Source organism: Primulina tabacum, chromosome 12 (genome assembly GCF_025594145.1).
Source record: "Primulina tabacum isolate GXHZ01 chromosome 12, ASM2559414v2, whole genome shotgun sequence".
NCBI lineage: Eukaryota > Viridiplantae > Streptophyta > Magnoliopsida > Lamiales > Gesneriaceae > Primulina > Primulina tabacum.
Window position 1 is genome coordinate 21,933,650 of NC_134561.1, and position 72,089 is coordinate 22,005,738.

The window sequence follows — 72,089 nt, forward strand, 5'->3', positions numbered from 1 at the left end:
TCCAACTCTTAGACGAAATTCCTTATCCAAACCGCCTCCCTTGCTGCATCTGATGCAGCAATGTATTCGGCCTCTGTGCTGAAATCCGCAGTATTGTCTTGCTTGGAACATTTCCAAGAGACAGCAGCACCATTGAGCATGAATACAAACCCAGAGGTTGACTTCGAGTCATCGATATCGCTTTGGAAGCTAGAGTCGGTATAGCCTTCCAATTTAAGTTCTCCACCCCATAGACAAAGAACAATTTATTGGTCCTTCTCAACTACTTGAGGATGTCTTTCACAGCTTTCCACTGTGGAAGACCAGGGTTCGATTGATATATACTCACTACACTTAGTGCGAAAGCCACGTCAGGACGTGCAGATATCATCCCATACATGATGCTACCAATTGCAGATGCATAAGGAATGCTTGTCATCGCCGTTATCTCTGCATCAGTCTTGGGAGACATAGAGTTGGATAGGGACACGCCATGACACATTGGTAGATGTCCTCTCTTGGACTCATCCATCGAGAACCTCTTGACGATGGTATCAATGTATGTGGACTGGGTGAGACCAAGCAATCTTTTCGATCTATCTCTATAGATCTGTATTCCCAATACAAAAGATTCTTCACCCAAGTCATGTATCGAGAACTTACTTGCTAATCATATCTTAGTTGATTGCAACATTCCTACATCATTCCCAATGATTAGAATGTCATCAACATAAAACACCAGGAATGTCACAACACTCCCACTGACCTTCTTATATACACAGGGTTCCTCAGGATTCTTAGCAAAACCAAACTCTTTGATTGTGCTGTCGAATCTGAGGTTCCAACTCCTGGATGCCTGCTTTAGACCATAAATAGATCTTTGAAGTTTGCATACCATATGCTCACTTCCGATAGATGTAAACCCTTCGGGTTGAGACATGTAAATCTCTTCCTTAATATCCCCATTAAGAAAGGCTGTCTTAACATCCATCTGCCATATCTCATAGTCATACCATGCAGCTATGGCTAGCAAAATCCTTATGGACTTGAACATTGCAACTGGAGAAAAGGTTTCCTCAAAGTCAACTCCTTGTCTTTGAGTATATCTTTTTGCCACCAATCGCGCCTTGAAGGTCAATACCTTCCCATCCGCCCCAAGTTTCCTCTTGTAAATCCATTTACACCCTATGGGAACAATTCCCTCAGGTGGATCCACGAGATTCCACACTTGGTTCGAATGCATGGAATTCATCTCAGATTCCATCGCTTCAAGCCATTTGGATGAATCGGCATCAGATAATGCTTCCTTGAAGGTCCTTGGATCACATCCATGGTTAGGCTCATCATGGCCCTCTTCAAGAAGCAGACCATACCTCATAGGTGGTCTCGAGACTCTCTCGGATCTTCTAGGAGCTTGTATCTCCTCTCTTGGCTCTTCGGGTGTGGGTTCTACAATTGTGGGTGTCTCTCGAACCTCTTCGAGTTCTATCATCTCGCCTTTTCTATCTAATAGAAATTCCTTTTCCAAAAATGTTGCATTCCTAGAAACAAACACCTTTGTTTCTTTGGGATGATAGAAGTAGTATCCAACCGAATTCTTTGGATATCCCACAAAGTAACATAAAATGGATCGACTATCCAATTTATCTCCCACTACCTGCTTCACATAAGCAGGGCACCCCCATATTCTAAGACAAGAATATTTGGGTGGCTTACCCATCCATATCTCATATGGTGTCTGCCTTTGAATGGACATTTAATGGAATATCTTTCAATTTTAAGTTATAGAGATCGTTTTCAAGTTCTCTAGTACCAATCAAACATTCATTCTTGTAAATGTTGCAAACACCTTTGCTAAATAAACAAGAATATCCATCTTTATCAACATAGAAATGGAAACAATGTTTTTCACCAAATCCGGTACAAACAAAACATCTCTTAAAATCATTGTTCATAAGCAAGTAAACATCTCCAATAGCTTTGGCAGCAACTCTTGCTCCATTGCCCATCCTCTAGAAGGTCACACCTTCCTTAAGCTTCCTACTTCTTCCCATCACCTGTAAATCATTACAGAGATGTGAACCATAACCGGTATCCAATACCCAAGAAGTAGAGTTAATTGAAATGTTTACTTCAATTTAGAACATACCGTTTCCAGAACTCTTCTGGGCAAGATATTCCCTGCAGTTACGCCTCCAATGTCCAGGCTTCTTGCAGTGATGACATACATCATCAGTCTTGTCAGCCTTAACTGGTCTGGCTGCCTCAACGGGATTCGGAGATTGCCTCATCAAGGGCACGTTCTTCTTGGGACGTTGGAAAGAACGCTTCTTTCCATTCCCATGTGGATCAATCTTCGTACCAGATGAAGAACCCACATAAAGAACCAACTTCTCTTTATTGATGGTTGATTCAAACGTAACAAGCATATTCACCAACTCCTCAAGGGTCGGCTCCATCTTGTTCATGTTGAAGTTCACCACAAAAGGATCAAATGAGCTAGGCAATGATAACAGCAACACGTCGGTGGTCAACTCCGAAGGCAAGATCAGATCCATGCCAATGAGCTTGTCCACGAGCCCAATCAACTTTAGGCCATGCTCATGGACCGAGGCCCCATCTCGCATGCGCAAAGTGATCAGCTCCTTGACGGTAGCATGCCTAAGAGGCCGTGTTTGCTCACCAAAGAGCTCCTTGAGATGCAAATGAATGTCAGCAGCACTCTTTGCATCCTCAAAACGCCTCTGCAGCTCATCATTCATAGAAGTCAGCATATAACACCTGGCTATCAAGTCATGGTCACACCATTCCTTGTAAGCCTGCAATTCCTCAGGAGTGCAGTCAGTCGGAGCCTCAACAGGGGGCGACTCAGTCAGTGTATATGCTACCCTTTCCGAATTCAAGACGATTTTTAGGTTTCTTAGCCAAGTGAGGTAATTAGGTCCAGTTAATATGTGTTTGTCGAGTATTACGGATATCGGATTGCGAATCGAAGACGTTGTCAATTTGTACTGAAAAGTAAAAACAGATAAATGTTGATGACTATTTTAAAATATTTAGTAAGATATGAAGTTTGGACTTTTACTTCATAAATATTTGCTCCCACTGTTTTGACATTTCCACTACCCTCTAGTGAAAACGGGAAACTCTTTTCCTCAGTAGGTACGTAAGGTCCAATTAGCGAATTATGATCCCGAATAATATCAGCCAATCACAATTCCTAAAAGGTAGTTTCCAATTGCATCACAATGCAACCCTTACGTAAACTTTTGTCTCACGTTTGATTAGGACCCAATAATATGACGTCGTTCATCTTCACGTGTCAAGCCTTATCCATCGATGTTGAACCTTAATGGACGGTCGCCATGAGTTCCCCCAATAATATGAGCCGAAATCATGGGAGTTCCACGTAATTCACATCACCATGTCAATGGATGTCACAGCTTTCCGGCACCCAAAGCTCCCCCAATAATATGAGCCGAGCCCCGAGTACGGGTAGCGTTCATCATGCACCCATTGTCGATGGAAGACAAGGAAATTATAAACAAATTATAATTCCCCTTTTCGGGCTTGATATTAATTTTGAATCTTATTCAAAATGAGGGTTTTTAATTTTGAAAGGTCTCATCATTAATTTTATTTAAAAGCTCGCCATGTTTGATCGTATGTTTGCTGGATTCATGCAACTTTGTTATTATCATAATAATAACGCACATACTCATTATTTATAACATATCATGCATATATTATAAACAGTAAACAAAACAAGGATGATCAATCGCCCCAATACTAACGGACCGTGTGAGCTAAACACGGGCCTAGGTCCAATCCTAGGGAAATGCATGGGATGCAAATGCAACTATTACATAAGCTTCCAATATTTACATGTCTTCGATCTTCATAATCATCATGGCCACCATCTTCCAATCTTGATCATCCACTATACTAATATTTACAAATAAATATCCATGGCAAATAGGGATACATCTCATGGGGTGGGAACGGGCCATAAACCAAGCCCACTTTAAATTTGATAATTATTACAATCATTCAACACAAAATATCCTAGCATACACCTAGCAAATTGGGCTTGGGCTTCTGATCATCCTTCATGCACAATATCACATATCATACACCATCAATTAATTATCACAATAATTAATTGATCCAATATTATATATCTTGATCCAATCACTAACAGCCACGATTATAAACTAAATTAACAAAGTATACAAAAACCTTTGTCTACTTTCAAATTAATTTATTTATAACCGAATTTCTTGTAAATCACCATTTACTATAAATATTTAAAGTCCAACTTAAAATATTTATTTCATGAGAAAATATTTGCAACTTTTGTAATTTTAAACTTAAGGGCCCAAAAACTTATTTTTCACCAAAAACATTTTGGCCCATTTAAAATTTGCAAATATGTTAACCATCTAATGGCCCAACAACATCAAGGCCCATGACACTTTGATTATCCAAAACACTTTTGGAAACCCTATTCGTCATCGTCGTCACCGGATTCCGGCCAACTTACCAAAAAAAATTTTTTTTTATTAAAAAACATGGGGCTGTTCGGGCTGCCCTAGCTGCCCGAAATGGGCAGCCCCTCGGGCAGCCCAAGCTGCCCGAAATGGGCAGCAACTTGCTGCCCTAAATTCCCACGAAACCGGCCTTGATTCAATGCAAAATTTTGTTCTCATGCGGTTAGAAATCGATCTCAACATAATATCTTGTAATTGCTACACAAAATCGTAACCATAGCTCGGATACCACTTGAAAGGGGATCGGTTACGGTGACCGGAAGCGCAACGGAAGTTTAAAAATTGAAATTTTGCATGGAATTTTCGGCCACCTCATGAAATTGTGTAGCAAATACAATAAAACACAAAAATGACATTTATAGTGTGTTTAGAATTTTACCTATCAATCACAAGGATTGATGTATGGCTCCAACTAAGGTGTAAACACCTTAGCTCTTCAATGGTAGAAACTATCTTCAAGCTTCCTTTGAGCACTCCTTGCTCAACTATTAAGCCCACCACCAACTAGGTAGATCCCCTCTTAATTTGCACTAGAAAACTAAGAGGATTTTTCAATGAGAATTATTTTCTTTCCTCGACACTTGAAGAAAAAATGGAGAAAAAATTTTTTGGAGAGAATTCCCACAAATTTCGGCCAAGGAGGGAGAGTAATGGGGGGAAGGGAGACTTGTCTTGGACTTACAAAAAGCTAAAAGCAAAAACACCTTTTTGCATGCCATGCCTTGATAACCCAAAAAGATAGTCTCCAACCCTTCACCTCCCATGCATGCATATATATTATATGGTTTTTAACAAATTTAAAACCCATGGACTTAATTTAATTATCTCAAACATTTTGAGACTAATTAAACTTTACTTGAATTTACTCAAGTCCACTAGTTAAATAATTTATTTTAATTGAGCTCTACAAGACTCAATATAATTTAATTAATTCAACACTTGAATTAATTTAATTATTTGGACTCTACTAGGTCCACTAGTGTTTAATTAATTCAAAACTTGAATTAATTTAATTTAGTCCATAATAATGTTTATGAAAATCACAATTTTCAAATACATTATTCACTTGGCCAACTTTTAATTTAGGAACACTTCCATAAATTAAAATTTACATTTCTCTCATAGAAGTCATACTTCTATTTTTCTTTACGCTTATAAACTCATTTATAAGCCGTTCAACACATTGAACTAATTTATCCTTTATAGAAGTCATACTTCTAATTTTCCTCACGCTTATAAACTCCTTTATAAGCCGTTCAACACATTGAACTATTTCTACTTCTCAACGGGATCTAGAAAGCTAGTACTTGTGTGGCCCTCAATGGTTCATTGATACAACTAGCCGTGGGTTCACATCTCCATGTGATTCGGACTAAACATGTCCTTATTTGAGCATACCCCAATTGCTCCATTCTTACTTATCAACTCCTTGATAACAAGAATGTCAGAACTCAAGTCTAATAGTACCCAACCAACCATGTTAAACGCCTAGCAGCATCGCTTACATGATTCCCTAGGTATCAAATGATAGTGCCTGCAAGAACCATTCAATTATGGTTACCGTACAGTACGGTCCCTTCAACTCATATATCCCGACCGATTCGACAACCATTGGTTTATCGAGAGTTGTCAATGAATCGATACTATGTTTCATGTCGTAGTTGCATCGATGGTGTAATCTATGAAACCCCTTTCATAATTACCACCATACTCTGATCAGAGATTTCAACCTACATACACATGAGAACACATAGGATATCCATACCCGAAGGTAAGCGGTGAATCCCCGACTACAATGCATCGACTCCTATATGTTTCGACAGAACACCCAACCTTGCCACCTGATGACCCCATGAGAGTCGGTAAACAAGTCAAAGTGTAATTCTAGCATATAGAGTCTCAATGTTGTCCCGGGTCATAAGGACTAATGGTGTACAACCATAAACCAAGACTCTTCCACTCGATAAGTGAAACCACTTGGAAAGTCCTTTATGGAGGGTTGTTCAGTGCACTCTACCAGGAGCACCTATCTGCATGCTCGGACTTCACAATGTCCCCTACCAATGAAACATGGTACTCACATCGCAGATACTAGTCTCGAACTCTAGCGGCCTATATCCTTCTTAGCGGCGGCTGAATCGACTAGGAACTGTTTAGAATATACAGTATTCCAAATATGAGTTTCATGATACTCATCATATGAGCATCTCATATTCTTTCTACTATATGTATATTCAAGGGCTTTATCTATGCAACTAGCATGGGTATACAGATAAAGATTTGTCAAAACAATAATTTCAAATATTATTAAAATAAAGATTGCTTATACATAGAGTTTCATTGTGAACACTCGGCCAACACTTGGCTCGACGGGCACCTACTCTAACAAAATTTTGGTGAATGGAGGCCAAAACATGAAACGCTCTTTCGAGAGTCATTTTGGCACATTGCACCGTAAAATTCTCGTACGACCTCTAAACTTAACCAAATCACGAACGGCCAAAAACATGGCCTTCCCAACTCAATTAGGTACTGTACAGTCCAAGGCCATAGGCTAAAAGCCAACCAGGAACCCGAAATTCACCTCTGAACCGCAGCACACTTGCTGTCAAGAATTACAGCAGCAGCGCTTTGGTTTCCTTGCCTCGTTTGCAAGGCTAATGGCCATTGGGGCTTGAACCACCAACCAGAACCTCTTACCAACATCCTAAGGTGTGGTTCGGACTATGGCTAAGGGCCCTAGGCCAGCCACAATCCAACCCACAACCGAAATGATTCGGAGCTCCAACCCGAGAACGCATATGCACGCGTGGGGTGTCTCGCTTGTTCTTGCTGTCTCATGTCATTCCAGTGGCCATTTGATTGGCCATGGCATGATCTAGACATCAAGAGGTATGGTATGAACCGTGGTTAAGGGCTAAAAAGCCAACCAAGATCCACACCACACCATATACACGAAGATACACATGCAGAATTTAAGAAGGGTCGAAGGGGGTTGTTCTTGTTTCTTTTAATTGAAAACCGATTCCACCATGGACCAAGCCTCAAAAGGCCGACTTGGTCACGTCTTAGACATAATAAGTAGATGTTCTAACCATGGCTATAGCCCTTAGGGCAGCCAAGATCAGAACCATCACCCTTTTGACAGCAACCATGAAAAATCGAACACAAGTGGCAATAGGGACGTGTTGCTGTCGTTTCTAAATTTCCAGCGGGTATGGGGCTTGAAAGAATGGACCAATATGATCCTAACATGTCCTAGTATATGTCTAGATGCAGCCTTGGAAGCCTGGAATCAAACCATCCACCTGAACCATCAAAACCGTAGAAAACGTGAAGCACAAGGAGGGGGGGGCCGAAATAATTCTGCACCATGTTTTTGAAACTTGCATGGAAGAATTTCGGTTTTGGTTGAAGAATCGTGATCATGCAGTGTTTAAAAATCATAATACGACTTGATTGAAGAGCAATTAATAACATATACATGTCTGGATTTGTTTTGAACGAAAAACAAACGAAACAACGACGCGGCGCGGAGGAGACGGAGTGCTTCGCCTTCTTATTTTTTTTCTCTCTAGTTTCATGCTAAGGGATTCACGATTTTTTTTTCTCTCAAGTGCTCTGAAATTTCGAGTATGGTGATGGAGAGAAGGCTAGGGAGAAATAAAATGGGAGTTTGCAAGATTGTGGGAGATTAAATGGCAAGATAATTCTTTTCCATCTTAGAGTTTGAGAGATAAGGAAATGGTTGTGATATTATTTGATATCAAGGGATTTTGAGGGATAATTAGGAGTGCACTTGGTCGATTTTATGGTCTAGGAACAAGGGAGAAAATAGCTTAATTAATTTATTTGTTAGTGATTTAAAAGTAGGAAAAATTATCTACCAAGAAAGATTATGGAAAAATAATTAAGAATGAGTTGTAAATCAAAAAAACTAAATCTTTTAAAAATAAGGGATGACCGATTTTTTTTCCTAGTTAAATGAGTAGGAAAATTGCTTAGATTAATATTTGTGAAGGATTTAAAGTGAGGGAATTAATTAACAAGAAAAGGATTAGGGAAAGATATCAATGATAATGAGTTGGCAAATAATTTTTAATCTAGAAAAGGAGTAGGGGCCGATTTTATTAAGTAAAATAGAGTAGGGAAATTGCTTAATTATTAATTAAATGAGGATTTAAAATGGTGAGAAATTATCTCCAAGAAAAGAATAAGGAAAGAAATAAAATGGTGAGTTGTTAATTAAATTCAAATCTTTTAATTAAAGTGGTCGAAAATTAATGGTAAAATGGGAGAAAAATATTTCTTAAATCTTGTATTTTAATTATTTAGATTTTTATTCACTCATTTAATATTTTAGTGAATTAATAATTTAATTAAGGAATACCCCTATCTTGCATGCATGACTAAATATTTAATTCACTTAGATAATTCCTAAAACATCCTTTTACATTAAATTAACTTATTATTTAACTTAAATAAATTCTAGGAATGTTTTCTTAATTTTGAATCTTATCTCAAAACTCCAACTCCAGTCCGGCCTCACTTATCTAACGGAAAAATGGTAACAATTAAACTACTGCATGAAATAATTAAATTTAAAGAAGAGAATTTAGATACTCATGCAATAAAATCATTTTAATTTAAATACTAGAATTATGCATGGCTTATACGTAGTCTAATTTACGGGTTCTACATCAACTCTCCTCCTCTACCGTGTTAATTGTTTTGCCAGCTGCTGAACCAGCAGTTCATCCATCTACCTACACTAAAGAAGAGCTATCATTAGCCAATGTAGATCAGTTGCTATTTTCAGTTGTTGAGGATATTCAGAATGCATACAAAGATGATCAAGCTGCAGATGAAGTTGTTATTGTGACAGTGGCCGAATTAGACAGTGCCCAAATGACTGAATCAGAGGCACAAACTGAATCAGTTAAGTCGGGAACTGAACAGCTTGCTGATGATTCAACTATATTAACAGTCCAGGAACCATCAGTTTTACCAGAACTGATATCAACCAGCTTGACGGTTCCTGAGACTTTCTTCATTTCAGAAGCTTCACACAAACTGATCTCCTCCAAAACGACAGCTGAGGCACCAAGTGTTGCAAATGATGATCAGGATCAGCCTCAGATTCTGTCAGTTCAAAAAGAGACAGTCAAAGATTTGGCCGAATATATTGACCAAGATGCTGCTCCAGGCCAGTTAGCTGTAGTGGAATTCAATCGGAAGGTAAAAGGAAAAGAAAAGTTTACAACTTAAGAACTTTCCCTTGAACTACCACTAGCAACTGATGTAATGCTAGATGGTATTTTTTCGTATCTCACATATCGTGGTTCCAATATATCTCAGATCAAGTCTACTCAGCTGCTACATTCTTTGAGTCTGGACACACTGAAAGATCATACTATGAAAGACTTGAAGAAGCTGACTAAGGATGTATTTGCTTTATTCTCTACAGTGGAAAAGATGAAAAGAGAAGCAGTTACAACTCCCACACAGATCATTTCCTAGGAATTACTCAAAAATCAGATTGACTTTGTGCAAACCAGTCTGTTAAATAAAATCGACATTGTGCAGAATCAGTTAGCTGAAGTTTCAGCTCAAGTAATTTCAACATTCATCCTCTTTTCCAAAATGGCAGGTGTTGACAAAAAAGGATAAGAACTGGACCAACCAACTGATAAAGGACCGTCTGAAAAGAAGGCAAAGAAATTATCTAGTGTCCGAAATCAGTTACTTAGTCTGAAAAGCGCTTTTATATAAAATTTTCATTTTGAAATATTTGTACGAATCTATACTTACATCTTTCAAACTCAATTAAAAGTTATTTCTTATTCTGTACGAATCCTTAATTTTTTTATCTACAATCAGTTTCAGTTTATCAGTTATATATCAAGAATATCAGATAACTCAATATAACAGTTCAGAAATCTAAATTTTGTTGAACACCGAAAATGGAGAAATTGTTAGAATTTATAACTTTCAGAGTTTGACAAACAAATCCGTAAAAGAACTGAAGAACCAAACTGACTTGGCGTAACTGAGAGGTATTAACTGAAAGGAGACTTACTAGACTTAAATTGATTAAGAACTGAAGTTAATAGGATAAAGTTCTTATAAGAATAAATAAGACTCGAAGCTCAGTAAACAGATTGAGGATCAGAACTGAAGACTTCGCAAAAAAAACTGAACTGGAATGACATATCTCAACTGGAGAAATCAAACTAAGAAGACATCATTTAGAACTGATGTAGTCTAGCTGAATTGATCAGTCGACCAGTTTGACTCCTGATCATTTGGCCACGTCATTAGCTTTATTTTTAAATACTTAGTAGACAAACTGCCAGTCCGTACCAAATCAGAACAGATGAAACAGAACAGTCTGATACATTGTACCTCTATTAGAATAAATTCGTCTACATTGACTAGAAGATGATTCAATTAATATTAACAAATAAATGCATTCAATGTAACCGTTGGAATCAAAGAATATTTATAGCTAATAAGTTCAGTTGAAGAAAGGTTATGAGACAAAAGAAACTATCAGTTATCTGTGATTTACTCTCAAGATTATTAAGTTTACAAATCACAAAATTTAGCTCTTACTTCATTGTTGTATTCGTAGCGTTCAGGCTACTTAATAGAATTATTCAGTTATCAAACTATTAAGAAAAGAAGATAAGCTAAGAGTTTCAGTTTGCATTGCATAAGTCCAATTGAAGTGGGTTATTACAAATCCTTGTAATCAATCAAAGTTTTTTAGTGATATTATATACTTAAGATAGAAGGGGTAACGTAGGAGCAGTTGAAGACTCCGAACATCTATAAAAAAATTTGTGCTCATCATTTTATTCGTTCTGTTTTCAATACTTTATCCAAACTTATTCAATCTATCTTTTATTTTATTTCTGCACTGCAATCATTAGTTAATTGATTGATATCGACACACAAGATTTCTGAATCAGTTCCTTAAAAAAGGATTTAAAATTTTACAAAAATCGAAGTGTTTATTCAACCTTTCCTTCTAAACACATCTTCATCCTTAACCGATCATAGTAAATGATATCAGAGCGGTTAAAATCTTTTCTTGAATATTCCATACGCTCAAACTGATAACCATGTCTTCATTCAACATTCCTATGTTCTCCAGAGAGGAGTTTGATGATTGGAAAATAAAAATCCATGCTCATTTATCTGCATAGGACGATAACATGTGGTACATCATAACTGACGGACCCATGAAGATTATGAAAACAAACACAGGTGTTGCTTTAACTGACGGAACACCTCATCGTATTGAAAAACTACACGATGAGTGGACCACAGAAAATAAAATAAAGGCAAACTTGGACAATGTTTCCAAGGATATTATGTACAAGACGCTGGATAAAAACACTTCCAAAAAAATCAAAATGTGTAAATCGGCTCAAGAAATTTGGGAGAAGCTAATTTAGTTGTGTGAAGGTAATGACCAGACTAAGGAAAACAAACTTTCAGTTGATGTTCAGAATTTCGATAATATCAAGATGAAAGCTGGAGAATCAATGAATGAATTTGATGAAAGAGTGAGATGCATCGTAAACGAACTGAATGCACTAGAAAAGTGTGCTCAAACAGAGAGATTACTCTAAAAGTGATGTGTGGTCTTCATAAAAATGAGATGTCAAAACTATGGCCATGAGAGAATCAAAAGACCTCGATAAGGTAGAACTATATGAGTTGTTTGCAGATTTAAAAGTCTATGAATTTGAGATTCAAACAAGGGAGGGAGAACCAATAGTCTCATCAGTTACAAATGCCCTAAGCACACTGAAAATGGATCCAACAGTTTCAGTTGAGAAGTCAGCTGAACAACTGAGCAATGACGCAATGTCATTTTTCGTAAGGAAATTCGGAAAATTCATGAGAAAGAATTAAGGCTCCTTCCAAAGAAATTATCACAGGAATTAATCAAAAGAGGAACCAAAGGTATGCTTTAACTGTGGAAAAACTGCTCTCTTAATTGCTGATTGTCCAAAATAGAAAAAGGACAACAAGAGATTAGTTGAAAGGGTAAGACTCGTCTCTAAGGGGAATGAGACAGCACCAGTGAAAAGACACACACCTCTTCAGACTCATGAACCCAAAAGCTCAAGCCGTGGTATTACTCTAACTTTGCACCATCGAAGAAGCCCCATTCTTCTTCCTTTATGCTAAGATCGCTTTTGACACTTGCGACGGTGCTTCAAACACAATATTCTCAATGAGCTGCAATGGCTCGTGTTCTAAGAATGTAAACACCGATGAATTAGATCAGGTTTGGTTTTAAACTAAGCGGAAAATACTCGAAATAATCATTCGTTAAGAAATATAATCAGTTTGAAAGCCTTTTAACTTGTGTAAACTGATTAACTGATATAAGGGGTATCAGTTCTTGGATATATGAATACAGTTATGGTAAGAACTGAACTGATAACAGCTCGAAGTAATCAAATCAGTTTGAAAACAATACTTAAACAGTTAAGTACACAAGATATGTTTATGGATGTTCGGAAACTTCAACTGTTCCTACGTCACCCCTTCTACCACCTCGGTTAGGATCTACTAGAAGAATTTGATTTATACAATTCCTTGTACAAACCGACTCAGCTTAGAACTTACCTTACTGCCTAACTGAACTCCTAGCCTAGACCGAAGGCAGCACCTTCCAGCCAACACTTGTTTTACGTCTATATGTTAAAGACTACATACACAAGTTTAACGTCTTTGTGCAAGACTCACTCAGCTATTCAATAAGCTCAACTCTCAGTATTTATGTGAGTGATGGTGTGTGCGTGTGTGAGAAATGATCTACGAATACAATACGAAAGTATTCTCACAAACTGAGGGAACTGTGCTTCTCATCTAAGCTGATTAAACTTTGAAGTGCTCCCTCAAATATGGGTTGATTGCTTCTTGTAAGCTGATATGCGTTGAGCGTGCCCTTCTCTCTTGATTTTCACATTTGTATATTTTTCCACACACACACTTGTATATTGATGATCTTGGTCTGGTATTTATATAGGAAATGAGACCGCACACCAAGACTCATCAAATATGTTCGTTGCAATTTCAATCTATTCCTCGAAATATGTATGTACTTTCCGACAGCCATTCTGAAATGTTTTGGCTTTAAGCTCTGCTGCAACGTCCATTATTGTCCTTTGACTGGACAAAAGCTTTTCCTCAATGCGCACAGCTGGATTCTATTTGAATAAGCTTGTTGTGTTCTGCAAAGTGATTGATTCTTAACTGATGTTCTGAATTGGTCAGTTGAACTGATCTTGAATTGGTTTGGCGAAATCAGTTGGCTCGTCAGCTAAATTGATTTCACTATTAACTGATTACACTGCTTCAGTTGAACTGATCAGCTGGGTTCTTCATCAGTTGAGCTCTTCATCAGCTGGCCAAGCTTCTGAAGGTCTTCTGTTGAACTACCTATCAGCTAGACAATCAGCTGTGTAACACCCTTACTCTATACTTAACATGACTAATGATACTTATATGTCTAATCAAAATAGAGTTTGAATGATATATACTTATTTTATGAAACAATTTCAAACAAGGGGCATCGATTTGATGGTTTATAAAAATTTTGGCATGATGTCCTTATATTTTTTAAAAGCCAAAAAACACAACTCAAGCAACAACATCACGCATATTTTCATACACAATCATACACCATATTGTTATATATATAGTCATAACAATGTGAATTTGTTTCAAACCCTGACATAACATTCATTATAATACATATGCGGAAGCTATACAATGAGACGTCCAGGTTCTTGTCGAGGTAAGGCACGTCACAAGCATCCATTGGCGAACCGGCATCCTATGTATCTTCATTACCTGATCCTGTAATACATGAGCTATGTGAGTTTATAAAACTCAATAAGTCGGCACTTATACATATCAATATGCATAGAAAGAACGTACATATCAAGTTGTGATCATCAATGAATCTTTAAACAATGTCATATCATACCGTATATTCATGTTCATGTTGTACTTGAGCCTCATTAGTTGACCTGTACTACTGTGTTTTCTTTATTATATAGCTACTACTGTGTTGGATGTCAGGGAGCGCTTTTGGCAACCCCACGCCCCATGAACATATATTGGCCAATAGGTTTGGTGGACTGAAAACCACCCATGATATCAAAATGCTCTATATCATGTAAAAATCAGTCCTTTTCTTTTCATGTTCATGTTCATGTTCATGTTATAGAACTCATCTTCAATATTCATGAGTTTCATTCGTATTTAATACATAACAATGGATTATGGTGCTATGTTTTCATCAATAAACATACTAACAATGTACAATTAACAATAATCAATGGGAAGCATTTGAAATTCATAATATTACTCAAGTATTACTTCAAGAACATGCCAACTTAGAGTCCAAGCGTACGAATACTGCTTTGAGACGATGTTAAGAAGAAAACTTACACCTTTAGAAACTCCTTGTGATGAAGAACTTAATTCTAACTTCGAATGATGAAGAAGAAAAATGGAGGATCACTTTGGGGAAGAACTTGGCAAACCCTTGTTGTCTCCTTTGTTTTCTCCTTCATTTTTTTATTTTAAAATGGTGACAATGGCTAAAACCCTCGACCCTTATCTATTTAACTCACAAAAAAACAAGCTTCTAACTCAAACTTTTGTCCAGGGGCGCTAGGGCGGTTAAGTTTGGCCGCCCCAGCCCGAGCCCTACTGTAAAAACACCTAAAATTGGTACAGGGGCGCTAGGGCGGTCGAACTTGGCCGCCCTAGCGCGGACGCTTCTGCTCCCTGCGCGCAGACTTCTCAAAGATCGCTCCAGAAACGTCTATTCCTATCATAATTTGAAAATATGGTAAACATGAAAGCTGTAACCTAATGTCTTGGATTGCTTCTCCAGTTTTATACATGTCAATTGAAGGTCTGAGTAAAATGTTATGGAAAATCTACCAAAATGTGTCAGTGAAGTAAATGACGATACACACGACATACTTCGGGGCACTTTTGGCTTGTCTTCCATAATGATTTGGACAAAACCCAAACGATGAAAGTTGTAGCATTATATCTTAGCTTTCTAATGGTTGTGGCCTCACACAATTTGGATCAATATTCAGATCATTATGCTAAAACCCGTAAGAACAAACATATTTTCATCTCATTTCCTATCAACTTTCATTACACTACTTCTACTTACACATCTTACTATCACTATTTAAACACATATTCATTCTCAATACACCATGTACAATATATAAATCATATTCAATCTCATCGGTACCTCAATCAAGACGTGAAACGTAATAAGATAAATAACCACATAGTAAATGACATAACGGCATTATTAATCATTTGTACGAGTAACCGGGCATTACAATTCTCCCCTCCTTCAAAGAATTTCGTCCTCGAAATTTGACCTACCATATAGTTCAGGTTATCTCTTTTGAATTTTGTCTTCTCGCTCCCAAGTTGCTTCTTCGATTGCATGGTTGCGCCATAATAATTTCACTATGGGTATTTCCTTGCCTCGTAACACTTTTGACTTCCTGTCGAGGATTTGGACCGGCTATTCTTCATACGAGATATTCGATGCAAGCTCCAATGGTTCGTAATGAAGAACGTGAGAAGGATTGGCCAAATACTTTCGTAGCAAGGAAACATGAAAAACGTTATGAACATTTGACAAGTTCCGTGGTAAAGCAACTCGGTAGGCCATGTCTCCTATTCTTTCCAAGATTTCAAATGGACCGATATATCTTGGACTCAATTTTCCTTTCCTACCAAAACATAAAATGCCCTTCAATGGTGATATCTTTACAAATACATGGTCCCCAACCTGAAATTCCAATCGATGACATCGTACATCAGCATAGCTTTTCTGTCAACTCTGGGCTGTGTGCATTCTTTCTCTGATCTTAGTTACCAATTCAGCTGTCTGTTGTACCAATTCAGGGCCTAATAATTTTCTTTCTCCTACTTCATCCCAATGTATCGGAGAGCGAAATTTTCTAGCATATAATGCAATATATATATGGTGCCATTCAAATGCTTGACTGATAGCTATTATTATATGTAAACTCGGCCAACGGTAGTTTACTGTCCCAACTGCCTGGAAAGTCAATAGTACAGGCCCTCTGATTTACTCGTTCTGATTTTCTGTCAGTTTGAGGGTGGAATGCTGTACTGAATGCCAATCGAGTTCCTATAGCATGATGTAAACTCTTCCAAAATGCAGACGTAAATTTGGGATCTCTATCAGATACAATGGACACTGGGATGCCAAGAAGCCTCACTATTTCTTTGATGTATTCTTCAGCATATTGATTCATCATGTATGTGGTCTTCACCGGTATAAAGTGAGCTGATTTCATAAGTCGATCCACAATAACTCATATAGCATTGAATCCTCTTTGTGTTCTTGGCAAACCAAGGATGAAATCCATTGTGATATGTTCCCATTTCCACTCAGGAATGGGTAGTGGTTTCAGGAGTCATGCTGGTCTTTGATGTTCAGTCTTGACCTGCTGACTAGTTAAACATTGTACAACAAATTGAGCAATGTCCTTTTTCATACCTGGCCACCAAAATAATGGTTTCAAATCTTTGTACATTTTCGTGCCTCTGGATGGATCGAGTAGGGTGTAGCATGTGCATCTATAAGAATGTCGTTTCTGATCGTTCCTTGCTTTGGCACACACAATCTACCCCGATATGTCCAAATTCCTTTCCCATTCAATTCAAAGTTCCGATTTGTTTTTTCTGTATCTCGTTGTTTCAGTTGTTCTAATTCATTATCTGCATTTTGTTCGGCCTTAATCTTGTCTGCAAATGTTTGTCGAACCATGAGGGATGATAATTGGATTACAGTTCCCTTTGGCATAACATCAATCTTCAAGTTCTGTAAATCCCATAATCATAATCTTTCACCAATTCCAACCAACGTCGTTGTCTCATATTCAGTTCTTTTTGTATTTCAAACTCTTGTGGTCCGTGTAAATTTCACACCGTTCACCATACAGATAATGGCTCCATATTTTCAACGCAAATACCACTGCTGCAAGTTCTAAATCATACATGGGATAGTTCTTTTCATATTCTTTCAATTGTCTTGAGGCATAAACAATTACCCTCCCATGCTGCATTAAAACTGCTCCTAATCCTTGTTCTGAAGCATCACTGTATGCCACAAAATCTCCTGGTCCTTCTGGTATCGCAAGGACCCGTGTTGATGTCAAATTTTTTTTTTTAACTCTTGGAAACTGAGATCACATGCTTCGTTCCATACAAATTTTGCATTCTTTCGTGTTAAAGCAGTCAAAGGCAATGCTATCTTAGAAAATTCCGCTATAAACCGACGGTAGTAACCAGTTAACCCAAGAAAACTACGTACCTCAGTAACAGTAGTTGGTCGTAGCCCGTTATTAACAGCTTCAATCTTACTTGGATCCACAGATATGCCTTCTTTTGAGATGATATGGCCCAAGAATGCTACTTTTTCAAGCCAAAATTCACATTTCTTCCATTTAGCATACAAATGTTGATCTTTCAAAGTCTGCAAAACTAGGTTCAGATGTTCTCGATGCCCCTCTGCAGTTCATGAGTAGATGAGAAGATCATCTATAAACACATTCACGAACTTGTCTAGAAATGGCTTGAAAATTCTGTTCATTAAATCCATAAAAGCAGCTGGTACATTCATTAGTCCAAATGGCATTACAAGAAATTCATAATGCCCATACCTCGTTCGGAAGGCAGTCTTTGAGAATTCGTCTGACTTTACTTTTAGTTGATGATAGCTTGATCGTAAATCAATCTTCGAAAAAATAGCATCTTCTTGTAATTGATCAAACAAATCATCAATTCTGGCGAGTGGATATCTGTTTTTAATTTTCACTTTGTTCAACTCCCTATAATCAATACATAGACGAAGAGTACCGTCTTTCTTTTTCACAAATAAAACAGGTGCACCCTACGGTGAAAAGCTTGGTCTAACAAATCCTTTATCAAGTAACTCATGTAACTGTTCTTTAAATTCTTTCATTTCTGTAGGAGCTAATCGATAAGGAGCTTTTGAGATCGGACGAGTTCCTGTCACAATATCAATCACAAATTCGATCTCCCTATCTAGAGGTAAGCCTGTTACATCATCAGGAAATACTTCTGGGAATTCAAAAACAACGTCTGTATCTTTTAATTCACGAACAGGTGAGTCAATAGTTATCACAGATGCTAAATATCCTTGACACCCCTTCTGTAGTAATTTACAAGCCTTCATACAAGTTATTATCCAAAAAGGTAAGGATATACCTGCACTTGATATTGTGAATGGTTCAGCTCCTACTGGTGCAAATTTGATCATCTTTATGCCACACTCAATAGTAACTCTGTACTTCGAGAGCCAATCTATTCCCAATATCACATCAAAATCAGTCATCCTCAGAACTATCAAGTCAGCATACATCTGATGGCCTTGGACATATATTGGACACCCTCGCACAATCTGATCTGTCTTTAATTCTTACCCGGAAGGTCAGGCTATGGGGAGTTGTGTCTCTTTTGTACTTGCTGTAATGCCCAGTCTCCTTACAAACGATTCCGAAATAAAAGAATGTGTGGCTCCTGAATCTAGTAAAACAATAGAAGTAATACCAGAAATCAAGAACATACCAGTGATCATCGATGTATCCGCATCCACTTCCTCTTTAGTCATGGAGAAAAGGTATCCCTGTACTTTCTCAGAACTCCCTGGACAATTCATCGCGAGTTGCCCTGGCTTTTTGCAACGATAACAAACATTGTAACTTTGCATACATTCACCTCCATGGAGTTTGCCACAATTAGGACAAGGTGGTCTGTCTTGTTCTTTACGTGGAGGGGGACCCTTACCACGGGGTTCCTCTGGTCGAGTACCTTTACTATCGGTCTTTTTGCTTTGTCCTGTTTCTTGGTTCCTTTGAAAGTACTGATTCCTTCGCTGTTGTCTGTCTCTGTCAATATCTTGTTCATCATGTTCTGCCATAAGTGCTCTTTCCACTATCTCCCCATAGGTAACAACTTTCGACATCCGTACATCTCGTTTAATTTCAGAGCGAAGTCCCCGCATGAACTGTTCGCCCTTACTTGTGTCATCCTGTGCAATATATGGTACTTATTGGACTCCAGCTTCAAATTGTTGTATGTATTCAGTCACTGACATGGTTCCTTGTTTCAGATTAGGGAAATCACTGGCTTTCTTGGCTCGTACATCTTTGCAAAAATATTTGTTGTAAAACATGGATTTAAATGTATGCCACGTCAATGGTATCGCAGGTAATACCACCCTTGCACTCTCCCACCATATCCTTGCATGTTTTGTTAACAAAAAGATGACACAAATTACTTTTTCAGTATCTTCCATATGAAGGTAGGAGGAGATGGCCTCCAATGACTTAATCCATTCTTCTGCTACTGCCGGATCGGTGCTTCCCAGGAATTCAGGAGGATTCAGGCGTCGAAAGCGATCATATACATCCGTCTAAACAATCACATGTCTGGGTAACATGGCTTATGCTTGTGATTGCTCATGAGTAGTCTGATGCATCTCAAGTAATTGCTTTATCTGCTCCCCATGAACTTTCGCTTGTTGTTGGAGCAGCTGAGCAAAATCATATATAGGTCGTGGCGCACTGCCTTCACCTTCGACTGTTGGGACCTTACGCTTAGATGACTCTCCTTTGTGTACTTTACGTCTAGGTGGCATTGTCTTTTATCTTAACCTACACGTAGGATACGTAAAAGCACATAACTTAGCATAAACTATGGAATACAAAAATACTTACTTGCCGAGTTCCCCATGTATGGATGAAGTGCAATGTCTTCCCTGTCGAAGAACCTTGGGCTCTGATACCACTCTAAAATGTAACACCCTTACTCTATACTTGACATGACTAATGATACTTATACGTCTAATCAAAATAGAGTTTGAATGATATATACTTATTTTATGAAGCAATTTCAAACAAGAGGCATCGATTTGACAGTTTATAAAAATTTTGGCATGATGTCCTTACATTTTTGTAAAAGCCAAAAACACAACTCAAGCAACATCACGCATATTTCCATACACAACCATACACCATATTGTTATACATATAGTCATAACATTATGAAACTTGTTTCAAACCCTGACATAACATTCATTATAATACATATGCGGAAGCTATACAATAAGACGTCCAGGTTCTTGTCGAGGTAAGGCACGTCACAAGCATCCATTGACGAACCGGCATCCTATGTATTTTCATTACCTGATCCTGTAATACATGAGCTATGTTAGTTTATAAAACTCAATAAGTCGGCACTATACGTATCAATATGCATAGAAAGAACGTACATATCAAGTCGTGATCAACAATGAATCTTTAAATAATGTCATATCATACCGTATATTCATGTTCATGTTTGTACTTGAGCCTCATTAGTTGACCTGTACTACTGTGTTTTCTTTATTATATAGCTACTACTGTGTTAGACGTTAGGGAGCACCTTTGGCAACCCCACGCCCCATGAACAAATATTGGCCAATTAGTTTGGTGGACTTAAAACCACCCATGATGTCAAAATGCTCTATATCATGTAAAAATCAGTCCTTTTCTTCTCATGTTCATGTTATAGCACTCATCTTCAATATTCATTAGTTTCTTTCATATTTAATACATAACAATCGAATATGGTGCTATGTTTTCATCAATAAACATACTAACAATGTAAATATAACAATAATAAACGAGAAGCATTTGAAATTCATAATATTACTCATGTATTACTTCAAGAACATGTCAACTTACAGACCAAGCGTACGAATACTGGTTTGAGACGATGTGTTTCACTTCTATACTGTCAAATACATCAATAATTCAGTTACTATTGTTTATACTATGTGAAAGTTACCCTTCTACACGTAGAACAACTAAAAGAGAAGAAAACTTACACCCTTAGAAACTCCTTGTGATGAAGAAATTAATTCTAATTTCGAATGATGAAGAAGAAAAATGGAGGATCACTTGGGGGAAGAACTTGGCAAACTCTTGTTGTCTCCTTTGTTTTCTCCTTCATTTTTCATGTTAAAATGGTGACAATGGCTGAAACCCTCGACCCTTATCTATTTAACTCACAAAAAAACAAGCTTCTAACTCAAACTTTTGTCCAAAGGCGCTAGGGCGGTTAAGTTTTGCCGCCCCAGCTCGAGCCCTACTGTAAAAACACCTAAAAATTGGTACAGGGGCACTAGGGCGGTCAAACTTGGCCGCCCAAGCGCGGACGCTTCTGCTCCCTGCGCGCAGACTTCTCAAAGATCGCTCCAGAAACATCTATTCCTATCATAATTTGAAAATGTGGTAAACATGAAAGCTGTAACCTTATGTCTTGGATTGCTTCTCCAATTTTCCTCATGTCAATTGAAGATCTGAGTAAAATGTTATGGACAATCTACCAAAATGTATCAGTGAAGTAAATGACGATACACACGACACACTTCGGGGCACTTTTGGCTAGTCTTCCATAATGATTTGGACAAAACCCAAAGGATGAAAGTTGTAGCATTATATCTTAGCTTTCTAATGGTTGTGGCCTCACACAATTTGGATTAATATTCAGATCATTATGCTAAAACCTGTAAGAACAATCATATTTTCATCTCATTTCCTATCAACTTTCGTTACACTATTTCTACTTACACATCTTACTATCACTATTTAAACACATATTCATTCTCAATACACCATGTACAATATATAAATCATATTCAATCTCACTATCGGTACCTCAATCAAGATGGAAACATAATAAGCTAAATAATCACATAATAAATGACATAACCACATTATTAATCATTTGTACGAGTAACCGGGCATTACAAGTTGAACTGGTCTTTGATATATCAGTTGAACTGATTCAGTTTGGGCAACTTGTTGGCGCATTCTGTTTTGCGTCTCGATAACTTCAGTTTTGACTCGATAACTGATCAGTTCGAATCTTGTTCAGTTTCAGCTTCTGCGCGCTTAGGTAAATTCATTAGAAACAAAATAAGAAGTTTTGTTAATATCAAAATCAAGATTGCGAATATGAAATGTTCCAAAACTTTATCTCAAAACTTCTAGACCCGGATTTCTCGTCTGGTGATGACTTTGAAAATGCCGATTTTGAGTTGGCCGCAGGACCCAAACTGGTCTCTGCTGCAAAGAAACCATCCGCGACTCTAGCGATGTGTTTGCAAGGCCAAGAAAAACTGCTGAGGCTCTGATGATGAATGATCTCTGGCTGAAATACTTGTTGGCCTAAAGGAAGAGCAGATTCTGAAGAAAAATACACCCGTTGAAGAAGAACCTGATGAAGAGATGCATCAGGAATTTTGGGACAATCGTCCTGATTTTCTAGTAGTTCATTTTCTGACTTAGATTTTGAGTCTGAAGAACATACAAATTTAGAGGAATCTGAAGACAGTTATGATGAAACATTAGAGGTCGCTGAAGATGTTTTTGGTGCTGAGCTGATTGTTGTCAACATTCAAGACAACACTGACTCTGAAGACTATTATCTAACTGCATCTTTCTCAACCAAGTTCTATTATGAATCTGTTGTGTCTCGATGGTCACTCTATGCGAATAGAGAATTCATCGAAGAACGGAATAGACACCGAGTCCTACGAGAGGCAAAATCTGATTGCTTTTCTTCAAGCTCATGGGCTTAGCGCAACAGTGAACTCTGTGCTACCCAATGCAAGGACACCATTGCTGGAATTCTATTGCAATCTTATCTCAGCATCAGTTATGATCGCTTTGTCAAGTATTGTCAAGTCTTTGTGCGCGAACTATTTTTGAGCTCTCGCGTACTGTCATCAATGAGTTCTACAGCATCCCATTTGAGGACAAGGAGGATGTCAATCCTGATATTGATTATATCACCTATGTTATGACTGGCAGTCTTATCACCCAATTTTCGAGTGGCCCAAGCATCTCGCCGCAACTAACTTGACATTTTTACTCTATCTTGCATAAGACAGCTATACGGAATTGGACCCCCTCTTCAAGTACTTCTTTGGTTACCAAACCGCATGCCTTAATTTTATTTGATATCGTTACGGGTCGTCCCTTCAACTTTGGACAGCTAGTGTTCAAAATTGTTTTATAATTTGCTGAAGGAGGGTTGAAGTCGACAAAGCTGTCGTTTCCATCCCTAATCTTTGGGATGCTAGAATCGCAAGGCTTCATCAAAGATAGTGATGAGTCTCTCTCGGATTTGAGCGAAACCCTCAAGATAGCTCCAAAATATTTCAAGGGGAACAGAAAGCTGGATCTCTCATGGTTTGCTACCGATGTTGCCCCAGATGTTGGAAACACGGTATCCTTATCCACTCCAACTCCTGATGGATTTGTTATGTTGTCTACCTCTCTTTTGCAGGCTCAGATCGATTTTGTCCTGAAGCAGATCCAAAATGCCAAGGAACTCATAGCTTATTATGAAGAACAAATTGCCGAGTACAGGCTTCTTTCGGAATTCGGCATACATTCTGGTAAAAAAAGGGGAGTACTAGAACCAAAAATGAAAATGAATGATGCTGAAGCAACTAGAGCTGACGATACTGATGAGTTCACAGATAGAGATGAAGATCAAGAATAGATGAAGAGATGAAGAAGCTCCATAGTCCGCGATGCAATTATACTTGTGATGTTTTAATGTTGTGACTGCATCGCGGCAGTTGTTGGGTGTAATATCTGTTAGCACTCCAGTAATATGAACTTTTTTTATTATGCATTCAAGTGTGTTAGGTTCGTGTTGACAACATTGTCAACATCACCAAAGTCACAACAATTCGCTAATATTTTTAATACAGGGGGAGATACACTATAACTCAGGGGGAGCTTAACTGAATGCAAAGATAATAAAGATCACCATTTTCTAATGTTTTGTCCAGAAAGACAAAAAAAGGGAGATTAAAAGGAATATCTTATTCCTTGATTTATTTTTTGTTTATAATATGAAATTATTATATATAGAGTTTTGCATTCGTGGATTAACAAGATTTGTATTTAGTTGGTATTTATCCCTACCATATATTGTAGGACTCTTTTGTGGAATAAACCCTAAGTCAAATAAAAGATATAAAATCAGAGAGCAAGGTGCGGCCGCTGTGTGTTTGTTTTTACCTAGGAAAGAAAATAACGCAGTGCTGAAAATTTTTTGTCAGAAGAATTTTTGTGTTTGATATATCAATTTACTGTGTTGCCGATCTGTATTGAAGACGCTCGAAACCAACACTCGTGTGAAGTGTTGGTTTAAGAGTTTTTTTTACTTATTGTTTTAAGCAACACAATATTTGTTTCTGTGATTTGATTTAGATTAATTTAGATGTAATTTATTTCCTTGGGTTATCAATGAATACATTTTTTATACGTGTCACTAGTATTGGGTTTTTAAACTATTTACAGTTGTTCTTATTATTTTTCCATGAGGAATTTTACAAATATACTTGTACATAATTTAATTTGTCGTATTATGGCAATAATAAGTTTGTGTGTGTGATAAATAATTCATTCAGCTGCATGTTGTGAATATGTGTTTGCAACACCAACACACAACACTAAAATCTGATACAGACAACTTACTTTGTTTTCGCAATTTTATGTTAAACAACCCTTACAGTCATGACGATCACTAATATCGTCGTTCAATCAACTGGGCAGTGGATACGAGATGCACATTATATTTTAAATGTTCTCCACATGAAACTGTAAATGATATATAATCACAATGGACTATGAGACATGTACGTTCGAAAATTTGAAGGGTGAGGTCATTAGAAATTTGAAGTTGTCTAGTGATATAAATAAATCAAAATTAATTTATTTGTCAATTGTTCAGAACTACAGTAACCCTATTTTATATTATTGATGATAGAAGTTTGCGTGCATATATCTATATTTTGTGGGTCCACATTTGAGACATTTGCTTCATGCTGAGGTAGAAGAAGAGAATGTTGGATTGGACAATATTATAACGAAGTATGTACATTGAAAGCACCGAGTACATAAGTAAATACTATTATTAATAACATCGTTATGATGGACAATTATGTGATGAAATATCATAGGTCGTTATTGTCAAGATCATGTGAAAGATCAATGGATCACAATGTTAAAGAGATATAACAATTTGATGAATAATTTGATGGAGTTTATGTCACTCATAATAAGAATGATAATGAAACAATTGAAAATATTGATGTTTCTGAACCAATCAAACATTTAGAAAATCCTTTACATTTAGAAGAGCCTTTAGCACACCAACAAGAGTTTGATGATGACCAAGGGTATCGAAATCGAAATCGAAACCGAAATTTTGTTGTTAGATGAAGATGCTCTTCTTGGCGATCGATGGTACGTGCTCATTCAGTGTTGGATCCAAAATTTCGACCGGACATGTATTTTCTAGTAAGGAAGAATTTCAAAATGAATTGTCATATCTCGCAATCACGCCATCTTTCAAATTCAGAATACGTAAATCTAAAGAATCCATTAATCATGTTCGATCTGTAAATGATAGCTGTACTTTGGAAAATTTGTGCCGCAAAGATGGAGGTAGACTCACCATGTTCTAATTTTCGCACTTGTTGCAACATACACACTGAGACTTGTAGGAAATTGCTAGCTTTCCGGTTAGTGGACAGAGGAGTGTATGGGATCACAAAGCTGCTAGAGCTAGCATTCCACATAGGATATAACCAGGGTGGGCTGAGAAATTTGTCGTAGACGAGGTGCCTGCAAAAGAAGGATCATATGAAGCCAAAGGAACATTGTTACCAAAGAGATTGATTCCCCACTACCAAAACAAAGGGGAAATTGATCGGAAAACCCCCGTAGATTAGAGCCAAATCGAGGATCAAAACTAGAACCAGTTGGTTGGACCAATTGAAAATCAGTTGCGGTGCAAAGATTTGGACTTGGCCCAAGAAAAGTATACGGAGTTCCAGTGAAACTTTCGTGTGTTGCCTCTTCGTCCTATCCAAGTTTATTCTTGAAATCTAACACCTCCCCTTTCAACTCATCAATGGTAGTTAAAGTCCTTTATTTTTTTGAGGAAAACAACTAGATCTTAACACGATGATGGGCAGTTGAGAGTTCTAGGAAATTGCTCTCTTATATTAATATGTTTGAGATGCATGTTTTTGGCATATGGTTCATGTATTAAAGGATACATATTAATGAGAAAAGTTGTTATTGATGATATTTTCTTGAAAGAAAAGTATGATGGTGTGTTTCTTGTGGCTACAGCAAATGACATAAATCTTCATCAATTTCCAATTGTTCGGAGTGTTGTTGATAAGGAAATTACTTATTTATGGTCATGATTTCTAAGGAGATTGCAAGTGGTAGTACACCACAATGAAGAATTCATTAAAATTAATTTTAGACAAACATTAGAATATCATTAATTAATGCAGTTGCAGCTTTGTAAAAACATCCACATCATGTATGAAAGGAATATTTTATTCCTTATTTATTTTTTCTAAATTGATATTATCAATTTAAGATTTTGCCTTTCTATACTATAAGATATTCCTTGATTTATTTTTAGATTATAAAATTTGTTTGATTTTTTTCTAGGTGATAAGATCGTGGTTGATTTATCTCTAGATATTATAAGATTTGTTTTTAATATTACTTTTATATCTAAAATATTTTATCTTTGTTTAAAAGAGTTTAATATATAATCAAATCTTGTTTCCATATTTTCTAGGACTCTTTTTCTAGGTCAACCAAAGGTTATATATAACTTCAACTTCACGGCCGCATGAAGAGTGGAGAGGAGAGAGTTAGAAAAGAGAGTCTTTTTCGTTTGAAGCTTTTCGTGTGAGTCTTTTGGTGTGACTCTTTCGTGAGGTCGGCAGAGGAGCGCATACATAGAAGAGAGATACAAAAGCCGAGCCTATTTTGATGAGACGTTTTTGTGTGATCGGTTGATCATTTTACAGCGTATGAGAGCTGCTGGATTTTTCGGAACACACAGAGAGTTCAGATATTGAAGACTTTCGTGTTGAAGATTTTGTGTGATTGATTCACATATACCGTGTTGCTGATTGGTGTTGCCAACACTCAAGAACAACACTGACGCAGAGTGTTGATCGAAGAGTGTCTTCGTTTGGTTTTAAGCAACACGCCTTTTTATTTTATGCATCTAGTTTTTTATGTGATTTATTTTGATGTATTTTTAATTCCTTGGAGTATCAAGGAATTTGGTTTTGTTTTCTCACTAGTATTGTTTTGGTGTAAACGATTTACATATTTTTCTAGTGAAATTTTTGCCATGAGGCATCGCACAAGTATTCGTACTTGTGCATAATTTAAAACTGGTGTTTATTTATTAAAGTTATATTTGTGTGTTAATACATAATTTCCGCTGCATGTTGTGTGCTCGTGTTAACAACACCAGAGCACAACACTAACTTCTGATACACACATTATAATATTTCAATTAATTTCATGTACGTTTATGAACAACAATTCTTTTCAAGTGGTATCAGAGCCAACGCTTGATACACTAAGTGATTGATTCTGGTTTATTGTTGTTTTTTTTACAGGAAATTTAACAGAATCCCAATGGACTTACTATCCACGAACACTGCTGTTTTGAAGGAAAAATGCTGGCTGCAAGTCAACCCGAACGGTGTTGCCTCTGGTGTTGCAACACCGGGCCGCAACACCACTTCAAAATCCTTGTGTCTTAATGCTAAATCTCACAATGACTCGGGTAATCATGAAATCCAGGATACTGATTCTGATGAACTCACATTTGAATGTGTGCAGGCTATGTATGAAGAGCTATACGAAGATTGGATCAAAAGAAATGAAACAAATTCTATGCTCTCTAAGGAGAATACAGATCTGAAAGAATGTGTGTCTCGACTTGAAGTTGTGCTTAGAAAGAAGGATCTTGAGCTTCGTAGTGTCAAGGATGATCTTGAGAAAGCCTCAAAAACTCTTAGAAAATTGAACTCCAGTTCAACAAAACTTGACTCGATGCGAATGATGGGAAATGATAGTAGAGCTGGTCTTGGATACGTGAAAAACACATATGAACATGGAGAAACTTCCAAATCCGGATCACAATCAACTGCTTTCAATAGGGAAAGGAAAGTCGATCCGATCCCTTCAAAGATTGATCATGTGGTGAAAACTCTCCCAACCAAGATGCAAAAGCCGAAACAAAGGAAACGACATTTTATTTGCCACTACTGTCATAAGCCAGGTCACATTAGACCTTTCTGTTTTAGACTGAGAAATGACTATATGAACTGGCATGCAAATCTGGTGTTTCCCACTGTGTTGCCCAACACCAGGCGCAACACAACAGTCTAGAAACCTCTTATGAAGAAATTTTGGGTACCAAAAGCTGTTATTCATTGCAATGTCATTTATACTTCTTTAAAAACTAACATTGCAGGTGTATGGTACTTTGACAGTGGGTGCTCACACCACATGACCGGATCTAAAGAACACCTCACGGATTATGTTGAAGTAAAAAGTGGGCGTGTAACCTATGGTGGTGGTGCCAAAGGAAGAATTGTAGGCAAAGGAACCCTGAATGTTGACGGACTTCCTGAACTTCATAATGTTCTACACGTTGAAGGACTTAACTCAAACTTAATAAGCATAAGTCAACTTTGTGACAATGATTTACATGTTAAGTTCAATAAAAATAATTGTGAAGTTTTTAATGATGTCAATGTTTGTGTGATGTCAGGTACTCGTTCTGCTGACAATCGCTATCAATTGGGAGAAGCTGATGGTTGCCTAAGTGCCAAGGTGAGTGATTTAGACCTATGACATCAAAAACAGGGACACGTGAGTATCAATACCTTGAAGAATCTGCGTAAGTTTGATGCTGTGATAGTTAAAACAAGGGAGGCTGATGTAGAAGAATTGCTGGATATAAATGAGGCACTAACCAGAAACAGTGTTGAGTCTGGTGTTGAGACCAGTGAAGCAACACCAAGCACAACACCGCCTCTGAACCGAACAGAAACTGTGGATAATGATAACGATGATGATGATGATGTGGTAATCAATGGTGGAAAAGAAATTCACAGCAAAATTCAGAAGAATCACACATCATCACAAATCATTAGTGAACTACATGAAGGTGTGCAAACTAGAAAAAAAGAGAAGGTTGATTACCGAAAGATGATTGGACTAATCTGCATGAGCTCCACGTTTTCTCAAGTAAGTCACTCGTGTTTTGTGTCTCAAATTGAACCCAAGAATAACAATAATGGCATTTTGAATTAGGAAGCCTATGTCAGTCAACCTAAGGGATTTGAAGATCCTCACCACATGGACCATGTCTACAAATTGAAGAAGGCCCTGTATGAACTGAAATAGGCTCCACGGGCATGGTACGGTAGGTTAGCTGACAATCTGATAAACTTGGGCTTCAAACAAGGTGAGGTTGACAAAACTCTTTTCATTCAAAAACTGAAATATTATATTTTGATCTGTCAAGTGTATGTAGATGATATTATTTTCAGTGCTTCATCTCAAATGCTTGTGAGTAACTCTGTGGATTGCATGTCATCTCAATTCGAAATGAGCATGGTAGGAGAACTAACTTTCTTTTTTGGATTGCAAGTTAAGCAATTGCATGATGTTATATTGTGACAACTCAAGTGTTATAGACATTTCTAAGAATCCTGTTCAACACTCTCGAACAAATCACATAGACATAAGACGTCACTTTATTCGAGATTTGGTTGAAAAAAGGCATAATTCGACTGGAATTTGTTAGGACTGAGAATCGACTGGCTGATATATTCACGAAACCTTTGGACTTTGAGAGATTTTCCAATCTTCGGAAGTCTCTCCGCATGTGCGTACAATAATCACACACACATGTTGTCATTGGTGTTGCCAACACTGGTGACAACACCATTTTTGCATGTATATTTTTAGGATGTTAGACATACTGCATAATCATAACCATCCTATTTATTTGTGTAATGTCTGAAAAGTGAAGGCAATTTCTGAAAGGTACTCTCTGAGTGTTCATACTTCCAATCAAATGTTGAGGAATAAATTATGCTCAATCCAAGGCATTGAGTAGTTGAGGATATTCATGGAAATCGTGATCTTGTCTAATGTGAAAAAGTGACTTGGAAAATGTGAGCATAAGGAGAAAAACAGAAAAGAGGTAAATAAAAAAATTGTTTAGAAGAAAATGGAAAAAGCTACCTAGAGGAGTCCATTGAAGACCGTTCTTCTAGTGTGGGAGCTACCACTTCTAAGTAAAAATAGTAATGGAAAAAGCTACCTAGGGGAGTCCATTGAAGACCGTTCTTCTAGTGTGGGAGCTACCATTTCTGAATCAAAATAAAATTTTATGGAAGTTTGAATAAAACTCAGTGGTGTTGCCAGGAGGTGTTGCCAACACCAAGTTCTGACACATCACAGTTTATACACTGCCTGACATTTTGATAATTCATCATATTGGAGGCATATTTAGGACATGCATGTTGATTTTTGTTTCGTGAATTCATCATGTGCAGTGACATATCAGTGTTGACCTATGACAGTTGATAAAAACCTTGATTACCTAGATTTTGAATTTATGTGTATACTTGTGTCAGTGAGTTATAATCGACGTGGGTTTTACTGGATATTCTTTTGAAATCGTCGTAACACGAGTTTGAATCAATTTTACTATTTGATTTTGGTAATTACTCTTGCTTGTTCTCATTTACCCTTGCAATTTTTTTACTCTCGTGATTTCTTTGTGCGTTTTTGTGCGTAACTCCTGATATGCCTCTATAATTTTCTCTCATATTCTACAAGTGGCTGAGTAGATGTGCTTTTGGAAGTTGGCTTACATTCTGGCCAAAAAAGGGGAGTAGGAGAACCAAAAATGACACATAAGAAGATAAAGATGAATACTTATGTTCTGTCTGTAATGTTGTTTTTGGGTCTCTCTTATATCTGTTTGCGTGATTATTGAATTTTTCTTTCGTATGTCTCCTTATATTTTCAGGTGTTCTAATGATGGTGTTGACAACACTGTCAACAACACCAGTGCTCTAACATGTTTAATTCAGAGGGAGATGAACTTTGACTCAGGGGGAGACACACTCTAATGCAGGGGGAGCTTAACTGATTGCGATGCTTACCAAGATTATCATTTTTGGATGTTTTGTCCAGAAAGACAAAAAAAGGGAGATTGAAAGAAATATTTTATTCCTTATTTATTTTTTCTAAATTGATATTATCAATTTAAGAATTTGCCTTTCTAGACTATAAGATATTCCTTGATTTATTTCTAGATTATAAAATTTGTTTGATTTTTTTCTAGGTAATAAGATCGTGGTTGATTTATCTCTAGATATTATAAGATTTGTTTTTAATATTACTTTTATATCTAAGATATTTTATCTTTGGTTAAAAGAGTTTAATATCTAATCAAATCTTGTTTCCATATTTTCTAGGACTCTTTTTCTAGGTCAAGCAAAGGTTATATATAACTTCAACTTCACGGCCGCATGAAGAGTGGAGAGGAGAGAGTTAGAGAAGAGAGTCTTTTTCGTTTGAAGCTTTTCGTGTGAGTCTTTTGGTGTGACTCTTTCGTGAGGTCGGCAGAGGATCGCATACATAGAAGAAAAATACAAAAGCCGAGCCTATTTTGATGAGACGTTTTTGTGTGATCGGTTGATCACTTTACAGCGTATGAGAGCTGCTGGATTTTTCGGAACACACAGAGAGTTCAGATATTGAAGATTTTCGTGTTGAAGATTTTGTGTGATTGATTCACATATACCGTGTTGCTGATTGGTGTTGCCAACACTCAAGAACAACACTGACGCAGAGTGTTGATCGAAGAGTGTCTTCGTTTGGTTTTAAGCAACACGCCTTTTTATTTTATGCATCTAGTTTTTATGTGATTTATTTTGATGTATTTTTAATTCCTTGGAATATCAAGGAATTTGGTTTTGTTTTCTCACTAGTATTGTTTTTGTGTAAACGATTTACATATTTTTCTAGTGAAATTTTTGCCATGAGACATCGCACAAGTATTCGTTCTTGTGCATAATTTAAAACTGGTGTTTATTTATTAAAGTTAAATTTGTGTGTTAATACTTAATTTCCGCTGCATGTTGTGTGCTCGTGTTAACAACACCAGAGCACAACACTAACTTCTGATACACACATTATAATATTTCAATTAATTTCCTGTACGTTTATGAACAACAATTCCTTACCATGTATTTTGTGTATAACGTCACAAAATATCAAAGGTTCCTGCAACAAAAAAAGGTGACGCTGAGCTATTGATGTATGCCTCGAAAGCACATAAATAAAATGAATTCGAGTCATTGTATGGCAAATTGAATGACAGATTTTTTGAAGTTGCAAAATATTTGGAAGATCACACTTCGCCCTGAAGGTTGTTTATATCTTACCAACCCGGAAACCGTTACAACATAATGACAACAAGCGAGAATAATTACTTTGTATATGGTAGCACAAGCAACAAGATAGTTTACAAAGTAAGACATGCACTTGCTAAAGGTTCAACATTGATAGGATTCTATGTGAACATGTCATTGCTGCATGTTTTACCTCAAATATTCTCTTTTATGAAGTATGCTTCGACTATTATTCCACTTGTTATTGGTTATATGCTTATTCAGATCTTATCCTATACCATGACAAAAGTGACTGGACAGTGCATGAGGACATTTTGGTGTTTCCACCTCTTGTCATACCCTGACGTGGAAGAAAGAGAGTGAATATAATTTCTTTGGTCGGTTTGTATAGTGTAAAGGGTTAGTAATTTTTTTCGGATAGAAAATTTGATTACTTTAAAGTTTGTTTACTGAATTTGAAGTCTCATGCAAGTTTGTAGAATTGATCCACAATAACATTTGACATTGTCAGCTCTGATAGTCAAGAATATCCACAATCGAGAATATGTACATGTCTGTCGACATCGTTGACTATGACAATCAAGATGAAGCTTGTGTGCAGACTTCATCCACTATGACAGTCAAGAGTATGAACAAGTCTTTCGACTTCCATCAACTATGACAGTTGATATACATATAAACATTGTAATTTCTGGTATTTTGATAATAATGATTTTTCTAATGATGAATGATTTCTAAACATTACAAATGAAACATAAAATTTCCAAAAATATAACTAGCTAGAATCTTAAAAAAACTTAAAATTAATTCTTGCAAATACTATCTTAGTATGTATGTAAGTTGTAAACTTGCACTATGAACCCAAATCAACCTTGAGAAAAATGGGGAGACAGAAAACTCTACACCCTAACATGGATACCACATTTTCTTCGGCATTAGGACTCCTTTTGTATTATTATGCATTATAGAGGAGATGCAAGTCTTGAAGTATGACTCCTCTTGATAGGATCAGTTAAATATTTAAAAGGGGGACTGAATGAACACTTGCAACAAATTGCTTCTTAAACTTTAATTCATTCATGTTAGAAACCAAACTATGTATTCTTGAGTGTCACTGTCAGTTGGCTGACAAAGATGTATGCGTAAATAAAAAAAATTAACATATTAGAACAATTCAAACAATGAATTGACTTGGTAAACTAAAAGTAAAATGAATGTAAGTTTGTTTTTGGATGTTCAGATAACTCAATTTCCTACGTCACCCCTTCTTCTATTTTGGAGTGCTCACACTAGAAGGGTTTGGATGGTACAAGCAATTTGCAAAATCCCCATTCAATTTGGATTTAAACACTGCCAAACTAAAACTTCTAATATAACTTAACTGAATGAATAACAATATAAAAACTATTGTCAAATACAATAAATAATAACACTCTAATAGCCAATTACTTAATGATCCCCAATGATCAGATACAATACATTGTAAAGTGTGCTCGACTGACTGAGTTTAGCTTAAATAATTGAAAACCTGAATGCTTGAATCTATATAGAGGTTGTAGAGCTTTACTAAACTGAACTCCTTCTCTATTTATAAACATTGAATCCAACGGTCTCGAGTTTCAAAAAAGATATGTTCCAAATAAAAGTGTATGTTGGCTTTTCTTTTGTCCACGTCTAACATTCTCCGACAATCATACACTTGGTGGTTCGCTTGGATTTTTGTTGCGGTCAGTTTTGTGCAGAAAAGCTTATCCAATCATCAGTTTAAATCTACTAGACGTAAACTGATGTCCTTGGGAATGTATATTAATTTCCTCGACTGATAGACTTGGTAAACTGAAAGATTTTAATATGCGCCAGTTTAGTCTTGACTTAGTCTAGTCTAGTTAATTCAGTTTAGCTTGCAGACTTGGTTACTTCAGTTCAGTTGGTTGATTCATTTTAGCATAGTTCAGTTTTGCCTTAAGATATGTTTAACACCAAAACCTTAATTGATCCAACAATTTTCCATTTTTTTGGTGTTTTAAAAAATATTGCAGTAAAAACCAATATGATACTTCAAAAGAAAGATATATATCTGATAAAATGATAAAGTACACTTTTTAAGAGTAGTAGATAAAATACATTGTAGAATCTTCTTCAGTCTTCTTTCTTTTCATTTTATTTCTCCTTATTCTCTGATTGAATATCTTCCCCCTTTTTTCAACACTGGGGTTTATCATATATCTCCACAAAATATGCACAACTGAAGACATTTGGATAGATGGGGTGTCAATCATTACAGAAAGTTGAGAATGACCATAACCCATATTTGAAAGTAGATTATTATGCACCATATCTATTCTACGTGAGAGTACATCGTGAGAGCTGGAAAGCTGAGAGGTTGATGCAAAGTTCTTCTTTATGGATTCTAGTTGAAGGAATAACTTGTGAAAATCTTTTGACATCCTAACTAGTTCCTTGAAAGCTTTGCCTTTCAGATTTTCATTGTAATTAGCAGCCAACTTCTGACATGTCTTGACTTGAGTAATAGTATAACTAATGCCAATCGGATTTGCTAAAATTTTGTCAAATGTAGAATCATCTTCAATTTCAAAATTCTAGGGACTTAGAATAGTGAGGAGCTTCCTTTCCAGAAAATATGACCAAAGAAATGCTAGGTGCTACCTCTTGTGAACTTCCAATCAACAACGGTGTTCCTTGAGTTTCTTGAGTCGGTGGAGGCTCAACCACAATAGTCTTGACTAAAGAGGTTTCAACCACAGGAGTCTCAATTGATGTAGAAAATTTTTCTTGAGGAGTGACCACAACTGTCTCATACGCAACTGGTAGGTCTTGGCCAAATAGTGAAGTTACAATCTCAGTTTCAGTTCCTTGACCTTCAGTTTGGTATGCCACTGTAATCAATTCTTCAGCAACCGCTTGGTTTGGAGCAATCTGGCCCATTATGGATTCAGATATAAAGAAAGTTTAAGGAATTATCATTTGCAGAATCTGAGCTTCGATTGACTGAATCAGAACCGGAGTTGTTGGGACAAGATCAATAACTTCACTCTCAAACTCAACTTCTTTAGTTTGAGTCTCTGTCTGTTCTCTAGTAGCTTCAAATTTTATTTCAACAGCCGCTGACGGAACTATCTTTTTCTCACGAGTCTCCTCAATGTCTTGAGATACTGATTTAAATTTTTTATCAACATTGATCAATGACACTTCCTCAACTGATTCGGTTGTCATTTGATCTTTAGGAACCTGACTGATTGAGGTCTCAGTCTGGCTAGGGATTAGCTCAGCCTGGCTGGATGATGGTCCAACTTGGCTTAACTATTGTTGAACTTCCTTGACTACTTCTTACACATGGTCTAAAGAATCTTATTAACCTTGTTTTTCTTTTTTAGCTGCTTCCTCTACATATTGCTTACTTTTGTTGTCAACTGGTATGAACAAATTTTGATCCATCTCCCAGAACTTGACCTTGGTCTGGAGGGTGCTCAAATCTTTGTCCATCTGAGTTAATGTAGCTCGATCAACATGAGCATTGGGCATGCAGGATCATAATTTGACTTTAGTTCTTCACAAATTGTGGTCGGTTTCTTGATTCTCATCAAACCGAAGAAATATTCCTTCTTTTCCAAGGCATGATCCATTGTCACCGCCTTAACAACCTTCATATCTGTCTTCTCCAAAGTAATATACTTCTTCAAAGTTTCCTTCTTTTTCAGTTGCCTGGCAAAGGTGACTGTATGGAACTAATACCATTTGTCATAGAAAACAATTTTGGTGTCCTCATGTTCGTTCATCTCGTCCATCAATAGATCTATCTGTGTCCGAACTGTAGATACTGGCTTTGATTTGTCAACTTATACAATTTTATCTTTCCATTTGTCTTCAATTGGCTTAGAAGAATATCTGTTTTCCAATCCAAAGCGAGTGTATTCGATTGGATCTCAGATGACTACCCCATTGGGTCTAGCAGCAGGTAAAATAGTAGGAGTGTTACAACTTGCAGAGGAGCAGCTATCCCAACCAATTTTAGTTCTCTGCAGGTTTGGTCGGATTCTCCTTGTCAATTGCCTTAGCTCTAACTTGATATCAGTTTTAATCAATTTTGGATCAGTTTTCTTCACCTCGATCTTCTTTTTCTCTTATCATTGGTCTTCTTAATAGTTAATTGTGCTAGCTTGCTTGGAGTTGAAACTTGCTTAGTTTTTGTTGTCATAGCCTTCTTGACTGGAGGTGGAGATGGTGTCTTATCTGAATCATTCTCATGAGTGATTAACTTCTTCTTGGTCTTAGGATTTAGAGCCTCAAAATGACCGATTTTGGTCTTAGGAGCCTCGGACTAGGAGGAATTCTTGGATTTCTTCTCCTTTTTGATTTCCTTCTTAACCGCCATCAGTTGATCTGAGGTCAGTTCGGCAGTGAGACCTTTGGATCTCAGAGTGAAGATTGACGACGCATCCAACAGTCTTGTTTTGTGCAGAGTTTGTGTTTCAATCAAAGGAACGCCATCATCTTCAAGAAAATGATTCAGAGAGATAGAAAAACCAAATGATTGTTTAACAGTTTGAACCATAGCCTTCAAAATGTTGAATAGAACTGAGGACCAGTTCACCGTCATACCCTTGACTATTGCAATCATAACTTGAAATTTCTCAAGGGTAATTGCAGCAAAAGATCCTGCCTTGGCCAACAAACACTTTGTCACAATATCACACAAGACCTGATATTCCAACTTCATCTCTTTCTTAGGAGCAGAGGTCTTGATTGGTTTCTCAGAAGAAGAGAAAGAATTATCATCTCTTCGATGTCTGTGGTCTCAATAGAAGATAACATGATTAACCCATCAAAGGGCAACTGAAAAAAAAAATCGACAAAGAAAGCCTTGTCCACAATGATTTAATTCCCTCAAACAGAAAAGATGAGATTCTCATCAATAGTCACAGTACCTTTCTCATAGATGCTCAGCAACTCAGGGACATAGATGTCCAGCGTAGAGCTCAGAAAGAATTTGAGTCCAGATGACTCAATCTCCTTGAAAACTCCTATAATGGAGGCATCTTTCATAGCGTAGATGGAGTCGAACTCGACTACAAAACATATTCCACGAGATATGAGGGTGCTTCGAGGGCCACACAAATTTCTTACAAAATGTCATCCACGATATTAGAAGGGAGTGGTAAAATGGACAACGAGAAGCAATCCACCTTTGAAGTACTGATCAAATCAATTTAATCTTCCTGTCATATGACAGTGAGTGTCTCGACCAGAAGCTAATTTTAGCATCAATAACATCCACAAGTAGGCTATAATATGAGGTGTGAAGCTTCCTAGATGCAAGAAGAATATCGAGGTATCCAAAAAGAAAGTAGATGTCATTAAAACTTGTCATATCCAAAATGGAATCTCTCACATCATCATCCTTTGGGGCCATATATATGTTCGACTTCATCATATTCACTCTTAACCGCCATATTACCAAAACGATTCAAGCAATCCATCATCATAGAAACACTGTTAATATCCCCTTTCGAGAATAAAATTAAATCAACTACATATACAATGTGTGTAATTCCCAGCTTACCGCATCTCGGGTGGAACCCTAAAGATGGGGATGAAGACATGTGATTCCGAGACCTCGACAACACCCCAGTACATAATGTAAATAGAAGAAGAAAGATAATTGGTTATCTTGTCTGAGACCCCGTTGTCCAATAAGGAATTCATAAATCTATGCATTCAAATTATAGAATACGAGATTGATGTGACACTCCATTATCCATATCACAAAACGAGAAGGAAAGTTAAATGGAATCAACACTTCTTTAAAGAATTAACAGTCCACAATGTCATATGTTTTTGAAAATTCTATAGCATTACACTAAAAATCTCTTGCGCAATATGGATGTTATCCACAATAGACCTTCCATAGATAAAAGTTGTTTGCACTAAATCCATCACATCCCCTAGCACTTTTTTCAACATGTCCACCAAAACCTTAAAAATAATTTTGTAAAAAACTGTTCAACATGATATAGGACGGAAGTCACTAATCGAATTTTCTTATGTTGATTTCAGGACGAGACCAATAACTGCATGATTCCATTGCTCTAGTAACCTCCCACTATGAAAACTTGGCTATTGCTGAATAATCAACCAAAACAACAAAGTTCCAGGATGAATTTGAATCTCACAAATTTTGTAACAATAACATCAACATTCTTACTAGTATTTCCATATGAAGACATTGTGTTGGGACATCGAATTCTCGCACCAAGCGAAAGTTTAAAATTTTTGCGTCTCGACAATCGAAACAGTGCTTGGGCGTCATCTGTTTGAAACAATTAATAAGGCATTTAGAATTTTATACATGTGCGTATAAAACATCAGACTCCAAACTATTCCGATTTTTAAACGGAGATAGTCCTTTTTGTAAATCCCTACAAACGGAACTCGCCTTTGATTGTCTAATCAGGTCCACGATAGGAAACTATCTTCCTCGCTTGAAATCGCAAGTGATTTGTGCATTGAGGCTATAACGTTCGAATTTCCAAAATCGAGAGATGGTGAAGCGACGGCGGCGCTGCGGTGGAAGACCACAATAAGGCCGAAATTTTTCTCACCAAAATTGTGAGATGGCCGTGAGCTTCATGATTCTTAATCATGAATTTTGTGCTTATTGATTCTTAATCAATCATCAAACTAATATTTATTGATTCTTAATCAATAATTAAGCAAATCTAATTTGATTTTGTTGCGAAAATTTTCTTTACATATTTTATACGATAATATAAAATATATATATATATATATACATATATATATATATATATATATTAAATTAAATATTATTTAATTTATAAATTAACTCATTGGTCAATTTCATTCTAGGCTCCTCTAGAAATTTATAGAAATTTGTGCATGTTAGTAGTCACAACTACTAGCACAATCATTTAATCAGTAAATTTTCAATTCACTAAATAAATGATTCTGAACTCATTAAAATCCCGATCGACGATCTGAGAGCGACGATGTATCAAGGATACAAGTCTTGTTCATATAATGAAAAATGAAAATTTTGACTTTCCATATTAGGCAGCTGCCAGTTTAGTGAACCCTTTTACCAAAACAGGCAGTTCTACTCTCCTTCGTTAATTAGCAATTAAGCTAACTTCTATTTCTTTCATCATATGGAATCAACTTATTAACTCTTTTATAAGATTCTCGTTTGATTTCCTTCAAACTATAAGTCGTCAAATTCAACTTCTTGAATTTTGACTTTCTCAACGAGAACAAAGAGTCCGATACTTGTGTGATCCTTAATGGTTCAGAAATACAGCTAGCCGTGGGTTCACATCTTCATGTGATTCAGAATAACATATATTCTTATTCGGGCTTACCCTAGTTAGCCCAAGTCTTTTCATCAACTCTTTGATCAAAAATGTCAGAACTCATTTTTTATTGCACCAATCGGATAATGGTAAGAGCGTCTAGTAGTATCGCACCATAATTCTCTAGGTATCACTGATAGTGCTTGCAAGAACCTTTAGTATGAATTTGCAACCATTGGTATATCGAGAGTTGCATATAAATTCGATAAATATGTGATTTATCTTTGAGTACTAATAGTGGCATGATATATACAACTAAGAAAACACATTTATTGCTCTGGCCAGAGACTCCTTGCACTATTAACTCATCTGATCACATAGGATATCTTCAACCGTAGGCAAACGGCGAATCCCCGAATACAATGTATTTGCTCCTATGTACGTATTTCGAAACTACAACCAATCTCGCCATTTGATAACCCTCAATAGAGTCGGTAAACGGATCAAATTGCATGCTAGTACGTGTAGCCCTTACATTGTCATGAGTCAAAGGACTAATGATGTACAACCATAACCATGGATTTTTCCACTCGATAAGTGAGAATCACTTGGACAGTTTGAGAAATGGTTGTCCAGTACATCATCATACGGTCACTCATCCGTGTAAATGGACATCTTCACGCCCTTGCCAATGAAACATGACGTTTACATCACAGATACTATTATCGAGCTCGAGCGACCTTTATCCTTGTTTTAGGCGGCTGATTCGACTAAAAACCTGTTTAAAATATACAGTACATTTGCTAATGAGTTTCATTATCTTATATTGAGAGGACAGATGCAACTTATATAAATAAATAGATAAAATATAATTTTATAACGAAATAAAATCGTAAAATATTATTAAAATAAAAATCGTTTTATATTAGAATTAATAAAAACACAATTTGCTCTAACCGACATTACACTAGTTATTCTCTCTCTCCTTTGTCCAGTGCATATATTTAACTTTTTGTGATAAAAACAAATGCTCTGCAGCTCCTTTTCACTTCTCTGTACTCATTTTCCAAAGTCCGACCCAAGAGCACCTTGTATTGCATCCATTCTAAATTCTTTTTAGCATTCTCAGAAATGGCGTCACTGTGCAACTTCATACTCTGTGCGCCAACGGCGGTTTGCTCCGGAATTCGGGCTTCCGGTAGCGCTATCCTGCGCGACGCATGCCTTATCCGGTGGACACCTCCGCCCTCTTCCCGAGCAAAATATAATTTATACACTACAAAAGCAACTGCACCGAAACAGTACGTTTATCCGGACCCCGACCCTATATTTGCAGCATCCGTAAGTCAAGCGATATCTATGAATTTCACTAATTTTTTTTTTGTTTTTTTAATAGTTGAGTAAAATTTGTAATTTGGCAAACAAAATTTAGGAGACTCGGAAGTTTAAAGCTGAATTACTGAGTACACTTTCAAAGGAAATGGAGACTTTTGGAAATGATCTTCCAAGGGTTGTTAATGTCTGTGCTGAGGTGATTTGTGATTTCTTTTACTTAATTTGTTCATATGTTCAATGGTTTTGTATTGAATTACCGTTGTCTATGTTGGATACTGGCTTTAATGGGAAATGCTAGTGGTTCAATGATATTTCAGAGCCTAATATTCATGGACGGTGTTCTAAGTTTTTTCGGTCAAAGGACTCTCTGTGCAGCATAGATATTAGCTGTCAAAGCTTTAAAAGAAACAAAAAAATGCATTATCAAAATTAGATTAATGTAACTCAAGAAAGAATTAGAATCATGCTCAATTTGTTGATCAGTGGGACCTAGGTATTTTCTGAAAATATGGTTTGGTGTGACAATTTTGATAACCTAATTAACCATGAGGAAGTATAAAACTGGGCTGGAATTCAGCTTGGCTTTATATCTTATGCATATACAAGAATCCACGTGACAAATTATCCTTGATACAATTCTAGAGAGTGATAGGGGTCCCATTGGGAACATATGTAATATGTATGGATACATAGCTGGCTTGTTTAGAGTGTCGTAGTTACCTTGGCTGAACTGCTGAAATGCTCGGGCAGTGGTTTATGTACATCAATTTGAATATGTAAATCAATATCGACGTTAACTGTTAAGCTGTGTAATGTAAAGGGAAAGATGGTTGAAGTCATAATTACATTGTCTCTCCACAGTATAGTCAAGCTGTTTTTCATCCCAGAAATTGCGGAAAAAGATAAGAAATGTGTTACTGATCTATATAATGATGATATATAATGCGTAACGATGCAGGGCGCAAAAACATAACAAAACACAAAAGTAAAAATTAGAAGAGATGAAAATGATCAACACTAATGCAATATAAGTTTTCTTGTCTTATCATGATGCCTATACCTGAACGGAGAAATGAAGAAAGAAAAGATAAATATAATCATATGAAATTAAATTTATTTTAGATGAATTTATCTTGACTCTATATATTTGTTATAAGGCTATTGTAAGATGCCCTATAGTCTTTTGAGTGAGAATAGGATTTTGCTAATCTGATTAAATATTTGTCACTGTTGTACTTGTTATGTGACTGTTGAAGATAGTAGGTCCATAGTACATAATAAAACACTAGTTACTCTGCACATACGATGCGTGTGTGTACAGTTTTTTTTTATCATTATCGATGAACTAAAGTAAAATTTGACAAATTATGGAGTGACTAAATTGATATTTTTATTGTTGAAATAAAAAAAAAAATAGTGTGTGTTGAAATTAAAAAAAAAACAAAAGTGTAATATTAGTATCATATAAGGGTAAATTTGGAAGAAAAAGTTGGTGTCTTTCCTAGGTGGTTAATATCATGTGCTCAATTTTAATAAAATAGTATATATATAACACTTCACATTTACTGGACAAGAGCTAAGTTAAATATTTTTGGGGGCTTAACAGAAAATCGGTGAGCATCTTTAATTTCGTTTGGATATCATTTTATATCTATTTTACTGAATTTATTTGCTTTCTGAAAATTGACCGAATAAATCTTGACATCTTTGTTTTGTTTAATCATATTTTGAATGGACAAATCAAATGAATGCCTTAACATGCAGAAAATTCTCTTGAACTTCAAAGGAAAAGTTCTCAATTTTTCTCTGGTGAAGGATTAAGTGCTATTTGTTATTATACAGTTCTTAATTCGGTGATTTTCTATAGTATCTGAAGAAGTTGTTTTTCTATCTGAATATTGCTGTCTGCTCAGGAATGTTAAAAATTATAACTAATATAAGATATGTCATGCTTCTTGAAGCCTGTGTTATTGATTAGTTAGAGTTTTTTCATCTCGGTTGCCTTGGTTTTTGTTCACCTTAATCAATGTGTTGCAGATAATATAGGGTATGAAAACTCCAATTGTAGATTTATCATCTGTTATGGTTATTTATGTGGACAAAACTAATATATTGGCTGCTTTTTACCTCACACAACCATTCTGAAATCTTCACTATGGACTTGAGAGATTTTTTTTTGCGTTAATGATTAATGCTCAAGAGATCGGAATAAAATATATTTATTCAAAGGGGCTTACTTATAAACATAGGTAATTCACGCTGTACAAAATATAAGATTTTATTGATCAAGATCCTAATATGCCTATAACCAGGTAAATGGACGAGTAACTTGATAATCAACATTAATGTTAACAAATTTTGTATTTCATGATTATTTGCTCAGTAAGATATCGGAGTTGCTTAGGTTATTTTCTTTTAACTCTCAAATGTAGTTAGTTTTAGTGAATGATCTACCAGTTTATATTAATTCATGTATTCAAACAAAATTATACGACCATCATTGCTGTAACACAAATTTTCTCAAAAATTTTGATCACTGGCATGTAATAAATAGGTATTTGGTGTCCCCGAGATTTAACCGCGTCCGAGTCCTAATCCTTCTCGAGGACCTGAGCTTCAATTAGTTGAGCTCGTGGCCGAGCCCAAGGGGCCCGGAGCTAGGCCGAGCCCTGGTGCTCGAGCTCGGCCGAGCCCTTGGGCGGAGCTCGATCGATCCGCCAAATACAGGTGCTCGGTCGAGCCCTGTTCATCCGGGACATGATTACGTATTTGATCTGGTGTCAGAGTAGTCTAATGTTTACGTACGAAGTCCCACTCCTCGGGCTTTAGATGTGGGAGAATTTTATACAAGTGTCAGTATGCATGAGGGGTGTATGGTAATTTCCGGATTGAGTATATGAGTTCAAATCCAACCCCGGCCAGAATGCCCGGGCCCTATCCTAAGAGCCTTATCAGATAGCAAGTGCGTGAGTGATTTTTTAATAAAAGGGAACGGCGTGACCCCTCTGACGCTCAAGTTAGATCTTGGCTCCAAGAGAAAAAGAGAAACGAGAAAATGTGGTGTTTAGAGGGGTGCTAACGAAATTAATGTGTGAATGAATCAAACAATGAACTATACCTGGGTATTTATAGGGGTTGAGAAGAGTATTTACCATACTGAGAAGAAGTCTATCTAAGGTAAGATCCTCTGTAAAAGTTAACTCTTCTCCAATCCTTGCCTATCCGGAAGTATCCCGGATTTTCTGGCAGATTTAACCATATCGTGAGATTCTCTTGTATTTAAAAATTACTCACGCACTTGTTATCTGATAAGGCTCTTAGGATAGGGCCTGGGCACTCAGGCCAGGGTTGGATTATAACTCATATACTTAATCCGGGCATTACCATACACCCATCATGCATACTTAGAGTTATATCAAATTCTCCCACATCGAAAGCCCGAGGCAGTGGGACATGTTTACGTAAACATTAGACTACTCTGACACCATATCAAATACGTAATCAGGTCCCGGACGAACATGGCTCGACCGAGCACCTGTATTTGGCAGAGCCCCGCTCTGGGGGTCGACCGAGCTCCGCTCAAGGGCTCCCCAAGGGCTCGGCCGAGCTCGCCTAGGGCCTTGGCCGAGCACAGGGGCTCAGGCAAGCTCCGGGGCCCTTGGGCTCTGCCACGTGCTCAACTAATTGCAGCTCAGGTCCTCGAGAAGGATTAGGACTCAGACGCATTTTAATCTTGGGGACACCGATTTTACCTCCCCTCTGCGGTCTAAAAAAAGTATTTAATTTTAGACCAGATGGTGGATCTAATTGAGCGCCAAGTCCTCGGGTCTTACACTTGTTGCGAAAAGATCTAGACCATTTGCGGCGAACGATCAAGATGACAAACTGGGTGATCCACATTCCCCACCGCTGATAATAATTTGGTCGGCTAGGATCGATTAAGGTACGGATCCCGAGGCATTTTACAGGCATGATCCAACTCGTCCGTTCCTGATTGATCCGACGGTTCTCCTCTCCCCTGCCCTTCAATAAATATGGTCCTCCATCCATTCTCATACCTCACAATTCTCCCTATTTCTCTGCCACAACACAAAACGTCTTCTGCTTTCCTGACGTCCACAGCTCGGTCAACTCGTCCTGAGTTTGGTACCTTCTCGTTCCCAACTCTCTCCTTTTAGACTGCTTTGGTAAATTCTTCTTCCTGTGCTAGTTGCTATAATTTAGTTAAGGAATGGCTGAAGCTATAAGCACTTCTTCCCCCATCCCTTTTGAAGACTTCGGCGGGGCGTCCCTGGTATGACGTTAAGGCTTCGGCTCTAATCGACAAGATCACATATAGGGCTCATCTTCCATTCTAGGGGTATTATACCTTTTACCTGGACCAGCTAGAGATAGGTCGTCGGTTCCCGATCCCCAAAATCGTTCAATGCCTTTGCGAGCACTATTTCATATGCCCCAGCCAACTAGCTCCTAATTAATTTAGCACACTTCTCGCCTTAGGAGTCTTGCTCAGATATTTCGATATACCTCTCTCAGTCGTCCTCCTAGATCGTTTCGTGCAAGTTAAAAGAAAAGAAATAGGTCGATTTTACTTATCAGCTCGAGTGAGATTTTCTATATGGGAGCCCTTCCTCTCACAAAAGTTGGATGAGCCGATATTTTCACGTAGAGTCTGAGCAGCTTCCTTGGTAATGTGATATTGCTTGGGCCGACCAGTTAACCATTAGAGATCCACCAGTACCTAGATGTGTCATCGATCTAACCCACTTCCTAGCTAGTACCTCGGAAAGTGTTTTGACATCAAGAGCTTGATCCAGGATGTTCTTCTTTGTAGATTTAGGTTCTGCTAGAAGGGAGTCGAAGTGTAGGGAGACAGATATATTTTCCCCCAGCCTCTCCACTCTCCTACTGAAAATCAATATTATATTTACTCTATGTTTTTTTTTGCTTTTTCTGTCTTCCCTTTCTCCCCTTCTTTTTTTTTCAGAAGAAAGAATTATGAAGTCCGAAATGCTCCAAAGCATGAAGAGGAGAAAGCTGAAATTTGGGCCTCTTCGAAGTCCTCTACCATTGAGGCCAAAGGAAAGCAGAAGAAAGTGCCCGTGGAGTCTGATGAACAACCAATGAAGAAAACTCTTATGGTTACTGCTTCGTCTCCGACCCCCAGGGCTCTTGGAAGGGGACTTATAGTTTTTTCACTGTTCCCGATAAACGCGACTTCGAAGAAGCCGACCCGGAGATATGCCTCAACCACGGTATGTCTTTCATAGTCAAACCATCCGGGCTGGTAGCTCTAAATTTTGTTCGGCACTTGGTATCCTCCGAGGATCTTGCCATCGTGAAGGCCGCTTCCGACCTTCAGGCTATGAAAGCTATGTCTCTTAATTTTATGCAGGTAACTAACTCTGTCTCTTTTGTATTGATAGTTCTTCTTTAACGGATTTATACATTTTCTTCGAAGGCGCTTGTTGCGGCATTATTGTCATTCGTGCTATGGTGACCAACTACGAAGTTGCTCGTGTCTTTGTAGGCTCAGAGAGTTCTGTTAATGTTCTGTTTAAAGAGGCGATGGTTCAAATGGGCTTGGGCGAATACATGGTAGAGCCTATTTCCACGGCTTTATTTGGATTCACGGGACACGCTATACATCCCGTAGGGATCATCAATCTCCCCCTCTCTTTGGAGTATGGAGATACCAGAAAGACCCGGATTATCAGCTTTATGATAGCTGATGCTCCCTCATCATATAATGCTATCCTGGGAAGATCAGCCATGGCCACTTTCATGGCAATTGCTTCGGCTTTGCACCAGAAAATCAAGTTCCCTGTAGGATAAGCTATAGGGGAAGTCAAGGAGGATCAGAAGACCTCACGGAAATGTTATGTGGAAGAAGTAAGACTTGGGCAGAAGGTAGCTAAGATCGAACATTCAAGTATGCCCAAACAAGAGCCTGTGAAGCAAATGTATATATCCGTTAAAGAAGAACTATCGATACAAAAGAGACAAAGTTAGTTAGCTGAATAAAATTAAGAGACATAGCTTTCATGGCTTGAAGGTCGGAAGCGGCCTTCACGATGGCAAGATCCTTGGAGGATACCAAGTGCCGAACAAAATTTAGAACTACCGGCCCGGATGGTTTGGCTATGAAAGAGATATCGTGGTCGAGGCATTTCTCCGGGTCAGCCTCTTCGAAGTCGCGGTTATTGGGAACAGTTGAAAAACTGTGAGTCCCCTTCCCAGAGCCTTAGGGGGGTCGGGGACGAAGCAGTAACCTTAAGAGTTTTCTTCATTGGTTGTCCATCGGACTCCATGGGCACTTTCTTCTGCTTTGCTTTGGCCTCAGGATAGAGGACTTCGAAGAAGCCCCGATTTCAGCTTTCTCCTCTTCATGCTCTAGAACATTTCGGACTTCATAATTCTTTCTTCCGAAAAAAAATAAAAGGGGGGAAAGAGAAGACAGAAGAAGCAAAAGAAACATAGAGTCAGTATAATATTGATTTTCAGTTGGAGAGTGGAAAGGCTGGGGAAAATATACCTATGTCACCCTCCAATTCGACTCCCTTCTTGCAGAACCTAAATCTACAGAGAAGATCATCATGGATCAAGCTTTTGATGTCAGAACACTTCTTCGAGGTACTAGCTAGGAAGTGAGTTAGATCGATGAAACGTCTAGGTACTGGTGGATCTTTAATGGTTAACTGATTGCCCAAGCCATATCACAGTACCAAGGAAGCTGCTCATACTCTGCGTAAAAAATTCGGCTCATCCAACCTTAGTGAGAGGAAAGGTTCCCATCTAGAAAATCACACTCGTCCGAGGTGATAAGTAAAATCGACCTATTTTTTTCTTTTGACTTGCAAGAATGATTTAGGAGGGCCATTGAGAGAGGTATATCGAAATACCTGAGCAAGACCCCTAAGGCCAGAAGTGAGCTAAATGAATTAGGAGCTAGTTGGCTGGGGCATATGAGATAGCGCTCGCAAAGGCATTGAACGATTTTGGGGATCGGGAAAGGAAGACCAATCTCTAGTTTGTCCAGGTAAAAGGTATAATACCCATTGGGTGGAAGTTGAGCCCTATCTGTGATCTCGGGGGTCTGAATATAAATTTCCGAAGGCAATCCTGCTAATTCTCTAATCCTAGAGACATTGTTAGACCCTAGAGTCGAAGCCTTAACTTCATACCAGGGACAGCCCGCCGAAGTCTTCAAAAAGGGGGGAGGGGGGAAGAAGTGCCTATAGCTTCAACCATTCCTTGACTAAATTATTGCAACTAGCACAAGAAGAAGAACTTATCAAAGCGGTCAAGTTACCGAACTCAGGACAGGTTGGCCGAGCTGTGGACGTCAAGAGGGCGGGAGATACTTTGTGTCGTGGCATAGAAATGGGTCGAATTGTGAGGTATGACAATGGGTGGATGACCATATTTATAGAAGGGCAGTGGAGAGGAAAACCGTCAGATCAAGTAGGAAAAGACGACTTGGATCATGCCTTGGGATCCATACCCTTACTCGATCTTAGCCGACCAAATTATTATCAGCGGTGGGGAAAGTGGATCACCCAGATTGTCATCTTGATCGTTCTCATTAAATGGTCTAGATTTTTTCGCAACTAGTGTAAGACCCGAGGACTTAAGGCTCAATCACATACACTATTTGGTCTAAAATTCATCAGTTCTTTTAGACTGCAGAGGGGAGGTACTATTGGTGTCTCCAATGTTTAACCGCGTCCGAGTCATTATCCTTCTCGAGGACCTAAGCTGCAATTAGTTGAGCACGGGCCGAGCCCAAGGGCCCCGGAGCTTGGCATCCAACCCCGGCCTCAGTGCACAGGCCCTATCCTAAGAGCCTTATCAGATAGCAAGTGCGTGAGTGATTTTTAAATACAAGGAAATCTCACGATATGGTTAAATCTGCCATAATATTCGAGATACTTCCGGATTGGCAGGGATGGGAGAAGAGTTTACTTATACTGGCGAACTTACCTTAAATAGACTTCTTCTCAGTATGGTAACTACTCTTCTCAACCCCTATAAATACTCAGGTATAATTCATTGTTTGATTCACTCACACATTAATCCGTTATCATCACTCTACACACCACATTTTCTTGTTTCTCTTTTTCTCTTGGAGCCAATATCTGCCTTGAACGTCGGAGGGGTCAACGCCGGAAAAATTCCCCGCGCCCCCCTAATTATTGCTCGTCAGTGCAGATTAGTTGCGTTCCATCCGTCCCGGCTCAAACATTGCAGGTTCGAAGACCAAACTCACCAGACCGTACCCAGAGAAAATTCGGTATCATCACTATTGAATTTGTTCTTATCCTCTCTTTGTTTGATTAAATTATGAGTTTCGAAAGAATGCTTCATCAACATCTTGCTATATTTGCAAAATTCCAGTTGCCCTGCTCTGAGGTGGCTGTAATTGCTCACACGCATGTTTGCCTTGACTCGTCAGTAGAACCTGAAGTTCTTGGACTGGGTGCAACTGAAATTCAAAACCTAGGAGGCCATATCGTATTTTTGTGTAATTCCTATAGGTTATATATTTTTACATGCACATATTTAACTAGGGAATGCCGCTCAGGGCTTGCATTTCTTTCATTATAATAGTTTCATTTCTCTTCACATTTGCTGCAATTTTCTGTTTTTTTGTGCTGCATCCAAGTGATGCACATTGTGCATGATTTGCTAGGAATCACGTGGGTCCAGAGAGTCTGTCTTCCTCAGAATCCAACAGAAATCGATACTCACTGGAAATGTGCATGATCAATTTTGATGGAAATAAAACACCTTCTGCTGGGAAAGACTAACTGATGAAACAGCTAGAATAATTTAGTTTTTCCTGGCATTTTGCTAGAGAAAACCTATAACTTCTTAGTGCTTTTAAATTGCACTGGCTAACGAAAGTAGTTACCACTGAACCTGTAATTCTCGTGTAATATACCAGGTATTCAGTGATTTTTTGCATAATGAGTACGGGGGACCTGGAACATTATTGGTGGAGCCTTTCACAGAGATAATGCTGGCACTAAAGGAGGAAAATCTCCCTGGAGCAGTATCGGCAGCTCGAGCTTCGTTATTGTGGGCTCAAACTAATGTAGATCAGGATTGGAAAGATAGGAACTCCAAATTACACTAATTTTTATGTACATCAATGAAAAAAAAAGAATATTTTATTGGGATATTGTAATTTTGCTCTATAATTAGCTTTAGCAGTGCAGAAAAGAGTAAAAGAGTCTATTTTGCTACGCTCTTCTAAAATTGCTATACAAAGGATTCATGACTCATCTTCTTTTTAAGTTCAAGATAATGCCGTTGAACCATCAACCAATTTCAACTTCCATGCTCGGAAATGCTTTGAAGAGATGGCCGCCATGATTTGGGCCTTCCTGTGGTCAAATTTGTTGATCCTGACCTCCGTTGATGCCTGTCAGGTCTTATAGCCTGAAAATCGGATTATTCGTTAGAATCATCGAAAAGAAGATAATGTTAAACACATCAAGATGTATTCTTGACTCTTACTCCTTCCTTCCAATTTTTACAGAAACAAATAAAGGGGAGTCCAGGTTGAAAACTCAATGTACAAAGTTTACCTGATCGTTGCTCTTCTCAGAAGCTAAAGTTCCTGCATCAGACGTACAGTCGGTACTCCTCGTTTCTGAATTCATTGATAACTTATCTTTCCATTCTGCTTGTTTTTTCTTCAACTTTGCTTGCTTCTTTGCTCTCAGTACTTTCATAACCTCTGCAACATAGAACAACTGAAAACTTTACAACTACACTACCCCAATAAAATTCAAGAAACTCTATTCCATATAATAAGAGAAGAAGAGTCTGATCATGCATAAGCTAACCTTGAGTAGTGACAAGCCGATAGGCTCGGCCGAGAACTAGAATATCACTACTCCGGATAAGTTTAACACGGGTGAAACGAGCGGTGTCATTGTCCTTTGCAATCTCCTGTCCGCCACCAGAAACCGGCAATGGAATGACAACTGAAACGTAGTGCCCTGGATTCATTTTCATCACTGCACTAGCTGTTACTGGCAAGTACATCCTCTCCAGGTTCCCATTTGGATGTTGTATAACTATTGCTGCAGCATCCACCGCCTGGCAATTCCCCATCGGGTTCCTCCCTCTAAAATGTTTTGGTTTCTCTCTCTAAGAACCTGTGATGATCTGTTTCTGTTCTTCTGTTGGAAATGCTTGTTAGATTTGATGAAATTTGAAGGAATTGGAGAGATGGAGAGAGGGTGGGAGCAAGGAGACAAATGGTCCTTTTTCTCAGGAAATGAGTCTCTCCATCATCAACCTGTAATTTTATAAGCAGTGGAATCAAATTGGTTGCCCCCATTTTTTGTATAATTTTGACAAAAATATGTCTTCATTCTAAAATATTTTAAAATGGTCCATTCTCACTTAATATATTTTGGTATGGTAGAGAAACCCATTAATACTATTTCGAGTTACACATTTGTGTCCTATTTAATTTAATTTTTCATGCTGAAATATTGTTCTGTTTAAGCTGAATGGAGTCAGCTTCCACGTGGTTGGATTTCAATGGATGTGATATTGGAAATGGTCAATATTTAGACGTGGAATAATCAATGAAAATTGATTTTATTATTATTATTATTATTTTATAGAGGAATATTTAGGTAACCACGCCCACGAGAAAGGATTAGTTCGATCTTATCCTTGACAATTTGAAAATATAAGTGACTTTGGATGGTTCAAACAAGATGGGATATATATGTTTATCACGAAAATTGCGGGCGTGCCAGATACGTGTTCGTGTCAAAATTGTGAAATAATCTGACTTCGTTTACCAAACGTTGTAGGTCTCGATTCGGTCGTAAGTTCTAACTTCTTCGAAATGGCTCAAAAACGCAAACAAAAATGAGGAATATGACAAAATTAAAAGAGGGATCCATTAACAACATCAAATATAATTATGTTGCTATGAACTTGATCAACGTTTTTTTACAAGAAAGTTGAAGGAATATGTAAAAAATTCAAATACTTGACTGCTAGAAATTGAAATAAATCTGCATAGAATTGAGAGAATTCTGCAGAGCTTTGCTGTAGATTTTTGTGCTGATTTCCTCAGGGGCTTTCTTTGATTTCCTTCCCTCTCTTTTGTCATATTCTGCATATCAGTTTCTCCTTTCCACGATCATCCCACGATCTTCCACCTTGTGCAATGGCCGTAACTGGCAGCAACGTTCTTCCGCTGGGCCGGCTGCGACTACATTGGGCTTCCTCTGTTGGGCTTCTTCTGTTGGGCTTCTTATATTTTTTAGGCACAACAATTGCCCTCCTTTAGCCAATTTGGCTAGTGGGCCAATTTGGCTAAATTGGTTTAGCCCACTTTGGCCCATATTCAAAACTTGGGGCCCATATTCAAAACTTGGCATGAAGACCACAGTTTATGTCACAGCATCCTTCAGAGTTCTCTAATAACAACCCCTAACGTGAAATTCTTATTTTCTACTCCTTTCATTTTCCCTTCAAATAGACAAGCCCAAACCCACATCAATCCTCAAAATTTGGCCTTCACATAAACAAACTTTGATTCCCTCATCGTGTTCTCACTGACCAGTTATCAATTATTCGCTATTTGCCACCGGATCGTGGAGTGACGTGTACACCACTCAACTTTCAATTAAATTGCCACCCTCAAACTCCTTTGCATTAAGCCATTTCATCTCAAAAGAGCAGGTAGATTTCTACATTTTTTCTACTTCTTCATTACACAAATGCTTTAGGACTTCACCTGCTTTCTTGATCATGCACTCAAGATGTTTGATACATTGTCTGAGCTTTCGATCTTCCACGATCTTTGTTGGCCATTCTATGTGATCATAATTGTGCCTTGTGCTTTTTGTTTTTGTCTGGAAAACTTGTCTGCATTTATTTTCATGTACCTTCATTCAAGTATACAAGGTATCTACTTGCCTTGATCTCGATTTCATTGCAAAGAGAACCAATATCTTGTTTGTTTGATGTCACTTGTTTAAAAGCCATTACTTGGTTGTCAACTGAGGATGATCTCTTGGCCACTTTACACAAGTGCATTGATTTATTTTTCTTTACTTGCAGGAATGGTTAGTGATCCTCCGTCTCCTAGCGCAAATCCATCGAGCCAACTCTGATATTCTTTTGGCTGCTAAGACCATCTTCGTCCCTAGGTATGTCAACTGTCTTGTCTGGCTCTAAAAACCAAACCAATGTATCTTCTCTTTTTTTTATTTGCTTAAAACTTACAGGTCCTCACCTAATTCTGCTGAAGATTCCAACATGGTATCAATCCAAGTCTTGATTTTTCTACAGTCATTCCCCTATTTCAGCTTTCCAAGATTCTAGGTTCACGTGTTCAGCAACATTGATACAGCTTGGAAGCTTCAAGACCAACAATGGGAATACACACTGAAGGAGGCTGAACAAGTTCGAACACATTGTCATTCCAAATGGGAGGATTTGTTCAGATTGGATATTCCTTGAACTTTGCCGTTATTATCTTTGCACAGACTCGAGATGATTCTCATTTTTATTCTGATTTCTGCAGTCTCTTTTTGTTTGCCATAATTTGGCGGATGTCCTTCTGATTTGTAACTCTGGAAAGTTGCTCGAAAGCCAAACTTTATTTGGGAAACATGTTGTTATTACCTTATACATGCTGCTTGGGATTTGTTTTCATGTATTTGTATTTTGGCATTTCACATTTACAATAGAAACTCTGCCAAAATTTTCTAAAAACTAAACAAACGGCAAAATACCTATTTTCTTCAACATTGATGCAAACATGGCGGGTCAACGCTGCTTGTTACCAATCAACTGTTAAACAACATTTGTCAAACAATACTCCCCAAGGTTTCAAGATATGTCATAAACAAACATCACTTTTTCATCAATTTGGCCAACAACACAACAAATATTCCTCTCAAAATACATCAACTACATCGGATTCCATGAGCAATCATTTTATTTATTCACAATGCTCCATCATTATTTACAAAGAACTTCAGCAAGGAATGGCTTAAAAGCCTATTCCTCACATATTTACAGAAACTCTTTACAAGACAATATGACAAATTCAAACAAAGTGGCCATCTAGCCTACTCTGTACCAATCTCCTTCGCATCTAGCTTCATGAACCATTTGTCTCTGACATCCCTACCCAACTACTGGGATAATAATGCTACAAATACTTGTCATTAATGCACCTTCTATGTGGCTCTCCATTCAGACTTGCCAACCAATATGCGTTTCCATCTAAAACTCGATCCAATGGGGCGACCATTTTCCGAATTCCCTGTCTTTGGATCCGAGGGGTAGAATCACCTTCCAAACCACGTCTCCCTCCTCAAATATTTTCTTATTCACGCGTTTATTGTAACTTCTAGCCACCTTGTATTTCTGAAGCATCAAAGCATTAAACGTTTGCATTCTCAACTCATCCAAATTTTCAAGTTCCATGATCATTGCCTCTGTATAAAGTCTGGCTCCAACTCATTTTGTTTCATCACATCTTCCTCTAACAACATACTGATATAAGTGGTTCTAGGGCATTCCATGGTCCCCAAGTTCGCTTCTTCCAAGGGATCTTGAGTCTTCAGATGTCGATCCTCCATTTGTAACTCTTCTTCTTCACTGTTATCACATTCATCTTCAAATATTATTTCAGTTCCGTCAATGTCCCATAATTCCTGAGATTGTACTTCATTCACTAGATGCTGCAATCTGGCTTTCCATTCGGAAGTTGCAGCCACTTCCATCTCTTCTTTAGTGAACTTAATCATCGACCTCCTCGATAATAGGCCGGACCATGGGTCTGGGAGAGACCATGGCGGTGGGTTTGAGAATTTTTTCAACTGTTTCTCTTACTTTTTTAGTATCCATGTAGACTGCTCCTTGCTGTCCATTCACTTTGTAATTCCGAATCTTAATAGGACCGAAGGCTCCATCATAATACCTGGCCTCTACTGCGTTGGAACTAGATTGATACGGCTGCGAATCAGCCTGTACCACTTCCACCTCATCCCCTTTCTACATCAACAGTAGCTGGTGCATGGATGATAGTACACAATGATTGGTGTGAATCCAATCCCTCCCTAACAAAGCATGGAAGCTAGCACTAGAATTGACTACGAAAAAGGCTGACAGCGAGGATCGAGATCCTACAGTAACATTCGCTGGCAACACTCCCAAAGTTTTTGTAGATTCCCCGGTAAAAGCCGCCACAGAGACTTCGGTAGGAATCAAGTCCTCCACATTCTTTCCCAACTTTTGAAGAATTCTGTAAGGTAGAATATTCATAGCTGACCCATTACTATCAGTACCCTAGACAACGGCTTCCCATTAACATGTGCTATAATATAGAGTGGTTTGATATGTTTAGTCATCTCACTGGTAGGTCGCTTCATCAACACTCTTTTCTCTTCATCCACAAGAACACCAACGCTTTCATTCAAAGTATCAGTCTGATCGGATTCTGTGCCACTTTGATTTCCAGTGAATACATCGGATTCAAACACCCTTTTGCGTTTGAATTCTTCTGGCAACATTAAAGAGCCGGTGGCACACTCAAACGAAACCAGAATCTGCCCCACTTTGAAAGTATCCCTCTTGACTGGTTCACTGTCTTCCTCATATAACAAATCATCATGTTCTTCCTCATTATCTTCAGTAGCCTTTCTCCCAATTTTTTTTTTCTCTTTGAATGACTCCTCCATTCTATACCTGCGCTCAGCAGCCTTTTCTCTCAACAAACGTCGTTTTTGGGTTCTGGAAATAGGCTTTGGGAAATTTGGATGCTCTATCCGCTTCCACACACCGTCGGGGGTTGCTCTGGGAGGAACAAAAAAACGAGGTTTTCTTTCATATTTTCTATCAGAGCCTAGAGGTGCTGGCCTCTGGATTATCTTCTGGACCAACTGTGGATCATTTCTTATCTGGCCATTCAAAAACCCAATAAGTGAGCTCCTTCTGAGGTACTGGTTCTCTGGCCTTTTGGCCATAGATTCCCTACCATACCTCATATTCCTCCCACTATAATACATATCATCCCCACTATAATAGTGGTCTTTTCCACGAAACGTTTCTGTTTTCTTCTCCTTAACCTCAAACATCATTTTCCGAGGCACCCAACACTTCTTTATAGTAATTCCTGGCCTAATGGACATGTCTCTGTTTCCACTCCTTCTCCTCTCATTGTTCAAGAAGCGCAAGTCGGTACTGCTCATGTTCACACTAGCTACCGGGGGAAAAGGATCTTCATCCACTATCATTGCTTCCTTTTTCTCAGGAAATTTCAGGATCCCCTTGTTGATTCTTTCCTGCAAGACATTCTTGAAAGCCCAACAAGCGTTAGTATTATGGTTGAAGGAATTGTGATACTTACAGTAATCTCTTCCTTTCAACTCCTCCCTACTGGGTAGCTTGTGATCTGAGGGGAATGTTATAAACTTTTCCTTCACTAGGTGATCGAAAATTTCCTCCGTCTTTGATGCATCAAAGGTATAAGGCGTTTGAACAAGAGAATCATTTTTTCTGGGAAATTCTTCATTCTTGTGCTTTAACAACGGGACTGTGTGTGATCCAGAATTCACCACTTCCGCCAAGGCGACTTCTTCAACTTCCTGGAAGTAAGAGCCAACAGTAGACTTCCTTTTATGACTTTCCTCACACAACAATTCCTCATACTCTGATACCTTGGCAGCAAGCTCATAAAAATCGCGGAATTCCATCCCTTGGAATTTCTTTCTCAACTCAAAGCCAAGTTCTCGCTGCGCCATTTTCACATATTCTGATTCTGGAATGCAAACTTTGCACCTACTCCTCACTCTTTTGAATTCGCAAATGAAGTCATTAGCAGATTCTCCCGGCTTCTGGACCACTCTTGACAATTTCGCTATACTTATCTCAGGTACTGTTCTGAAAAACTATGTATGGAACTGGCGTTCCATGTCATGCCAAGTCATAATAGAATCCCGAGGTAGTGTAGAATACCAAGTAAAGTAGTATTAGTCAATGAATTGGGAAACAAACGTAGCTTGTAGTTGTAAAAGTTATCCAAATTTTCTAGTTCCCCACACTGTATTGTAAACCTCGCCACATGTTCCACACTAGATTGGCCATCTTCCCCTGAATATAAAGTAAAGTCTGGAATGCGGTATCCTCGTGGATAAGGGTTGTCACGATCAACAACATCAGGATACGGTTTATGAAATTCTGGTCGGTTGATTGGCCTCACTCCTGGGCCATACAACTCTTGAATAACATCACGTACCATCTCAAAATCCAACACTGGAGTTTGTCGTAACTGGTGAGGAGAATAGAATGCCCCCCGAGTGTTATTCCTCGAACCTAGTACTGAATATCCACGCATTCCCCCATCACCATACATCCCTGGATGTATGTTAGGAGACGTCACAGAGAACATATTACCAGCCATTTGTTTACTGTTACTGCAATTTTGGAATTTTAACCCCAACTCCTCATCCCTTTTGTGTGGAGGAGTATATCTTCCTTCCCTGGCAGATTCAGGAATCGGTGTTTCCCCCAAGCGGCGATTTTCACCTGCTTGAGAAACCCCTGATCCTTGGCCTTGATCTTCCAGCAATTTAACGCCAGTTTCTTGAAGATTATCATTTTCTGGTGTAACAGCCTCCCCTTTTGCAGACTTCCTCCATTCCTTCACTTCTGCCACAAATTTCATCATAACAGTAGCGAAAGTTTGGGTCATTTCTCTGAGATCACTGCGGATGTTTTTCTCCATGGCCAATATAAAGTTCAGTGAAGGTCCATCACCACCAGAAACAACAATTCCTTCCTTCATAGTCTCTTCCTTGAACTGGTGTACTAGCCTTTCAACCGTTCTTCCATCTGCATCAGTTTCCTGAAACTCTTCTTGTGAGCGATGACCTTTCCCCAGTGATGAATGAATTCCTTCACTCTTCTCAGTACGCTTTGGAGGCATTGTGTCCCACCGGGCGTGCCAATTTGTTTATCACGAAAATTGCGGGCGTGTCAGACACGTGTTCGTGCCAAAATTGTGAAATAATCTGACTTCGTTTACCAAACGTTGTAGATCTCGATTCGGTCGTAAGTTCTAACTCCTTCGAAATGGCTAAAAAACGCAAACAAAAATGAGGAATATGACAAAATTACAAGAGGGATCCATTAACAACATCAAATATAATTATGTTGCTATGAACTTGATCAACGTTTTTTACAAGAAAGTTGAAGGAATATGTAAAAATTCAAATACTTGACTGCTGGAAATTGAAATAAACCTGTATAGAATTGAGAGAATTCTGCAGAGCTTCGCTGTAGATTTTTGTGTTGATTTTGTCAGGGGCTTTCTCTGATTTCCTTCCCTCCCTTTTGTCACATTCTGCACATCAGTTTCTCTTTTCCACGATCATCCCACGATCTTCCACGATCTTCCACCTTAGGCAATGGCCGTAACTGGCAGCAACGTTCTTCCGCTGGGCCGGCTGCAACTACATTGTGCTTCCTCTGTTGGGCTTCTTCTATTTTTTAGGCACAACAATATCATGGTGTCGAAATCAGATCTGATCTATCAATCCAATATAGTTCTACCCGAAAAAAATCAAGTCGAGGTATTTCGAATTGTTTGTTGACACGGACAAAGTCAGAGAAAACCTCTGAAATCTTGATTTCTCGAACCGACATTTATGGGGATCCTGATGCATAATGGTCCGAGAACTCGAACCTCCACGCTCTTTAGCACGAGATTTTGAGTCTCGCGTGTCTACCATTTCACATGTTTGAGGTTTTCGGGTTCGGTCAGATCGGTTTGGACCCGATAGCTGACCCGAAAAAATGATCGGGTCAGGTTCGGGTGGACTCGAAAATTTTAATTTTTAAAAAATATAATTAATAAATATTACCTATATTTTTATACATTGTCTGTCTGAAAAATATTTATTGTATATTTATATAATAAATTTTCACAATTTAATATTTATTTTATACATTTTTTATTTTTTAAATAATTATTTATTTAATTTAGTAGATATACTTTATTTTTCTACAATTAAATTTTTATATTTAAATCATATATATAAGAGAGATTTTTATTATGTGTTTAAAAATTAAAATATTATTATTATTATTTTTAATTAATTTTACTTTTTTTAAAAAAAAATCGGGTTAGTCAGGTTGAGGGTGTTAGTCGGATTCGTGTTTGGATTGGGAGTTTTCGGGTTGGGTCGGACAATTTTTAAATAATACTATGCACCGATCCGATCTGACCCACCCGAATTGACACCCCAAAGATATATAGAGCTAAAAGTAGGGAGGTAAACAATCCAAACCAAACCAAACAGTATCAGGCTTGAAATTGGTTCGTTTAGGATTGTTTGAGGCTCGAGCTCGATTCGAGCTTCTATTATCAAGCTCGAGATCGGTTTGTATTGAAATTACTAAGCTCGAAAAAAGCTCGAGTTGGGCTCGTTAAAAGCTCGTTTATCATGTTAATCAAGTCGAGCTCGATCTTTATTCATTAATAGCTCGTTTATCATGTTTAACAAGCCTGGCTTGAGTTCGGCTCGTTTTCGAGCTCGTAAAGCATAGAATTGATCTCGAGTTTGAGCTTGATTTGAGCTTGTTAAAAATTAAATATATCTATGAACTAATTTTAAATCAGACATAAAAATATAAATTCATTCATAAATAACCAAAACGACAAAAAGAACAACTAAAAAAACATAAACTCATTATATTATTGAACATCCCAAAATAATATATCCAACATCCAGATAACAAATATTCGTCATACACTGATATCACCATATAAATAACATCGTAATAATTTCACTCATTTAATACTCCATTCCTGTGTTTCAAATAAATTTTATTTTTTAATCAATATAAATTCAATATATTCAATTTAATATAATATTTTAGGATAATAATTTTTAAAGTTACTCAACATGTATATGACTTGGTGATGTAAATTTTTTGGGGAAAAAAGTATAAGTTGATGTATTTATGTTAATTTATTATGTTTTAAAGAACATTTATTTATAATGATATGCAAGTAAGATAAAAAATGTAATTGTGACTATTTGGTGTAAATTAATCTTTTTTTCAACTATGTTTTGTGTTCAATTCCTTTCATTAACATTAGTACTAATATTTTTATTTGTCAACTCAACAAATGAGTCAAGTTCGAGCTGACGAGCCACCTAAACGAGTCGAGTCGAGCTCGAGCTTACGAGCCACCTAAACCAATCTCGCGAGCTCGAGCTCGCGAGCCGCGAGCCTATTACACCTATGCATTTATTTAATAGTTAAATTATTTATTTAAGTTTAAAACGATTTATAGCGATTCATGATCTATTTAAATTGCATTATTTTAAATTATTTATGTTATGTGATGCACGTTAAATGTTTTCTTGAGTTTCATGTTTCAGGCGATTATTCGATGCGGGATCAAGGAAAAGAGACTGGCGACGATTTTTGGCAATTTTAATGAGGTATTTTATTTTAAGTTGGGTTTGAGACATTTTAAAAGTTTATTTATTTAATTTTTAGCATTTTAAAAGCCTAATTTATGTATTAGGTGACTTTTATGATATTAAACCTTTAAAGATTTAGTACATGTGCAATTTATTTTAATTAAGAAATTTTTTAGTAAAGTTAGTGTTTGATTATCATTTAATTAGTTGTTAATTATTGATTAAGCAATATTTTAATCCCCTAATTTAACTACACACACATACCGAGACACAGACACATCCACGTTTTAACACACACACATATTTTAATTCAGATTTTTTATTTTTGAGAGCAAGAAAACCTAGGGTTCTTGTCTCTAGAGCAGCCGCCCCTCCCTCTGAGTTTTATCAGCAAGTTTTCGTTGATTTCGTTGCAAGAAAATCGTGCCACGTTCGTCTCGGATCATCCCTCGCATCTTTCCCGCTTCGGTATCGTCGGTTTGGTAATTTTAAAGATCAAAAGGCATGTATATTCTTTCGTTTCTGCATCGATCATGTCATAGTAAATATTTTGATGTTTATTGTATGAAAACAATGTGTATGTTATGTAAGAGTTTGAGCAAATATGGTTGGATCACTTTTGAAACAGTTTTTGGATCTCAAAACTTGAATTTGCTGTCTTTTTTAATTACTGCGACTTTTCGGTCGATTTTCTGGAAAAACTTTCAACATATGAAACGTAGAACTTTTTGATACTTTCGATTTGATATAAAATTCGAAATATTTGGATAAGAATTGAGTGAGTTATGACCGTTTTCGTGGGACTGATCAAACTGCGTTTTTCCGAAAATTATGTTCTTGATGTGTTCTTGAAGTTTTTGAGTTGCAGGCTTCGTTGGGTACCGCCGGGCTTGTCCTAGTGCATTTAGATATGTTATGGTATGTATTTAGGTGTTATTTGGTGGTTCGTTTGGGTCGGGATTGGCTTGGGATGTAATAGAAGTCGTAAGAAGCGAAATAATGTCGAATTACGGGTTATTGTTGTATTGAAGTTGCTTGTCGATGCTTGGGGACGTTTGGGGTGTTTGTACGGGTTTGAATCAATGTAATAGCATCCTAGGATGAGTCTCGAGGTGTTAGTTCATGGTCCCTAGGCTTGGATTGGAAGGATGAATCAATAAGTTGGTGAATTTTCGTGAGTTTGCTAGTCTAGACGGTACCCGGACCACTTCCCGGACCCCTACACGGAGTCCGTGTCCATTTTTCCTTCAAAATGCGATTTTCCAGCATCTACACGGACCCCGACACGGACCCTTACCCTTTTAAAAAAAAATTTAAAAAAAAATATTTTTTTTTTGGGATTGTTTTGGGGTTTGTTGTTAAGATTTTGTACAATGATTAAACGAGGTCAAGTCCCGAGAGATTTAGAATGTTTTGTAATTTTTTGGCGTGAGCATGACTATACGTCTAAGTTATGCAAGATAAAGATTCGAATTCATGTTAGTATGTGTAGCAGTGGCCCCAAGCGAGATCCAACGAATCCCTCAACGTCAAGTAAGTATGTTCGACGTGCAAAAGAAAATATATTCATATTTTTGAGGTATGCTAAATGTCTTGTGACCAAATTATGTATGGGATTGGAAAGCGGTAAAGTATGACCAGGAACCAATCCACCCCATTAAATTATGAACGGGTTTAGATAAAGATTGAAAAGCGGTAAAGTATGAACATGGACCAATCCACCCGTTAAATTATGAACGGGGATCTCATGTATGTGACAGTGGATCTTCCCTGTCAGCCCAGTACTGTGGTTTAGTCTGATCAGACGTATTTATGTATGGGTCACTTGCTTTGAAACATGTCTCTACGCAAAATGATGTTATGTATGCTCAAGTATGTATGATGCAAGTATGTTTAAGAAAATTCTTATGATGATGGCACGTCTACGTTTATGCTACTACGTTTATGTTTCAAGTACGTTTATGCTATTACGTTCAAGTTTCAAGTATGTACGTCTTATTTTAAAGATGCATGTGGTTTTATTACGTAGTACTTGTTATTTCAGTTTATGCATGTTGAGTCTTTAGACTCACTAGACTTGATCGATGCAGGTGAGGATGAATTTGAGAAGACGAGAGGTGAGGACCAGTGAGATGGCTTGGACTGTGCGGGAGGCTAAACCCGAGGACCGCCCATGTTTTTAAGTTTTTATGCAATGCTTCAACTACTCTGATTTTACGTTTTAGTTTATGATGTTTAAACAAGTATTTTTCTTTAGAAAACTTTATATGTGATCTATCTTATTGTAAATACTTTTGGTTGGACAGTTTATTTATGATCACAATTTGAAAGTTTAATTTATATTTAAGAAAATTTTTATTTTTCCGCAATTTCAAGTAGTTCAAAATACGGTACATTACAGTTGGTGTCAGAGCGGTGTTCTTGTAAAGGGTTACGCCTACCGCCAGTTGCGAGAAGCTCACGAGGCCACACCTCATGTCTGTAAGTTTTAAGATTTTGAATTATTCTATGTATTAAGCATTAAGTCATGATTTCAGCATGTCATGTTTCAAGTTCAAATTACGTGCATCTTATGCTATTGATATTATGTTCATGCATGTTGGGTTTACGTGTTAGGTAAACTTTTGGATCAGTATGCCTCCCAAACGCATGATTAACCGGGAAGCAAGGGATGAGGATAGAGATACTCGAGAGGAGGGGAGAGACGCTCCTCCTCCTCCACCGCCAGATATGCAGACACAGATGCTTGCAGGCATGACTCAGTTCTTCGCACAGTTTGCGGGGAACCAGGCGGCAGTGGACACGGGGGCGAGGCCCAGACCAGAGGCGTGTACGAAAGGTTTAGGAGGATGAATCCTAAGGAGTTCTCGGGGACTACTGACCCGATGATAGCTGAAGGATGGATTAAGTCCATCGATGTGATTTTCGCTTTTATGGAGCTACAAGATGCAGATAGGGTCAGGTGTGCCACATTCCTTCTGCCAGGGGACGCCAGACTGTGGTGGGATAGTTTATCGGTGTCAGTAAACTTGCAAACACTGACATGGAATGGGTTTAAGGAGGTCTTTTACTCCAAGTACTTCACTGAAGAAGTACGATCCAGACTGACTAGGGAGTTCATGACGCTGCGACAAAGAGACAGCAGCGTGGCAGACTTTGTCAGAAATTTTGAAAGGGGGTGTCACTTTGTGCCCCTGATAGCTAATGATGCCCAGGGGAAGCTGAGGCATTTTATGGATGGGTTGCGGCCGTGATGTCAGGGTTGCTGGTCCTACTACCTATGCCGTTGCCGTATCTAGAGCCTTGGCGGCAGAGCAGGACCAAAGGGATATCGAGAGTGATAGGTAGGGCAAGAGGCCCTATCAGGCACCTCAGCAGCAGCAGCAGCAGCAGCAGCAGCGAACCCAGTTTAAGAGGCCTTTTCAGGGACAGCAGGGGAAGAGGCCATTTCAGGGACCCCCGAAAGGCAAGGGTCCTATTCATCAACAGAAGGATCCTCAGAGGCCAGTTGAGTACCTAGTGTGCCCAAAGTGCAACCGCCAGCATCCGAGACAATGTTTATATTGATCGGGAAGTGCTTCAAGTGCGGATCCAGCGATCATATGCTGAAGGACTGCCCACACTGGAGGCAGCCGACCCAGGGTAGAGTGTTCGCCATGCAAGCAGAGGAGGCGAACCCAGACACGACCCTGCTGACTGGTAACCAATTTAATTCAGCACCACATTATTCTTGCTATGCATGTTTTGAATCGTATTTGGGATTATTAGTGTGCTAGTTAATATTTTGGTGACTTGGGATATAATTTCTACCATGCTTCAGGTTAAGATTAGAATTTTTGGGATATAAGTTTTTTTGTTGTACCAACGCATCTCAGGAAATATTTTCATAAAGAGAGTAGCCACAAAGGCCTTGATAGATTTAGGGGCCACTCACTCTTTTATTTCGAAGACATTCGCTAATCATCTAGACGTCAAGTCTATTGGACTCGACGTGAGCTATTCAGTGACAGTTCCATCAGGGGAAGAATTATTAGCTACTAGCGTGGTCAGATACATTGATCTTGAACTACAGGGCCACCTAGTGTATGCCGATCTGATTGTTTTGCCCATGTAAAAATTTGATATCATTTTGGAAATGGACTGGCTGACGAAGAACAGAGTTCTTATCGATTTCCAGAAAAGGTCAGTGTTGGTAAGACCTTCGGGCATGGAGCAGTTTCTCTTTGAGCCAGCGAGATGGAGGAGTTTCCCTCTCATGATCTCTTGCATGCAGGCGCGGAGACTTATGCACAAGGGTTGTCAGGCTTTCTTGGCCAGCATTGTGTCTGCACCTGACGTACCCATTCCATCAATAGCTGATGTGCCAGTAGTCAGAGATTTTTCTGACGTCTTTCCAGATGACGTCACAGGCCTTCCACCAGAAAGAGAGGTTGAGTTTTCAATTGACCTTGTGCCAGGCACCGCGCCAATCTCTAAGGCACCATACCGTCTAGCTCCAGCTGAGATGTTAGAGCTCAAGCAGCAGATTCAGGAGCTTCTAGACAAAGATTTCATCCGCCTTAGTTTCTCACCATGGGGCGCACCAGTGCTCTTTGTGAAGAAGAAAGACGGGAGCATGAGGCTGTGTATCGATTACCGAGAACTGAACAAGATAACGATCAAGAATAAATACCCACTTCCAAGGATCGAGGACTTGTTCGATCAGTTGCAGGGAGCTGCAATGTTCTCTAAGATAGATCTTCGATCGGGGTATCACCAGCTGAATGTGAAAGATGCAAATGTTCACAAGACAGCCTTTAGAACCAGATGTGGGCATTACGAGTTTTTAGTGATGCCGTTCGGACTGACGAATGCTCCAGCGATTTTTATGGACTTGATGAACCGAGTGTCTCAGCCCTACCTAGACCAATTCGTCATAGTGTTCATTGACGACATTCTCATATACTCGAAGAGCTATGAGGAGCACAGTTAGCATTTGGGTACAGTGTTGCAGGTTTTGCAGAGACACAAGTTGTTTGCAAAATTCAGTAAGTGTGAATTTTGGTTAGAGAATGTAGCATTTTTGGGTCATATAATATCTAGCAGTGGTATCGAAGTGGATCCAGCTAAGGTAGCAGCAGTTAAGGAATGAGTTGAACCGAAGAATGCTTCAGAGATCCGCAGTTTCCTAGGCCTAACAAGCTACTACAGGAAATTTATTCAGGGATTTTCTTCGATAGTAGTGCCACTCACTTCATTGACTAAAAAGAATGCTAAATTTGTATGGAGTGATGAATGCCAAAAGAGCTTTGACACTTTGAAGCAAGCTTTGATTTCAGCACCAGTTTTAGCCATGCCGGCAGGGCAAGGTGATTTCGTGTTGTACACCGATGCATCTAAGCTCGGGTTAGGCGCAGTGTTGATGCAGCATGGTCAGTTTATAGCTTATGCTTCCAGGCAGTTGAAAGTGCATAAGAAGAACTACCCGACTCATGATCTTGAGTTAGCCGCTGTCGTCTTTGCGTTGAAAATATGGAGACATTATTTGTATGGCGAGAAATGCCAGATATTCACTGATCACAAGAGTCTCAAGTACTTCTTCACGCAGAAAGAGTTGAATATGAGACAAAGACGGTGGTTAGAGTTAGTGAAAGACTACGATTGTGAGATTAGCTACCATCCAGGGAAAGCTAATGTCGTGGCAGATGCTTTGAGCAAAAAAGTTGCAGTCGTAGCAAAATTGTCAGCGCAGAGATCTCTTCAGTCAGAAATTCAGATATTTGGGTTAGAGGTTTATCCTAAGGGCAGAGCTTCTAAGCTGTCTAATCTGACAGTCCAATCTTTTTTGTTTGACCGAATCCATAGACGTCAGGCTTCAGATGAGCAGCTACAAAAATGGAGACTGAAGGATGAAGCCAAGGGCAATGTACTCTACACAGTGTCAGATGGTATTGTGAGATACAGATGGAGAATGTGGGTGCCTAGTGTTTATTCGATCAGAGAGAATATTCTGACAGAGGCACATGCATCTCCGTACTCCATCCATCCCGGAGGTACCAAGATGTACAAGGATTTGCAGGTTCTATATTGGTGGCAAGGTATGAAGAGAGACATCCGCCGATTTGTGTCTGAATGCCTCACTTGTCAACAAGTGAAGGCAGAGCACCAGAGGCCGGCAGGATTGCTTAAGCCACTCCCGATCCCCGAGTGGAAGTGAGAGAATATCAGCATGGACTTTGTAGTTGGTTTGCCAAGGTCAGTCAGAGGATGTAATGCTATTTGGGTTATAGTGGATAGACTTACTAAGTCGGCACACTTTTTGCCAGTGAAGACGACTTTCTCCATGACGTAGTATGCGAAGCTCTATATCAGGGAGATAGTTCGATTGCATGGGATCCCAGTTTCTATTGTGTCCGATAGGGACCTGAGATTTACGTCGTCCTTTTGGAAGAGTTTGCATGCAGCCATGGGGACGAAATTGCTATTCAGTACCGCTTTCCACCCTCAGACAGATGGCCAGTCTGAGCGAGTGATTCAGATTTTGGAGGATTTATTGCGAGTCTGTGTGATCGATGTCCATGGGAATTGGGAATCGAAGCTACCTCTTGTGGAGTTTACCTACAACAACAGTTTCCAATCATTTATAGGTATGGCTCCCTACGAGACATTGTATGGAAGGAAGTGTAGATCGCCGATTCATTGGGACGAAGTCAGTGAGAGATAAGAACTTGGACCAGAGATTGTTAAGCAGACTGCAGATGTGGTGGTCAAGATCCGAAACAGGATGAAGACCGCCCAGAGTCGTCAAAAAAGTTATGCTGACAAGAGGAGAAGGTATCTAGAGTTTGCCGTAGGTGATCACGTTTTTGTGAAGATAGCACCCATGAAGGGTGTTATGAGATTTGGGAAGAGAGGCAAACTTATTCCGAGGTTTATTGGACCGTTTGAAATTCTTGACAGAGTTGGGACACTAGCTTATCGTGCTGCCCTCCCGCCGAATCTGGCCGGCGTACACAATGTGTTCCATGTCTCGATGTTGAGGAAGTACCTAGCAAATCCCTCGCATGTTTTGAGTTATGAGCCATTGCAACTTGCTCCAGATCTGTTGTATGAGGAAAGACCTATTCAAATCCTAGACAGACAAGAGCGGAGACTTCGGAACAGAGTAACCAAGTTGGTCAAAGTCCAGTGGATGAATCAATCAGTGGAGGAGGCCACTTGGGAGACCGAAGGAGATATGAGAAATCGCTACTCGGAGTTGTTTGGTAAGATTTAATTTCGAGGACGAAATTTTTATAAGTGGGAGAGGAACTGTAGAGCCCAAAATCAGTACACGTAAAACCTATGCATTTATTTAATAGTTAAATTATTTATTTAAGTTTAAAACGATTTATAGCGATGCATGATCTATTTAAATTGCATTATTTTAAATTATTATGTTATGTGATGCATGTTAAATGTTTTCTTGAGTTTCATGTTTCAGGCGATTATTCGATGCGGGATCGAGGAAAAGATACCAACGACGATTTTTGGCAATTTTAATGCGGTATTTTATTTTATGTTGGGTTTGGGGCATTTTAAAATTTTATTTAATTTTTAGCATTTTAAAAGCCTAATTTATCTATTAGGTGACTTCTATGATATAACATTTAAAGATTTAGTACATGTGAAATTTATTTTAATTAAGAAATTTTTTAGTAAAGTTAGTGTTTGATTATCATTTAATTAGTTATTAATTATTGATTAAGCAATATTTTAATCCCCTAATTTAACAACACACACATCGAGACACACACACACATCCACGTTTTAACACACACAACACACACACACACATATTTCAATTCAGCTTTTTTATTTTTGAGAGCAGGAAAACCTAGGGTTCTTGTCTCTAGAGCAGTCGCCCCTCCCTCTGAGTTTTACCAGCATGTTTTCGTTGATTTCGTTGCAAGAAAATCGTGTCACGTTCGTCCCGGATTGTCCCTCGCATCTTTCCCGCTTCGGTATCGTCGGTTCGGTAATTTTAAATATCAAAAGGCATGTATATCCTTTCGTTTCTGCATCGATCTTGTCATAGTAAATATTTTGATGTTTATTGTATGAAAACCATGTGTATGTTATGTAAGAGTTTGAGCAAATATGGTTGGATTACTTTTGAAACGATTTTTGGATCTCAAAACTCGAATTTGCTGTCTTTTTAATTACTGCGACTTTTTGGTCGATTTTCTATAAAAACTTTCAACATATGAAACGTAGAACCTTTTGATACCTTCGATTTGATATAAAATTCGAAATATTTGGATAAGAATTGAGAGAGTTATGACCGTTTTCGTGGGACTGCTCAAACTGCATTTTTCCGAAAGTTATGTTCTTGATGTGTTAGTTATGAACGGGGTGGATTGGTCCCTGGTCATATTTAGATATGTTATGGTATGTAATAGAAGTCCCTAGGCTTGGATTGGAAGGATGAATCAATAAGTTAGTGAATTTTCGTGAGTTTGCGAGTCCAGAGGGTACCCGGACCCCTACACGGAGTCTGTGTCCATTTTTTCTTCAAAATGCGATTTTAAAGCATCTACACGGACCCCGACACGGACCCTTACACGGGGTTCGTGTCCCTTTTTTAAAATTTTTTTTTTTTTGGGATTGTTTTGGGGTTTGATGTTATGATTTAGTACAATGATTAAACGAGGTCAAGTCCCGAGAGATTTTGAATGTTTTGTCATTTTTGGGTGTGAGCATGACTATACGTCTAAGTTATGCAAGATAAAGATTCGAATTCATGTTAGTATGTGCAGCAGTGGCCCCAAGCGAGATCCAACGAATCCCTCAACGCCAAGTAAGTATGTTCGACGTGCAAAAGAAAATATTTTCATGTTTTTGAGGTATGCTAAATGTCTTGTGACCAAATTATGTATGAGATTGAAAAGCGGTAAAATATGACCAGGGACCAATCCACCCCGTTAAATTATGAACGAGTTTAGATCAGGATTGGAAAGCGGTAAAGTATGGCCAGAGACCAATCCACCTGTTAAATTATGAACGGGAATCTCATGTATATGGCAGTGGATCTTCCCTGTCAGCCCAGTACTGTGGTTTAGTCTGGTCAGGCGTATTTATGTATGGGTCACTTGCTTTGAAACATGCCTCTACGCAAAATGATGTTACGTATGCTTAAGTATGTATGATGCAAGTATGTTTAAGAAAATTCTTATGATGATGGCACGTCTACGTTTATGCCACTACGTTCATGTTTCAAGTACGTTTATGCTATTACGTTCAAGTTTCAAGTATGTACGTCTTATTTTAAAGATGCATGTGGTTTTATTACGTAGTACTTGTTATTTCCAGTTTATGCATGTTGAGTCTTTAGACTCACTAGACATGATCGATGCAGGTGATGATGAATTTGAGGAGACGAGAGGTGAGGACCAGTGAGATGGCTTGGACTGTGCGGGAGGCTAAACCCGAGGACCGTCCATGTTTTTAAGTTTTTATGCAATGCTTCAACTACTCTGATTTTACGTTTTGGTTTATGATGTTTAAACAAGTATTTTTCTTTAGAAAACTTTATATGTGATCTATCTTATTGCAAATACTTTTGGTTGGACAGTTTATTTATGATCACAATTTGAAAGTTTATTTTATATATAATAAAATTTTTATTTTTTCGCAAATTTCAAGTAATTCAAAATACGGTACGTTACTTATTATCAAACATGTTTGCGAGCCCATTATCAAACATGTTTGCGAGCTCACGAGCCGAATATCCTTAGGCTTGAACTTGGTTTGATATTTTCGAGCTCGAAATCAAGCTTGAGTTTGGCTTGATATGATTAACAAACGAACTCAAACGAGCTTTTTATCGAGCCGAGCTTCGAATAGCTCGCAAATAATTTGGTTCATTTACATCTCTAGCTAAAAGTCTATTTAAAGTACAACATGATCATAATTTAAATTTTTGTGAGTGTATAATAATTTAATTTTAAAGAATCAATGTGTACATTTTGTTGTAGAATATCCTAATGTTAATAAGTCATATCTTTATTTCACTCTTATTTGGTTTTTGTGAATGTATAATAATTTAATTTTAAAGAATCAATGGGTATATTTTGTTATAAAATATCCTAATGCGAATAATAAGTCATATTTTTATTTCACTCTTACTTGGTTTGTGTTTCACAAGTTAAAAATAGTTATGATATTTATGTATATTTTTTCTATTATTCTCATGTTATAGATCATTTATCATCTCGTTTTATGAATCAACTAATACAAAGAATTGATATTCAGCCAGTGCTGCATAATTATTTGTGAATGCCACATTTATTGCGCAAAAATATTGTTGATGAATGCTCGAGATTGCTCTTGGGTATTTTGAGGAGATTTTTTGGAAAATTATGTGTGTGGGTATATTCTCTCTTTTTCTAAAAAAAAATAAAAAACAAAGTATTATGTTTGTCATATATTAAAATATCGATATTCAAATCTGATATTAAATTATGAATTTTTTTACAAAGCCACAAATACCGCGATAGGGGTTAGGCGGGACCATCTTATTCGTTTATAAATCAATATTTGAGAAGGGGAATAGATCAAAGAATATGTCTCTTGTGAGACGGTCTCACGATTCTTATCTGTGAGACGGGTCAACCCTATCGATATTCACAATAAAAAGTAATATTCTTAGCATAAAAAGTAATACTTTTTCATGGATGACCTAAATAAGAGATCCGTAAATATGATCCGTGAGACTGTCTCACACAACTTTTTGTCTAGATAAGAACCTTTTGAGAAACCATATAATGAAAAATAACTTTTATCTATCCAAATCACCTAAATCCTATACTTGTCATTGAACATGTCAATCGCAAGTATTTGAAATAATTATTACTCAATTTTACTTCTTATATCTATTCAACTTGAGTTAGTGGAAACTTTACTTTCAAAATTA

General features: G+C 37.9%; 2 protein-coding genes and 1 long non-coding RNA gene across 5 annotated transcripts; 2 read left to right on the top strand and 1 right to left on the bottom strand.

Annotated features, from left to right (window-relative positions):
* Positions 1 to 41,321: 41,321 nt before the first annotated feature.
* On the top strand, positions 41,322 to 51,633 carry LOC142520598 (protein PLASTID REDOX INSENSITIVE 2, chloroplastic-like). Of its 2 annotated transcripts, none has more exons than XM_075623648.1 (3): positions 41,322 to 41,672; positions 41,764 to 41,862; positions 51,211 to 51,633. In XM_075623648.1, exons 1-3 carry the CDS (start codon positions 41,463 to 41,465, stop codon positions 51,235 to 51,237), a joined length of 336 nt encoding a protein of 111 aa, XP_075479763.1. In that variant the 5' UTR covers positions 41,322 to 41,462; the 3' UTR covers positions 51,238 to 51,633. The 2 variants fall into 2 exon arrangements, with proteins under 2 accessions (XP_075479763.1, XP_075479762.1); XM_075623647.1 differs by lacking the exon at positions 51,211 to 51,633 and adding an exon at positions 50,614 to 51,100 and having other exon boundaries at positions 41,323 to 41,672.
* LOC142520599 (uncharacterized) lies at positions 49,585 to 50,100 on the top strand. Its single transcript, XR_012813959.1, has 3 exons — positions 49,585 to 49,674; positions 49,878 to 49,959; positions 50,064 to 50,100. It is a non-coding gene; the product is annotated as an uncharacterized LOC142520599 (long non-coding RNA).
* On the bottom strand, positions 50,831 to 52,267 carry LOC142520597 (uncharacterized). Of its 2 annotated transcripts, XM_075623646.1 has the most exons (4): positions 51,521 to 52,267; positions 51,260 to 51,411; positions 51,002 to 51,110; positions 50,831 to 50,963 (listed from the first exon to the last, which is right to left on the bottom strand). In XM_075623646.1, coding segments are annotated over exons 1-4 (534 nt in total). In that variant the 5' UTR covers positions 51,792 to 52,267; the 3' UTR covers positions 50,831 to 50,961. The 2 variants fall into 2 exon arrangements, with proteins under 2 accessions (XP_075479761.1, XP_075479760.1); XM_075623645.1 differs by lacking the exon at positions 50,831 to 50,963 and having other exon boundaries at positions 50,976 to 51,110; positions 51,521 to 52,243.
* Between the last annotated feature and the right edge of the window lie 19,822 nt (positions 52,268 to 72,089).

Excerpts from the sequence above, each read along its gene's own strand:
- LOC142520598 (XM_075623647.1), top strand. The coding sequence starts at position 41,463 with ATGGCGTCACTGTGCAACTTCATACTCTGTGCGCCAACGGCGGTTTGC. Across the intron at positions 41,673-41,763 it reads ACCCTATATTTGCAGCATCC|GAGACTCGGAAGTTTAAAGC; the intron begins GTAAGTCAAGCG and ends AACAAAATTTAG. Across the intron at positions 41,863-50,613 it reads TTGTTAATGTCTGTGCTGAG|GTATTCAGTGATTTTTTGCA; the intron begins GTGATTTGTGAT and ends GTAATATACCAG.
- LOC142520597 (XM_075623646.1), bottom strand. The coding sequence starts at position 51,791 with ATGGGGAATTGCCAGGCGGTGGATGCTGCAGCAATAGTTATACAACAT. Across the intron at positions 51,412-51,520 it reads TCGGCTTGTCACTACTCAAG|AGGTTATGAAAGTACTGAGA; the intron begins GTTAGCTTATGC and ends TCTATGTTGCAG. Across the intron at positions 51,111-51,259 it reads CTGAGAAGAGCAACGATCAG|GCTATAAGACCTGACAGGCA; the intron begins GTAAACTTTGTA and ends TCCGATTTTCAG.